This window comes from Phalaenopsis equestris, unplaced genomic scaffold (genome assembly GCF_001263595.1).
Source record: "Phalaenopsis equestris unplaced genomic scaffold, ASM126359v1 Scaffold000135, whole genome shotgun sequence".
NCBI classification, from domain to species: domain Eukaryota; kingdom Viridiplantae; phylum Streptophyta; class Magnoliopsida; order Asparagales; family Orchidaceae; genus Phalaenopsis; species Phalaenopsis equestris.
The window spans coordinates 537,403-593,647 of NW_018164577.1; the positions used below are offsets into that span (position 1 = coordinate 537,403).

The 56,245-nt window shown below is 34.1% G+C and overlaps 5 protein-coding genes across 14 annotated transcripts in view; 2 read left to right on the forward strand and 3 right to left on the reverse strand.

The window, feature by feature from the left end:
• The window catches only part of LOC110021586 (non-lysosomal glucosylceramidase-like), a 33,575-nt gene extending 29,824 nt beyond the window's left edge, over positions 1-3,751 (forward strand). For all 5 annotated transcript variants that reach the window (XM_020720142.1, XM_020720141.1, XM_020720140.1 and 2 more), the window contains 5 exons: positions 431-503; positions 577-638; positions 718-1,639; positions 2,642-2,932; positions 3,460-3,751. In XM_020720142.1, the coding sequence (XP_020575801.1) occupies positions 431-503; positions 577-638; positions 718-1,639; positions 2,642-2,932; positions 3,460-3,739 (1,628 nt within the window). In that variant the 3' untranslated portion in view covers positions 3,740-3,751. The remainder of the gene's footprint in view (positions 1-430; positions 504-576; positions 639-717; positions 1,640-2,641; positions 2,933-3,459) is intronic.
• A 1,508-nt stretch (positions 3,752-5,259) lies between these two features.
• On the reverse strand, positions 5,260-14,544 carry LOC110021588. Its single transcript, XM_020720147.1, has 4 exons — positions 14,184-14,544; positions 7,008-7,060; positions 6,431-6,607; positions 5,260-5,525 (listed from the first exon to the last, which is right to left on the reverse strand). Exons 1-4 carry the CDS (start codon positions 14,484-14,486, stop codon positions 5,312-5,314), a joined length of 747 nt encoding a protein of 248 aa, XP_020575806.1. The 5' UTR covers positions 14,487-14,544; the 3' UTR covers positions 5,260-5,311.
• Positions 14,545-16,560: 2,016 nt separating this feature from the next.
• Positions 16,561-28,626, reverse strand: LOC110021559 (MICOS complex subunit Mic10-like). The gene is made up of 3 exons (XM_020720096.1): positions 28,368-28,626; positions 26,987-27,135; positions 16,561-16,792 (listed from the first exon to the last, which is right to left on the reverse strand). The coding sequence occupies exons 1-3, from the start codon at positions 28,495-28,497 to the stop codon at positions 16,778-16,780; spliced, it is 294 nt and encodes a 97-aa protein (XP_020575755.1). The 5' UTR covers positions 28,498-28,626; the 3' UTR covers positions 16,561-16,777.
• Positions 28,627-32,669: 4,043 nt separating this feature from the next.
• Positions 32,670-51,582, forward strand: LOC110021556 (ribosomal lysine N-methyltransferase 3). Of its 6 annotated transcripts, none has more exons than XR_002293664.1 (8): positions 32,670-32,743; positions 32,812-33,184; positions 37,315-37,511; positions 40,972-41,114; positions 41,208-41,269; positions 41,764-42,461; positions 44,207-44,654; positions 51,567-51,582. XR_002293664.1 is itself a non-coding variant. In XM_020720094.1 (8 exons), the coding sequence occupies exons 1-7, from the start codon at positions 32,736-32,738 to the stop codon at positions 42,427-42,429; spliced, it is 1,365 nt and encodes a 454-aa protein (XP_020575753.1). In that variant the 5' UTR covers positions 32,670-32,735; the 3' UTR covers positions 42,430-42,461; positions 44,207-44,711. The 6 variants fall into 6 exon arrangements, 4 of the variants coding, with proteins under 4 accessions (XP_020575753.1, XP_020575750.1, XP_020575749.1 ...); XR_002293665.1 differs by lacking the exon at positions 51,567-51,582 and adding an exon at positions 50,712-51,361; XM_020720094.1 differs by lacking the exon at positions 51,567-51,582 and having other exon boundaries at positions 41,764-42,171; positions 42,256-42,461; positions 44,207-44,711.
• On the reverse strand, positions 46,536-54,563 carry LOC110021558 (the record flags this gene model as incomplete). The annotated part of the gene is given in 7 exon segments (XM_020720095.1): positions 46,536-46,949; positions 47,038-47,103; positions 47,177-47,259; positions 47,993-48,055; positions 48,939-49,007; positions 54,351-54,404; positions 54,483-54,563. Coding segments are annotated over 7 exon segments (459 nt in total), but the record flags the coding sequence as incomplete, so codon positions are not given.
• Between the last annotated feature and the right edge of the window lie 1,682 nt (positions 54,564-56,245).

Sequence of the window (56,245 nt, forward strand, 5' to 3'; positions counted from 1 at the left end):
CGTTCGCGAGTAATCGAGTCACAAAGGGTTCACCTAAGGCTGTTGATCCTATAGGAACTCAATTTCGGGCCCTCTACATGTTGGTCCTTAGCCCTTACAACTAGAAGTTGAGTGCTCGGAACCACTCATGCGAGTTCTTCACAAAAATGAGTCAAGAAGTGGCTTGAAGTTCTACGGGAGGTGGGCTCCATTGCTAGTCCGCTAGGATTGTCAATAAGAACTCCTAAAGCTAGATCCTAGGTTCTAAGAGTAGAAGACTAAGACCTCACTAAAATGAGGTCAACAGCATCCAGTAGCAAAGTGCATTTTAAGAGAATTCTTGGCTATTATACACTTTTAACTTCTGAACTTCTAGTTTTGCATCTTTATTTTAACAAACAATACTTAAAAAGACTTTAAGAAATATTTTTCTTTCTATACTGTTACAAAGAACATGGAATTTGGGAGGCACAGATTGAAGATTGGCAAACCCCCATATTGCAGGACAAGAATCTTCCTTCCTGGTAGCTTCCAAAACTCGTATAAACTAATAAACTTTTTAAAGGAAGTATTTTTATGTTAAAATATTCTTTCCAGGTACCCTCCTACTCTTTTCAATCAACTCTACTATCTAAATGCTGGTGGCGCAATTTGGACTGGTAATTTCGCACATTAATCTAAGATCATCAAAGTATTGTTTTACTAATAAATGGAATCTTAATCTGCTTTCCTCAACAGATGGACTGCCTTCCATTCAAAACCTAGTCAGCATTGAAGAAAGAAAATTCTATCTTGACCCTTCAAGCTTAAATCAGAATGTCAAGACTAATCCTTTAGTAAGCAACACCGCCGCTGGTATTCTCACCAAAATGACTTCATTGATGGAGGTTCCACACTCTCATATTGCACCAAAACCTGCCTTGGGAACATCACTGCTTCTCGAGGGAGAAGAAAATGTTGGCCAATTCTTGTATCTTGAAGGAAGCGAATATCATATGTTCAACACTTACGACGTTCATTTTTACTCGTCTTTTGCTCTCCTCATGCTATTCCCAAAACTCGAGTTAAGCATCCAAAGAGACTTCGCTATGGCAGTGCTGATACACGACCCCGAGAACATTAAACCCATTTTCGGTCACGAAAAGGCTCCGCGAAAGGTTTTTGGAGCGGTTCCTCATGATCTCGGACAAAACGATCCATGGTTTGAGATAAATTCTTATAACCTCCATGACTCGAATAGATGGAAAGATCTTAATCCTAAATTCGTTCTTCAAGTTTATAGAGATGCGGTGGCTACGGGCGATGTATCTTTTGCACATGCTGTGTGGCCTTCTGTTTATGTTGCTATGGCTTATATGGATCAATTTGACAAAGATGGAGATGGAATGATTGAGAATGATGGAAGTCCTGATCAAACATATGATATGTGGCCGGCTTTGGGTGTGAGTGCATATACTGGAGGGCTTTGGGTGGCGGCTTTACAGGCCGCTTCAGGCTTGGCTCGTTTAGTTGGTGATGAGGCTTCTGAAGAGTTCTTCTGGAATAGATATTTGAAGGCAAAAGCAGTCTATGGAAAATTGTGGAATGGTTCTTATTTCAATTATGACGACAGCGTAAGTGGAGACTCAGCTATTCATGCTGACCAATTGGCAGGACAATGGTATGGTACTTGACTCAGTAAAATATGCGGACTTCTTATGTCTTAAAAACTAGGTGTAATAGAGAAGATGGTTTAAATTGTCTCCAAGATTATTTGCATGAGGTTATTTTAGTGATATCTTATCTACTGTGTTAAATATAGTGTCTCGACTGCTTAAATATCGTACAAAGTAATTCCAATTCTTCTATTAGAATTTGACAAATATTAATCTTCCAAATATGCACTACTTTCATAACTCAACTTTTCATGCACTTTGAATCAAATTACACTGTTTTTGGCAGAGGACTTGTTTTGCATGATACTTAAGCAGACATGGGACTATATTAAAGATGTTGAATAGTATGGGACTCAAATAACCCCATTCTAGTATTTTAGAGATCATTTTGATCTTTTCTCAGGTGTTATAGCGACCTTGAAAACTATTTACAATAGATATTAAATGAGTGTTCAATATAAATGATCAAAATTGTGAGTGCACAACCAATCCAATTGATAAAGATCTTCAAAATTATTGCCAAAATTTTGGATTCAAGCCTCATTTATAACAAGAAATCTCATCTTATGAAACTTGACTGAGGAGCAACATAAACAATCAGAATTGCCAAGGGACAATCACCACCCTTAACCTCTACCCACATCCCCCCATTGTACCATCAAGTTTTTTTGTATTTTTAGTTTTAGTTCCCAGAAACGACAACAATTTCTTTGACAATTACTAGCCTCCCTCAAATGTGGCATTTTCTGTGTGCCTATATCATAAGTATGGTAGAGGGTCATTATTAAAACTAAATTCATTCTAAACTCTTCTTTTGGTTGAATAACCATCAATGTTAGGGAATGAAAAACAAATATGTACTAAATGGCTATTGCAAGTTGAACTAATATATTGCTAAAACTCTGAAAGTTTAAATATTTTTTTTAAATAAACTGATTTGAATTTACTGGAAGACTTTCCACTTTCTGCACATTACACTGTTTCAAAATTCATAACCACCCTTGCAGGTTTGCCAGAGCATCTGGTCTTCAGCCTATAGTTGATGGAGAGAAAGCCAGAAGTGCACTTGAAATGATTTATGAATTCAATGTTCTAAAAGTGAAGAATGGTAAGATGGGAGTTATGAATGGAGTAAGAACAGATGGTGAAATTGGATCATTAGGATTGCAGGCAAAAGAAATATGGGCTGGAGTTACTTTTGCTGTTGCTGCTGCTATGATCCAAGAAGGCATGCCAGAGAAGGCATTCAAAAGTGCACAAGGGATATATGAATCTTCTTGGTCTTCTGAAGGATTTGGGTGAGATTATATCATTTCGTGATTTCTTTTTTTTTTTATTATACATTTTGCAAAACAGCACACACTAATCAACGTATGTATGCTTAGGGTTGCGGCGAACACAAATAATTCACTTGTTCATAACTAGATAACTGACAAAACTTGGACAAAATTTTAGAAATTTGCCATAAAATTTTGAACATTGACACAGTTGTGTTTGTGTGCCAAGGAATATGATAATTTGTTGTTTGACCGAAAACTATATAAGAACTTGATAAATATTTATTTTAGAGAAAAGCATCAAAATAGTCCTCTGACTTTATGTGTAGCGGTCATCATGGTCCCAAACTCTTTTAGTGTGGGATAAAATTGTCCTTTCTGAATATTATTTCAGCCCATATTAAAAATATCCAGGAATCTGATTTAAACCCGATGTAAATTGTCCGTGGACTATTTCAACACTTTAGTAAAGTGCAAATAAAAATAATAATTTATGTTCTTCTGCGAAAACACGAAAATGTAAATTAAAACTTTGGTATGCATGACAGATATGCTTTCCGAATACCTGAAGCATTGAATGTTCAAGGGGAGTACAGGTCACTAAGCTACATGCGTCCATTAGCCATATGGGCCATGCAATGGGCTTTGTCTCCGCCAAAGCTTCTTAAACTGAAGCCCAGGTCTGATGATAAGCAGTTTGATCCTTCTCTCAGCAGCAAAGAGTTCTCAAAAATTGCAAATCTTCTCAAGTTTCCAGTAGAGAAACCAACTCCCACTCTTTTTTCAGTCTTTCTCGACATTTTTCATCAGCTTATGAGAAAAAATTAGGTGAGGGGCTGTTTGGATCACTTTTGATTTTTATTTTTTACTTTATTTAAAATAAAATATATTTTATATATTATAATATTTTAATTATTTTTAAAAATACTCAAAATAAATTTATTTTTGTCAAGTGTTTTTAAAAATAATTAATTTGTTTTTTTAATAAAAAATAAAAACATGTAAAAATGAATTTAAAATAAAGGAAAAAAATAAAATTACAAAAATGATCCCAAATAAACCCCATTAAATGAAGAATTTTTGTTTTGGAGATAATTGTATTATTTGAGATTTTATATGCTGTTCGTCAGTTATTGGAAAATGTATTTTAAGATGGATAAAATATTTCGTGGGCAAAAAGTGCAGTCAATGGTTGTTGGACATAAAAAAATTTCAGATTGGACTCCTGTCTTTTGTGAATAGATGTTTATGTGTTATATATTATAAAAAAAAATTCATATGGGACTATATTGTCATTTGTGCAAAGATATTTGTGTTACCTTTTTTTTTTAATATAAAAAAAAATATTCATATTAATGTCTTAATTCACATCATTTTTAAACAAAAATCCAATTATAGTTGTATATATATAATATGATATTGATAATGTTCTTTTAATAACATCAAATATTTTATTGATTTATTAAAATATTGATTGATATGTATATTGTTTCATTTTCTCTTATATTATTGTGATTTATAAGTGCGAGTATTCACTGGCTCGTTCAGCTTACAGTTATGTTAAACTATAATGTAAAATAGTACTTTAGTTTAAATAATTTAGCCCTCTTTCATTTGATTAATAATCAGTTAGAGAAAATAATATGGAAAAATTCAATTCCCATTGTCTCATCAATTTTTCCAATCTTAGTTAATTTCAAACCATGGCTCGGGTCATGACATTATCTAAGAAGTTTGTGCTAGACTTTTTCATTACGATTCCCAGATTAAGCATATGCAAACACTAGATCTAAGCTAACCATGCTTTTGTCTAATTGGAACTTAAGAATAGATGGTATTCTCTGGGAAGTTCTCCAACGTTTGTACATTATAACAATAGGAACATACAGTATATTGTTTAGTTAACATAAAAAAGGGGGGCCCAATTCTTATATTTGCATATATAACACTTGAATTTTTATCACTCAAACCTTGTCTGTTAAATCAAAATATCACTATTTTAATTCTTAACATGTGCGTAGGAGGCACATTTAAAAATTGAAATATAGATGTCAGGCATGTAAATACATAAGAATTAAGTGGCACACATGTAAATCTTCCATTTAAGGAGCATTTACATGCATACCACTCAACTCCCATGAATTTACATATCTAACACCTAAATTTTGTTTTGTTATGTTTTTACCACCCAAATATTTCATAGCACAGCACAAATACCATCATTTTAACGTTTAAAAATTAAAATACGCCTTTTCATGCATAGATAAAGTGATGTATGTAAAAATTGAAGCTTAAATTTTAAATATGTAAATACATAGGAATTTAGTGTAAGGTTTGTAAATCTTCCTAATATATAACATAAGCTGCAAGACATGATTTTTCTAAATAAAAATTGTATGATCAAGCAGAGTATTTGATCATTAGAACTCGTTTTTTTCTTCCAATCCAAGTAATCCAATGTGGATCTTTAGAAACAGTCTTAAAACCAACCTTAGAATACAATTTCTGGGCTACCAAATCATCTTCATAGACTCTCAGAGCAATATAGTCATGACCCCATAGCTGTGACAAAGCATCACAGGCTTTGAGCAGCACAGTTCCTACCTTCTGCCTCCTGTGATTTTAGAAGCAGTTTCAGACTTTTAATATTTTGGACCAAGTTGATCCAAATTAGGTTTTAATGCTAATCCAGACCTATTTTTTGTGCCAACGATCCGATTGAGATGAAAGTTAAATTTGGTGAAGATTGAATATCGAACATATCTTGTTAGTCTTATACATATTGAGGAATTTTGGATAAATTTTGGGTGGTCTACATTTATTTTATAATTATTAGATTTACTTTGCCATAAGTGCAATATAAATTTTAAGGGGCATTTACATGCATACCACTCAATTCCTATGTATTTACATATCTAATACTGAAACTTGGTACAGTTATACCACCCAAATCCTTCATATCAAATAAAAAATACTACCATTTTCACTATTAAAAAGTGAAAGATATATTTTCATGCATAGATAAGATGGCTTATCTGTCAAAATTGAAGTTTAGGTGTTAGATTTATAAATACATGTGACTTAATTGGTATGTCTGTAAATCCTACAAATTTTAACTGATTAGTCATATACTGAACTCGTTGAACAGCAAACTTGATAACTAGAAATTCTATTCAGGCTAAATTTGAATCATGGTACGCTTACAACTTTTTTTTTTTCAGATAATTTAGGCGGGTTAGCATCACATATGATAACCTGATGTCATTTTAACAAATGCTATAAGCAACTCAGGCATCAAAAGCATAAAAGAATTCTACATTAATTTTTAAACTTATTAACTTCTACTATAAACCTTCCAAAATATCCTAAATATATTATCATCCATTTGAGATCTGCTGCTACTATATATATATATATATATATATATCAAACACAAAATTAAAATTTTAGCACAATATGATTTATTTTGATAGAATCTACGTAGACTAAGTTCAATAAATTGATGAATTAAGTAGTTACCGAAACTTTGAGCGCACTGCGATGCCAGACACATAGAGGTACTCTTCTGCACCTTGGAGATGCTTAAGAACATCTTCATCCCTCTGAACAGTGCAATCTACGGCTCCAGCAAGCCTCTCCACAACTTGAGGTAGTGAATCAGGTACACAGATGTACTCTGCAACTAAGCATGCATACCTGTTAAGGAAACAGTATATTTGGGTAAACAGTATACCTGTTAAAAAAAAATTTATTAGCAAACCACTAGTGTGCCTCCAACAACCATCTAATAAATCTTAATATTAGTGTCATCTAGTCCTAGAGATGTAACATTTATATATATTTCTTCATGGATAACTCCAATTCATTTTTTAAATCAATCTAAACATACTGCAATATTGTTATTATGCTCTTCCACCACAATTTTAGCCCCAAAAAAAATTCTATTGAATAATTAGGATGAACAATATTCTTCAATCAACTAGTTAGCACACCATTGGTTAATAGTTAAAATTACAAGTAAATTTTTTTTAGAAGAACACAGTAATAATTAATTGGACAAAATGTAGAGCATGTAAAAAGGATATGAGTGCCAAACCTGTCTGATGGTGAATTTCTGATTTTGTAGATAAGGGCAGAAAGCACTTCAGCCTATATTTTTGTGTACAGATAATGAGAGAGAGAGAAGTTGAAAAGAAAATTCACAAAGAATAAATACATTTAAAAGAGCTGGAAAAATAAAATACTAATACATAAATTTCATTCCTTGTTGAACATAGACAGCAGAGCAATGTTAATGTAAAAATCTGCAGTAGTTCTAAACTCGGATGCATACATGGTTGAATCGCTATAAAAAAAATCTAACAAAAAAGGATGATTTACATAACTACCAATCAATTCCTATCTATTTTCATAGCTAACTCCTAACTTTAATTTTTACATAGAAGCATTTCACTTTTTAGAAGTTAAAATGGTGGTATTTTTAAAGTGATATGAAAGATTTGGGAGGCATTCATGTAAAAAATAAAGTTTAAGGGGTTAGACATGTAAATACATAGGAATTGGGTGGTATGTACGTAAATGCCTCAACAAAGAAATGTTACTAGATAACATAATGGAATATATGGTTAGCAACTTCTAAATTATATATTAGATTATTAAAGACAGTTGTGTTCTTGAAGTTCTCACAATGATTTAAAGGATTTATGTCATAACTTTTTGACAAAAATTTTACGCTAGCTGTCGACTACCTGATGCAACTTAATATTTTTCGCATCCTGAGCTCAAGACCTGGCAATGGCAATGTCTTGGTCATTCACATTAAACGCAGACCATCTGGTGATCCTGTTAGGAGAGTGGATGTTTTAGATTCGACTTATATTAAGAAAAGCATAGGTAGACCTAAAACGATTTGGGCATATTGTATAAAAAATGATCTTAATCCTTTAGAATTAAATGAAAATATGACACTCAATAGGAAACAATGAAGAAAAAAGAATAGGAAACAATGAAGAAATGAAGAAAAAAGATTCATGTAGCCAACCCAACTTAGTGGGATAAAGGCTTCTTGTTGTTGTTGTTGTGTTCTTGAAGTTGTTGGATAGAAAGTATGCACAATGCGAACTTGCAAAAAAAAAAAAGGCTAACGTTATATTGAGCCACCTATTGGTGAGAACATGCCCACAATCTTTAGGTGGCAAGACATTACTTGTAAGTATTTATCTTAAAGCAAGAGAGAAAATTATGTTTTATGAGATAAAACCTATATTCTACAAAATAAAAGGGAAGGCTTCCAATCCAATGAATTATGTGCATATCCTCACCTAAAATTGGCACAAAATATCATCAGTTAATTTATTTCTGAACATTTTACATAGCACACCCAATAATTTTATTACATCTTTGCAATTTACCTTGTTTTTTTTGGGGAAATTTGCATACATACCACACAATTCTTATTTAGTTATACATCTAACACCTAAAGTTTGATATTTACACTTATATAACTTTGGTGTCATAAATCTATGCATTTAAAGTACTTCACTTTTAAAAAATTAATAATTGTGATATTTTTTTATGTGATGTATAAGGTTTGAGTGTTTTAAAAAGTAAATATGAAAGTATATTTGGTAGATGTGTAAATACATAAGAACTGTGTGATATGTATGTAAATGCACCTTTTATTTTTGAAGTAAACTAAGTAGCTTGTTGTTGATTGAGGACATACGTTGAATCATTATCCAGGCCAAATTAATGGAGCTGAGCTCACAAACAGATGGACATGGCAGTCATTTCAATTCATGCAGTTATGAGAATATATTTAAATAAGAATCCATTCATAGAATATGGACACAAAAAATAATCCTCTAAAAACAAGCTTCACAAATGTCTTCAAGTTTATTCAACTTTATACCATTGGGCAAGTGGTATTGCCAAGGCATTATGCATATTTTATTAAAAAAATTTATCCTATCATCAAGCATTTGGATATAATGCAAGTGGAAAATTTTCACTCAGGATATTCTTGGCCATAAGATAATAAATATAAGGCATTTCTATTAATTTTACAAAACAACAGCAATCCATTCAAATATCTCAAATATCCTAATTCAAATTGCCCTGAGAAATCATTTTATAGCTTGAATAATTAAAATATATTTCAGAAGATGATAATTCATTCCACAAATTTTGTATTTCGAAATGAAATCATTACGTTCTAGAGATTTTGAGGGTATTTGTATGGATCTAAGAATCAATATTGATTACTAATTACAATGTAGAATCAAGTAAATTCAGCCTTCTTACAAACAAAATTTCTGACTTCAAGCAACTAAATGAGCCCTAAGCAAATTTGCTTTCCGTGCAAATTCATTCCTATTATATAAGCATATTCTTAAGCTCATGTGAAATAATATGCACATCCTTATGCGTCTCAATCAAGCTCAAAAGATTCTCGAAGTCTTAATTGGATTAAGATCTGGCAGTAACGCTGACATTAACGCTTAGTTGTTGTACTCAACTAATAGGTCTAAAATGTTTTCGTACTCTTGTTAAGAGCAGGGGTGTAAACGAGCAGAACAAGTGAGCCCAGGCTCAGCTCATGTTCGGTTTGTTTATATTTCGAGCTCAAAAAGTGTGTTGGTGTTCAACTCGTTTGCTTAGCGAGCCGAACACGAGCTGTTCACAAACAAAGAGTCATTTTGCAACCATAATCCCGTAGCCATGAGATGTTAAAGGTTGGGGAAAAACTTAAAAATTATTGTTCATATTAAAACATTATCTAAATCTAATTTAATGATTGTTTAATTGATTATAAATCTTTGTACCCTTGTAGTCAATTAAATTTAAAAAAAAAATTACACATCAAATATATATATATAATTGATGAGTAGTATTTTGAGCCGAACACGAAAGCTCGTTAACCTAGCGAAATAGCCGAACACGAGTTGTTCACAAACAACGAGTCGTTTTGACAGCCCAACTTGCTTTGTCCGGACTACTCGTTGATCAACAAGTTCTCGTCTAAAGAACTCGCACAAAAGTACTCGTCTGTTGTATGAAACTCACGTAGTTGCTCTCCAACTCACCAAGCAAACTTGCCCATCAAACAACCAACTATAGCAGGATCACCTACTTTATTTTACATAGTTGTATCAAGTCACCAAATCTATGGCATCAACCATAGTCTTTGATTAACTCAGTTCAAACTGCCACATCAAATTTGATCCATTGATTTCCTTAAAATTGAATTGAGATATATTTTTTTCTTTGAATTATGTTTCTTTAACTCGTTTCAACTCATCCTTCTTAACTTAAAAGATATTCGGACAGGTTCTCTTCGCACTAATTCTTCAATTCCTAAAGAGATAACTTCTTTATCCTTCTTGTATCTTAGCATGATTGATTCTTAAATAAAATCTAGGTTATTTTCCACACAAAAATTTTAAATCCAACACCTAATTGAGTATGTAAATATTGAAGAATATTTTTCTGGCAACTTTATTTCACAAAAAAAATCACCCATGTGCTTCATCTTTATCCATAAATTCAATCATTATTCCACCATAGCAAAATCTGTTGGACAATCCAGCACAATAATTGCCATCTTTGAACAAAATTAAGAAAGAAAATCGATGAATACAAAGAGGCAAAGGAAGAAAGGGAAGTTGAAAGACATAAATAGCCAAATAGCCATAAATATGCCCAATTGGCAAGCAAAAGAGCATCTCAAGACCTTATTGCTAGGGCAGTCAAAAAAGCTCATTGTTCACGAACAGCTCTGTTTGCCTCGTTGTTTAAGAAAACGAGCCGAACACGAAGAGCTCTTTGTTCGCTCGTGTTCGGCTCGTTTTAGCTCGAAATTAAAAAAAATATAATAATATATTACATATATAACTTATATAATAATATATTATATATATTTATATCTAAGTTTAAATTATAACATCTTGTGTGGTAATGTGGTTAATACCTTCTTTTGTATATATTTGGTTATGAGTCAATTTCGAGCCGAACATCGAGCCGAACACGAACATCGAACATAAATATTTAAATCGAGTCAAACACGAACACACTGTTCACGAGTCAATTTCGAATACGAGTTGATTTCGAACACGAGCTATTTCGAAAGAGCTAAACACGAGCCAAGTCTGAGCTTGCTCACGCTCGACTCGTTTACAGCCCTACTTATTGTCATATCCTAAGCTCGCTCAAGCTCGGCTCTTTTACAGCCCTACTTACTGCCATATCAAATCAAATAGCTACTTCTCAAAATCTTCATCAAGGCCACTAATTGGACAAACAAATCTTTACAAAAAGTTGATCATCATAGTGAATGAACTCTGAAAGCTCAAGCAAAAGGCGTGAACAACCATCTATTGCTTGGTCAGACGTATAGACTTCAATGCAATCTCTCGTAGTAAGTGCAACACCCGGTTTTAGTTACCCGAGAGAAGAAATGGAGGGAAAAAGACGAGTCGGTAACCGAAAAAGATGCGAGGAGATGGAAAACTGAATAGAAGGGAGAGTTAATGAGAAGTCGGGATACGAAATGATTTTTTGTGCAATAAATTGAAGAGTGGAGAGACCCTGAGAGTCGAGCGGCGTGCAAACGAGTGGAGGATGACACAGGAGTTAGGGCAGTGGCGGCGTCGAGGGTGTGCGATGATGTCCAGTTGAGAGAAATCAAATAGCAAATTAATCTTCAATAAAAGTAGACACTCGTACTTTTAATTTATAATAATAATTTATTTCTCCTCAACTATTTTACAGTTAATAACATGTGCACATATTTTATTTCTTTCATTATCGATCATATTTTTATGAATATTTGTAGTCATTTAATCTCATGCATTTTGTGTATGATATGTTAAATTGAATGTGATAAACACATGACTGATATATTTATGTTGACTGTTTATATGTGCATGACTGATTATAATTGAGTCATCATTTGACGGTGCTAGTGAGAAAATACTAAAATAATCGTGCACGTATATGAAAAATGATATTAATATTGATAAGTCAAAATTAACACAATTTTTTTGACGATGCTCCTGTGATGATTATACAAATATATAATGATATTTATATGTTATTGATATAGTAAGATTTTTTGAATAACATCAAATATTTTTATTGGTTTATTAAAAGCTTGTCCTACATGTATATTGCTTCTTTTTTTCTTGTATTACTATAGTTTATGAGTACAAGCATTCAATGATATTGTTTAGTTTACTGTTATTTTAGATTAATATTTCAGGTTTAATTAAGTGATTTAAAAGATGAGTGATATGAGAACGAGTATAGAAGACGTGGACAACTAGTAATGAGGTAAAGTTAAATATATTGTTTTAGTTTATCGACTAGTGACTCTTCCATCTTTTAAAAAGTAACTGAATAAAGTAAATTTAATTCATACCGTCCGACCATATGTTCCTGCCTTGATAAGTTCCAAGACCCGGGTCGGATTGTGACAGTAAATGACAGATTTCATCAAAGAGGATGAAGATAATAACACAATCTAACTTTTTGTCGGTCATGTCAAATCAATCTAATTACTATAAATGAAAGTAAGATCTACACATTTCTCAATTTTTCATAAAGATAGATATAATCAGAAGAAAAGCAAACATCCATTAAAATTCATTTGCTTTGCATGATGTAAGTATGAAATCATGAAATAAAGGAAAGAATGACATCTTCAAGGGTTAGGTCCTTGCTCCATGGGATGCGTTTTGCCAAAATACAAAACCCTTGAACTCATAAAACAGAGATCAGGTAGATTCTCCTAGGAAGCATTGGAATCTAATGTCAAGAGCAACTTTTCAAGGGAAAAAGCCTGCTAAAATCAACTAACAAAGTGTGAAATCAACCCCAGTTGTGAATTGATTTATCCTTTCAAGTTAAAGAATACTTCTTCCAAAGCTACTTGATCTCTCCGAGGAGGATTACAATGTTGCTTCCTTGCATAAGATCAACAAGGCAACTTGCAATAGGTGAGTTTGACCCTTGCCACCACCTAATTGAGGCAACTTCAACGTTTAAGCTGGGGGATTCTCTACTTTACAATTAACAGTGTTTACATGCTCGTCCAATTTAGTGCTTTAAATGTCCACACACACTTCGATACTCATTTTTGTATTTTTCAAGAAGTTGATCTTGGCAGGTAGCTCTTAATACTGGCTACTAAAATGTCTACCCTAAGAACTTTCTTAAGAGACTTCTCTGTTGGAATGGTTTCTTCAAATTCTACTTTCTACTCCGCAACAGGAACTACAGAATCTTCTAATTACATAACTAACACCTAAATTTTTTTTACATATATGAAGGGGCATTTACATACATATCATCCAAACCTATCTATTTACATAACTAACAACTATTTTTTTTTTTGCATTTATACCAGCCAAATAATTTCTATCACATCAGAAATACCACGATTGTAAGTTAAAAGAATTGAAATACACCTTTTCATGCAGAGGTAAGGTGGCATGTATGTAAAAATTGAACATTTGGTGTTAGATATACATTGGAATTGAGTTGTATGTATGAAAATCTTCTAAACTAAAATCCGTTTGAACCACTTCAAAATAAAACTAACTTCCTCAAAGTGATCTAAAGTGCAGGTAATCAAGTAGTCGCTCCAAGCCACATTGCTAAGAAGTCACCTAAGACCTAGCCTTACTTGGCTCTTAATGGCTTAGCTTCTGAACTCAACCAAGTGATCCAAAAAGTTTCCACTCGTTGAGAGTCTTTACATGAACTCATTATCTTGTTGAGCATATTTGTTCAGAACATTCCCTTAAGGTTAAGAACTTCTCAACTTGAGCATTTGCCCATATTATTCGTTGAGGGTACTCACCTCCCTTAGAAAACTCCCCTAGCCTACAATTTTGGAGTGACCTCATTAAGTGAATTAGCTTGGTAAACAACCAGGTAAACAGGGATGGTTCTATTCTATCTTATGTTGTCAATCTTGCAGCATCAGCTTTAATCCCCGCCAATTAACGAGAGAGAGAGAGAGAGAGGTTAAATGTGAGACGCAAGCATTCGGTTCATTAGAACAGGTTCTCTTTAAACCAATTTCGTAAGAGGTCTTATAAGAGCTTCAATCTCCTGCTACAACCTTAGCATGATTCACTTTGAAGTAATTGCTTATCTTCCACCGATACGATCCAGCAAAATAAATTCCATCAAAAAATAGCAAACCACAAACAAATAAGAATCGGATGAACTCAAACAAACAGAAGAAAAAAAATAAAGCATCGATTACCCTGAAGAACTCGAAGAAGAAATCATTAAAGAACAAAACAGGCACATGGAATGCCTCAGCTTGCACATCGGCCACCTTCCTCATTTCATCCACCGACTCACTCATCCTCCTCACTCCCCACCCAAACTCCTCGACCAAATACTCACCGCCGGCAATGGAAAGCTGCACCGCCTTCCTCCTCTTCGTCCTCCATTTAAGATTTCTTCTCTGTTGAGAAGATTCATCGCAGATTGGACAGAGCAAATTGCTTGCCAGATGGAAGTAGATACGGGGAGTTGCATACAGGCCGGAGGCGGCGGCCATGCAGAAATTTGGCGCGAGAGGGATAGGGATTTGTATGAAGGAAATAGCGGGGATTTGAATGCTTTACCTTATCTGAAGAGATTTATAGGCGGATGGCGTCGCTTTATATATATATATTATGGCTAAAAATAAAAATTAAAAACATAGATTGTTTATGCAAATTATTTTTATTGATTAAATTTACTTTAAAAATATATTTCATAAGAAATATTTTATTTTTTAACTTTTTACCAAAGGAAAGAATTTATTGCAACTCATTTTGTTATTTTTAGACCAAAGCAAAGAATATATATATACCATAAAGAGTTTAAATTAAACGACTAATTTCATATATGTCTTCCAAATCCTTATTATTTAAAAAATTAACATTCATATATTCATCAAACACTCATATAACTATATAAATTTCATAAATTCCCTTGCTTACCAAACAATGTTGTTAGAGATGAGTGGCAAACGAAAGCCTGCCTATCATAGGCTAGTGGTAGATCTGGTCTTTTGCCCCTCATGAATTATCATTTTATCTTTCATTGTCCTAGCCTTCCCCTCAAGGTTTGTGAGGTTATTATTTTGTTGACTAATAAATATATAAGAAAGTTAAATATAATTCTTTTATAAAAAAATAATCTGAAAAAAAAAACAAAGCAAATTAAAATAATAATTAATAATAATAACAACAAGTGACCCAATTATAAGCTTGGTATTATATTTACATAGAGCTTGAGAAAATTAATCAACTTCAATGACATAAAATGTCTTGCATTAAACCTAGGTCGTGTTTGGCGGCAAGCAGGATTTAACATTGATAAGCTTTAGTAAACCCGTAAATCATAAATATATTAAATTATTCTCTTCGATTTAACGTGAATTGAAGCCAGATTTTGGGCCTTAAATCCCATATTTCATAAAGCCACTGCGTATTTTTTATATTCGCTGGGATTTCATAAATTCAAGTATAAATCTTATTAATATTTCATCGCGTTATTTGATTTTGGACTGTGTTATTCCAATAACATAGTGAAAGTTACACGGGGAGTATACCGAATAACACAACATCAAATCAAGTAACGCGGGAAAATATTCTAATAACACCGTAAAATAATCGAATAACACCATATAATACTCAATACTCGAATAATTTCATTTTTTATAAATAACGCAGATGAAATATTTCTATAACACAACGGAATATTCTTAACTAGAGCGAATTCACTCATTATTTTCAGCACTGAGGCCCACTGGTGTCCCTCTAGAGTATGGTTAGTTGATCTGATGGTGTGGATGCATCTTGAAGTGTTAACATTTCATACAAATTCTGTAACACAGCACATAATCACTGGCTCTATCAACACAAGATCGGCAAGCTTTGCAGACGGAATGGCTTTCTTTGCTCCTGTTGTAGTGGAGAAAGGGAGGCGTGATAATATATATATATATATATGCAGATGCCTTGATTTACTTGTCATCTATTGATGTACCAAAATATGGATATTCTCTTTAGGTAGATCAGACGTTCCAAGCACGCTCACACGATCAGTTTTATGATCGGAGGTTGTGAACAACTTTCGGCGATTAACGAGATGAATTGGGTCCAAAGTTACATGTTGCTCGTTGATTTCACCATACATTGCCATTTCAATCAAATAACACCTCTCTTCGGGGAGTTTTGACATTTAAGATGCGCTATTGTGGTTCGTTTTATCATCGGAAATCATTTTGGAGATCTCATTGACGATCGTGATAATTTGAGTTTGAATTAAGCGCGTTGCGTTGTCGCCTTCATTTTCACCGTGCTCTTTCCTTTTAAACATGAAAGTCCCCTCTTTGGGTAACTCTAATGTTCTGAATGTGACGGTGGAGTTCGTTCTACTAAAAGAGCATTGTTCAAGGTGAATTTTAGCATGTTCAAGACATTCCAATTTTGATCGTGTTGTGTCACAATGTTCATTTGTTGCTCTCGCCATGACCGATCGACTCATTTTGTGGAGTATATGCATGCGTGTACATATAGTCACAGAGCAAGCTACCAAAAATCATCTCCAAAATAAATATTTTGCTGAAGGAATGCAAAAACAATAGAAAACATTCATTTCATGAACTTTTAAAAGAGACCCGTATTATTCACTTAATGCAATTTGAAGATAGAAATACATAATATTCACTGTTCTCCAGTAATTTGATAGCAATAGAAAGCTGGTTCAGATACAAGAGAAAATGAAGCAGCAGCTGACTGATCAAGCAGAAAATATAGATGAAAAGAAGATACTGATGACATCAGTCTTTGGCAAGCTTCATTTCTGCTGTTCCTGTATGCCAAAAAAGAGAGAGAGAGAGAGAAAGGGAGAGAGCGACTTAAGTAAAGTTTCCAAGGCATCAGGACAAGTTATATAAGAAAAGAAGGGCATTTAAATACATAAGATACCACCCAATTCTTATTTATTTACAAAGATAATACCTAAACTTGCACTTTTCACATTTTTGGCAACCAAATCTTTCATATCACAACAAAAATATTAGTCCTTAAACATTTAAAAAGTGAACAGACACCTTTTTATGCATATGTGAGATACCATAAATGTAAAAATTGATGTTTAGGTGTTAGATATGTAAATACATAGGAATTGAATGGTATGTATGTAAATCTTCCATGAAAAAAATAATGTGAACTGAGGCATACAGAATTTCTGTACTACAATACTTGGTTCATTTTATATATAACTTCCAAACAGGTTGTATGTTTGTCAACAGTGTTCAGCTTGACAACCAGACGAGTCAAATTCACAAAAAAATGGGCATTTATATACATAGCACACAATTCTTATTTATTTACATATCTCCCACCTAAACTTTCATATCTACACACATCACTCAAAACTTTAGCATCGTATCAAAAGATAATACTACTATCACTTTTTAAAAGTGAAACACACATTTTCATGAATAGGTTTAAAACACCATAATGCTATGCATATAATACAAAAGTTTAGGTATGAAATATGTAAATACATAAAAATTGTGTGCTGCATATGTAAATTTTGAAAATAAGTAAATAATTTAGCTTGCTTATTTAACAGACAAACCCGAAGAACGTTGAGCTAACCTTGTTGGCATTACATTGGCTCAAGGTTTGATGGTAATTAATATCATTCTTAAAATGTAACACCTGAGAGAGAGTATTTGGGGAGATCAAATCCATAGTGGAAAGACCAGTACTCTACCACTAGAAATAAGAAGGCAAACTTTCATAGATGGATCCTGGAAGGCATGAATAGAAACTTGCTTATGATGAAGCACATGAAGCCCTTCATCTTCCACTATTACTATTCAGCATCTAATTCCAACTGAATAAGTCATCAGAGAGAGATAAAGAGAGAGGGGTAGAGATAGACAGGGTGGGAGAAAAGAGAGAGAGGGAGGAAGAGCTAAACCATTCATCTGCCAATACGTATAGTAGCCCCTACCTTCAAAAGACCAGCCATCAGCCATAGACACCCACACAGAGATATATAACCCTACCTCTACCACCAACTCCTACAATAAGAGAAATATAGAACCCCCCTTCATGAAGAACCATTATTAATCATGATTGGATGTTCGAAAGTCTTTTCAAACAGGTCAAAATTTTATGAGTATTTATATTAAAGATTACTTTTAAGGCGTTGTTTGGTCGGATGAAAAAGTAATGCTGTGTAAAATGAATGTAATATACAAATAATATATTGTATTTGAAATTTTTTAAAGGTGTTTGGTACAATGTAAAATAAATATAGGACTTTGCATTTTCTTGTTGCATTTTCTTGTTTGGTTCAAAGAAAATTGAATTTGATGTAAAATATGAGCAGTAGAGTCGGGCTGCAAGCTGCAGCGGTAGTCTACAGGCAGTGGGCATCGGTAGGCGGCGTCCGTGGGCTGGCGAGCTAAGAGGCAGGCAGCGGCAGTGGCAGGAGGTGGGCGGCGAGCTGGTGGGCTGGTGAGCGAGAGGCGGGCAGCAGATGGCGCATCTATGGGCGGCAGGACTGGCAATGACACTTTACATGGAGCTGTGCAATTGGAATTCGCCTAAATCCATTGATTCTCAAATACAAAGAAAATGAAATGAGTAAATTCAAAAAGCATTGTTATTTTACACTTTACTTGAAATTCTTTAAGCCAAACGTCCCAAATCTCAAAACACCTACACCCTTTCACAGCAAAAGGGATGTAATAAACCCCTTTTGCAGCCAACCAAACAGCCCCCAAGGAACTAAGTTCTCCCCTAAGGTTATTCCTTCAGTTACAGCAAGTTTTCTATCCCTCTGCCAGAATTGCTAGAAACAGCAAGGTATTTCTATGGCTGATCAGGGCTGACAACAATAGGAGACAAGATATTGTGAGAGAGATCAGAAAGAATTGAGAAATTTAATTCATGTTCTTATTTCAAAAATCATACTTAATTATAACCAAAATAAAACAAAAAATTATCATAACAAACTCCTATTTTAAATTTTAAATTTAAATTACAAAAATATTCAGATAAAATTCAAAATTTGTTTTAATAATGTTAATCTCTAAGGGTATGTTTGGCGCAGCTGTTGATTATTTATAATCTGCTGATATTCTGAGAATCTGATAATCTGTAGATTATCAGAATAATCTGGTCTGCTGGTTGGGGCAGTTTATTCATATTAGTTTATTGGTGGTTAAATGACATTCCTGCCTCTGTCTGCTAAAACTGTTTGGGACAGCTTATTCAGAATAGTTTATTGGTAGTGCAGAAGCATATAGTGCAGAAGCATACAATCATCACAGATCAGTTCTAAAAGATAACATACAGTTCTCACATTCTCGTAAGTATCAGAAGAAATAAAAAAAGTACAAAAACAAGTACAACTACAATGAGAAATTTTAAAATATTTAATTTGAAACTTTGGCTACGTCTCTCCTCATTTGCACTATCAAACTCGGAAAACATTGCATTCCCATGACTGTTGGAAGTGTAATATGTGGGACTGTCAGCCCACCGGAAGAAACTGCAACGAGCTGAAACACCCTTGACACAATCGTAAAACTGCCTCCCAAAGCTATAAGACTGACGTGATGTGAGCAACGGAGCAACGGAGACGATAGTCCACAATAACACAAAATACTTCTATCCGTAACTGATATCCTAGAAGTCATGTGTGTATAAAAAAACCAAATATAAAAAAACCAAATTTCAGATCAAGATATTTTAACAAAAACCAAAATTACAAGTATATGAATATAAACCTATAATCTCAACAGTCACAGATAGCATATGTGAGAGACTCCCTTAAAGCAATCATATCAGTCAAACCTTCACCATCATGATCTCCAAATGCATTAGAATATACATTATCCTCAGGTAATGAATTCTCACCCACAATTCTAGGAGTTTGCTCGAAGACATGGATTAATAGCATTTTCACTGATGAAAACCACTGTACAACCAAATCAAGACTCCCTTATGTCAAATTACTCCATAACAGAAAGTCAGTGTATAATTTGCCACCACACAAGCAACAGCTAAAACAAATCCAGGATCGCCAAAACCACAAAACAGATGCCCAAAATCAAATTCAGGATCGCAGCTAGCAACCCAAATCCAACAACCAGTTAAAATGCCAAAATATTGGGGCATAGAAAATGAAACATATCTCAACAGGCGTAAAAACGAAAACCAGAGAATATGCTAGAAGCCACAGGATCTCCAAAACAACTCTCAAGAGGCGTAAAACCAAAAAATCAGAGAAAATTGCAGAAGCCACGGGATCCCCAAAACAACTCTCAACATGCGTAAAACCGAAAAACCAGAGAAAATGCCAGAAGCCACAGGATCCCCAAAACAACTAATGTCATAGATCTAAACTGGGCAACACCTAAAAACCCTTAATCTCATCATATTTCCCCTGAAAAAGATAAAAATTTTCATTTCATACATCAACACTGCTCAGAGAGAATATCAGAGAAGAAAGCATCTCACGGCTCACAGCTAGGGTAATCAATGGGATACCTGATGATCAGGAACGAAAATTTCGAAAGGAAGAAGGTTCGATCTCCTCTAGGACGACAAACCATAAAGAAAACCAGCGAGGGAAGAGGCAAGGGAGATCGAGGGCACCTCCGGAATTCCTAGGGCAACGCGGATGGCTAACGCGGGACGCGGAGCTCGGACAACGTCGAAGGAGTAAAGGAATTTAACCAACGAGACGCCGTGCGGGAGAGGAACGCCAGTGCGAACGTGTTAAACAAACAGGGAGGCGGCGGAGACGGCGTTTTCAAAACGCCGTTGCTCCCAATAAGCTGCCCCAAACGGGGCCTAAATCACAATCCAACGGTCCAAGTTCCTTTGCTCCTCAAACGACAATCCTTCAACACCTATTAACCCCTAATGACTTCAATCTTTACTTTCAACGGAATGATTTGATAATATCCATCAATCATTTCTACTACTTCAACTACTTCTGTAATAATGAGTTTTTTTTTTTTTTCCTTTAAATCTTACCAATTGGGCTTCTTCTACTTCTAGCAATCCTTAAACTTGAACCATAGCCTTTTACGATAGCGACACCGTGGATTAATGCCATGCTCCTCTATAGCTAAGCTCTTGATATTCTAATTAACAGTCAAAAGTTGGGATTTCTTATCAACAAAAAGGATTTTCTTTCCTTAAGTGCTATAACTTTTGTCTAGATTTAAAGAAGCTGGCAAGTCAAAAAAGCTTCAATTCTATTCGAAGGCCTTCATAAAATTCTACTACATATTTCATGGATAAAAATTCATTCCATAAAAATTCCAAACTAGTGCTCAAACTTCAAAATTTCATAAAGTATTTGTCATCCTACTTCAAATTTTATCTAGATCCACTTCTCTTCTTCATATTCGATATGACACATTTGAGCTTTTAAATATCTTTTGAGCTTTGATCATTCCAAACTAGACTGATCATATCTCTTAGATTATGAATAGCACTATATATATATTACTCGACATAATAAATGAGGAATGATTCATACCGCATATCACAAATAATTGTTATGAGGCTAATGATGATGAAGATGGCGAACATACAACAAGAAATATCTCAGCACCTCAATTTTCATAGAACATTAGACATAAACATTAATTGCAAAATATGGAGGGAAATTAGGTTCAGGGCATCAAAAAATCTTTCATAATCCTTAGGCTAAATAAGAAATCATAACTAGTAAATTGTAAGACCTTCATTGTTGGGAAAAAAAAAAACATAGCCCAACCAAATAACACTAAACAAGAAAAAGAGAAGAATGAAAATTTAGAGCTCACAATTCACAATAAGCAAGAAACGAAACAAAGAATGGAGATGAGAGAGTTCAATCTCACTGAGGCTAAGTAAGAAACAACTAGTTGGATGTTCTAAAGCTCCTAGCAGGAGTTGAGACTAAAAGAAGCTAATGTTCTGCCTAAGAACAATCAACCAGTACAAGCTCACAACTTTGCTACTCCACAATGACGAACTAATCAAAGCAAACAAGTTCAACGGACAATAGAAGAGAGCAATGGAGAACTGAGAACTCTAAAGATAATAGACTAATGATTCAAGAACACTTCGAGTTGTTAGCTTCCTAAAGAGATGGGATCAGCAACAAGAGTACCGTACAGATTCATACAATGAAGACTTTAAAGGATGATGCTTCTATATGATAAATGTTTTCCAAAATATCAACAAACGCCCAATGAAATAAAATAAGGATTCCTAAAACCAACCCTAAATTTTTAGGTTAATTCTATAGATGAAAATAAAATAAGGATTCCACTTTCATTTATAACTCAAGAAATCATACAGAACCATGTGTGTCATAGTCATGCAAAGCAAATCATGTTGCTTCTAATGTCTATGTTTTAAAGTAAGAAAATAGCAAGGAGGAAAAGGTAAAACGGCATGGGAAGAGATGTAAGCTATAGATGAGGAAGAGGACCAAAAACGAAAAGAACATAGGAAGAAAGAGAGAGCCGATTACGATAGGACATAAGAAGACAAAGCTTCAAATTTCCAGCACACATTGACTCTAGCAGCATGAAAGCATTAGGGTGCTTAGAATAGGAGCCAAATTTTGATATTTGAAAAGAGATTGAAAAGTCCTAGTAAAAAACTACAGATGCCAATGATTATGAAAGATTGTAAAAATTTAAAATTTCCTGCATAAAAAGAAAAAAAATAAGAGCGATGCAGGGGTGTGTCGAAGTTTTCAGGGTGAATGACCCAATAAAATTAAATGAAAAGAATTTACAATTCCAAACCTGAAAATAGTATTTGTTTTTTGAACTAGGTTAAGAAATATTGTTTTCTAGGAGCAACTTAGACATTTCAAGTAGTGATGATGTAACTAGACCAAGCGATAAAGAATTCATTAGTATCCAAATTGAGAGAGTATTGAATGAGAATGTTGGATGTGTGCAATATTAAAAAGTATAGATTGCTAAAAAATTATATTGAAAGAGAGTATTGAATGAGAACGTTGGATGTGTGGCTATATTAGAAGGTAAGATTGTTAAATGATTATATTAAGGGGGTGATGAGAGTAGCATCTAATGTTATGGAAAATAGGGCCGAATGATTGGGCTGCGGACAACATGGGATGGTAGACACACCAATAATTGATTAGAAAAATTAATGTAAAATGATTATGAAGAAAAATGAAAAAAGAACATACAACATGGGGATAAGTTGATTGGAAATATTTGTCAAAAAATAGACTTAAAATCATAAACAATACTCAACAATGATGAATGGAGAAATTCGATTCAATAAATTTGTAATAATCTGAACCGAACCTCCATCAACTGAACCCTTGAACTATACTGGCCCATTGTTTTCAATGTTTTTTTTTCTTTCCTTTCGGCTCTTTAAATCCCAAATAGGAATTCTAGGGCAATAGAAAAGGGCGAGAGGGAGAGCAAGGCTGCGGAAGAGCAGGCGGCAGAGTTCGAGGGAGAGAATGAGTGGCTGTGAGAAATGGTCCATGGGCTAGGCAAGCGAGAGCGACTGAGAAGAGGAGAGTGGCAAGCACATGCAAGCTATCTTTTTGTGTACATTAGAGGTTGACTAAGGCTTCTGAGTGCGAGCGAGGGGAAGCATTGATCTTGCAATAGATGTCTTAGATGACTTTGACGGCACGACCAGTCTATTTAAGAAAACCTAGGGAAGAGGAGGAAGAAAGGTTTGTCATTTTCTACTTTTACTTTTTGTCCAACCCACATCATTATCATCACCACTTTTATGTTCTTATTATAATTTGGTTGGCAAATTTTAATCCTAATATTTATTTCACCTATGTATGTATACTTTTATATGATTACAGAGTAATTATATAAATGATCAAGTGAGTTCTGAGAGATATTTTAAGAGAGAAAGAAATAAATTGAATTTAAATTAATCTTTAACACGTATTAAATAGAAAATAATCATTGGAATACTTCTCTATGATTGAAAAGGAATGTGAATGTAACATTTGAACTTTCTTTTTTCAACTTTATAACAAGATAATACAATTCAAATTTTCTTAAATTAAATAATAAAAAAATACAATCATCATGATTTGTCATTTAATTCAAGGTATTTTCTTAAATGATTCAATTCATAATTAGATACAAGCACACTTGAAAATATGATAGTTTATACTTAGTATTGATTAAAGAGAACATTTTTAATAATAATAATAATAATAATAATAATAGAGAACTTCTAATTACCCCTATTGAATGCAAAGCCTTTCATTTTTATAAATTGATGTCATATATGCATAACAATGATTCATTGCTAATGATATTCCTGAATATGTTTGCCATGCAATGTATGAAATATACATAATTATTATAAGATATATATGTTGGTTTTAAACCCTTTTTGATATTGGCCGGCAGGACCGACGGGTCCACATAATGGAAAATCTACATAAACTTATTGGATTTCCTTAGGATTGATGCCTACATTTTCCTGTTTCAGGGTTTAGTACTACTTGAGTGGATATTTTGGCATGTGGATCTAACGATCATTTGTTTATATATATATATATATATATATATCTTTCTGTTATTATTTATTGAGCATCATTAGGTAAATCTCAATTAGAAAAATCTCATTTTACATATTGTTTGAAATTTTATGATATGACAAATAATTTATTATTTTACCCTTCTTTGCTCATATTGTGCCCTGCACCTTGTCGTTTATATTTTACTCAGTGGGATTCACCTGTTGAGTCATTTTTTGACAAAATGACACCATAAAATTTATGCATTTCAGGTGGCGAGCGATGCATCGGTTATAAGAGATTTGTGTACTCATGCTTCAGGTGTAGTGTTGGATTCAGCTAAGGTTAAACTATTTATTTAATTCAATATCGTAGTCATGGCTTATTTATTTTTTAATAGAAAGATTATTATGAAAATTTTGGATTTAGACACTCAGATGATTAATTTTTGTGTTCACATTAAAATAACATGTTTATTGACTGAAACTATTTCTTAATCCTCAACTCACACTCTCATGCTAGGTTTTGTGAAGCTCTTCCATGGCTTGGCTAGCTGGGTGTGACAAAATTAACACCAAATAATTGAAAGAATGGCAATAATGATGATCAAAATGCCACCGCAATATCAGGCATATGGAAAATGACAATTGAGTAACCACATGGAAGATGGTTACATCAAAATCAAACAATATTGCTTAATAGATTCATCTAGAACCCTCGTCCTTTGTGAATACTAAAAATTTTTTCGCAACATTAAAAATATTTTGCATGTCAATTTTTCAAAAGAAAACACTAATCTTGCCAAAAATCATATTTATAATTGTTACTTTAAGAAAAATCTTAGACAATGATAAATACTTTCATAATCTATCTAAAAGTTAGAATGTATCAACATACTATTGTTGGATAATATTTCAATATGTGTGTGTGTGTGTGTGTGTGTGACGGTCTTCATCTATCTAGCACAACTTACATGATATAACTTATCTTTAGCAAGGTTAATCTGATATGTTGAAGCATCATTGGCTTCTCCCTTCTATCATCTTTTAAACTCGAGCAAGACTAACTTTCATGTAATGCATATGGAGAAAAAATAAGCATAACTTGATCAAATTTGAAATATGGTAAGACTTTCATGCAACTAAAATTACTTACTACTACAAAACAAACCCAAAGTCTATAGAGATTGTGGTAAATTTAATTTACTCGCGCACTATTTTATATGGGATTTGAGTCTGAACTTTCTATCAAAAATAGTAGCCCTCACTAATTTTCTAGTGTGCTAACAAGGCGGATGGTTTTTAGATTTTAATCAAATCGAACAAGCATTGAGATTGCGTTGAATTGAATAACTGTTGGGACTATTTCATGAAAGTTACTTTCCCATCAGAACAAACATATCTCACCAACTATTGTTATGGTACCAACCATACGCCTTGCAAATGCTCCAATAAGTAAACACCTCCAACACTAGCATTATATTGTGCCAATTACTTTGCCTCAAAGCTTCATGTTGTTTGCACTTTAGGCTCCATCAGAATTATTGGGAAACCTTACCTATGCCTTCATTGTAGCCTTGCAAGGAAGTTAAACTCAGAAGAGATGATGCGTTCACACAGTGCAAATAGAGATCAATCCACCATGCCTACTTTTTTCATTTAATAAATTATCAAAATCCTAAATGATCCTAACTATGTTTATAATAATATTCTAGAAATGCCTCATTTTGAGAAGATAAAGATAAAGGTTACATTAGTGCAAAATCTTTCCGTCTTCTTGAATGCTGCGTGAAGAAGCAAACCAACTAATCCCCCTTAACGATCCATTATATTCATCCCCAAGTTCATATAAAACCATCAAACATAATGGCGCCCTTGGTTGTGAGAAAAGGACAAACCAAGAAGTTACCAAATGTCTTTGCATACCTCCAATGTGGGTAGTGTACTCAATTTATAACAAGTTATTGTTCATCTAAATCTCGGTTTTTTCCCATTTTCAGCAAGCTCATAACATGAATACTATTATCTAGCCGAAAGTATGACAAATTTTCTATACTTATCTATTTAAATGAATTGGCAAGTTGAATTATAATTTCATATGAGATTCAAAGTTTATCAATACTAGACAACTATAGATACAATTTGTTGAGTTTCTATACTAATAATTAGATTCCGCATAACTTTAGAACTAAGACATTGTGCTGTGCATTAAAAGTGATAAATCCATTGAAACAATAACAAAGACATTGTGGCCAGAAATGTAATGTAATATGTGTGCTGTAATAAAAACAATGACATGCATAAAAGAGAAGCAGGAATTTCTTATTATAAAAAGTTATGCATAAGGAAATAAGAACAAAAGAAATCACGATATTAACATGTTCGAATAAAGACCAATATAAAATCAATATTTGTTACAAACAAATAAAATGGATTAAAAATGAATGGAATTCAAATGGTGAAAAAAGTATTTAAACGTGAGGTTTCTTACTTGAGATGAACCATAAGCAACACTTGAAATCTTTGGAGAAGTCCACTTTGGAACAGAACCCTCAAATATGTAAGAGCATTCAGTATATGCAGTTCCAAGGCCTACTCCGGCACCAAAAGCTACAGATGCCCATCGAGTTATTGGACTCCCTGAGTAGATATAGAAAGTTAATAAATGAAAAACTCGAGGGTGATTGTTATGAAAATAATTATCCTCAATCTAGCAAACAACACATATCTACCTTAAGGGAAGAACATTTTGTTCGCTTATTTTAGTATTATCAATCATTTTAGAAAGAAATATCAAAATTCAATATGTAACACTAAAGAGGGCACCCTATGGCCTCAACATTTGCCACATGAACTAGCTTTTCAGGAATGCAGTAAAAACATTCAAAATTTTCAGATCCTTTTATAAAGCGATAGAAATTTTACCCCATTGTAATAAGGAAAAAAAAAGGGAGGGGGACGATGCTCTGTTGGACTATGGTAAGGAATTGAATAGAAGATATTAAAGCTTCTTATTCTTCTTACAAGATATAAAGAAACAAAGGAAAATGAGTCTTTAGACGTAATAGAATCTAAATTTCAATCAAAACTAGATAATTCAAATATTATAATTTTTTCTTTTGTTGGCATGCTATTAAACATTGAGCCACTAGTCTGGAATAATAGTTAATTAAAATGGGCAGTTACATACATGGCAACGTAAACTTGGCTAATTACAGAAATAAAACCCTCTTACATCTGTTTTCTTTTTAAGATAAACATTCTCACCCAAATATTTGAATTTCACAACAAAAAAACAGTATTTTTCACTTTGGTCAAATTCCTACAAGTTTGATCATGACACCGGCAAATGCAAGATTCAATAGTTCAGAAAAAATGGCATAAATGTTAGAGTTCGAAATAGGGAATTTTTCCGTGTTATGTATGTAAATTCTCATATAAAAAAAGGTGAAAATTTGTGTAATTCAATCATTAATCATACTAGTTTCGGTATAAGTTCGGACGCTTTAGACCTGTAGCATCTACAACCATGATCCAAATCATATCGTCCGCCTTACAGTTTTAAGATCATCGTATATCAACTGACAAGCATCCGGCTCATGGCAAGAAACATAATATGCATGAATGACTCAGTATTAACTCACCCAAATCATTACAACAAAAATACTAGAAAAAATAACAGTAAAAAATTGCAATTTAAACACCTCCTCTCGAGCTAATAATTAATTTTCCCTGCATATATAAAACCCCATAAAATCCAAATCAAAGGCCCGAACCAAACTAGGGCATAAAGACCATCAAAGAAAAAAAGCATTTCAGCTAACTGCTGATGTTAGGAAACTGAATAACATTAAGGAGGAGGAGGAGCTGACGAAAAAATAGGAGTCCAGTCATGGTTCCGGCGAGAGACGAGTAGGCGACGCGGCGGACGGTAAGGTCAAGGCAGGCGTCCCATTTAGCGTCCAGGGACGACCTCGATTTCTTCAACTCTTCTTCCGCCATGAATTCGACTTAATTCTCACCAGTCAGACGCACAATGTGCAGATTGAAGAGATCCCTTCTCTATTGCGGCCTTCGGGTTCAATTTGCTTAAAACAAGTTCTCACTCATCACAAATTGTTCTCAATTTTTCAACCGCATGCCCTAAATTTATTCCCAGCAAGTCTTAACATTTTTTAAAATACCTTAGTATATTATTAATTGAACTTTATTTGCCCATAATTTGTATAATGTCAGATATTTCTATAATTTATGGGGACGTCAACTCAACAATAATCTTGCAAAATAAAACAAATATCTTACGCCATACACCTCCTTCATGATATTATTTGAGATGACAATATCGGTAGAAAGTTTCAACTAAAGAAGCCTCCAATCCACTTAATGCTGGAGACTTTGGGTCTGTTTAGGGCAACTGTAGGTTAATAATAAATTGTTGCGGATAAGCTGATTGTCTATTTATTTTTTTATTGTTTGACAATAGTTATGCTACAACTGTTTCTGAATAAATAATTATTCTACCCTTGTATAGTAATATTGTTTGCAGCAGAACTATCATGTCAATATGTTTTATACTTTAGAAGCAAAAATCTAGTGCATAACATTACAAAATAAAAAAATATATACCTCGCTTAACAATGAATATCATTATTACTAAAATTAAGACAAAGATTATTAAAATATCATTTAATAATATGATAATATTATTTTTAAAATATTGATGATGTATGTCACGAGCTATACCGCCTCCAGGGATACTATTCATTCCATATCACTCTCGACCATGGAATTTGTCAGTCAGTCTGTCCAACTAAAGAAGTCACAGTTCTCCGTAATTTTCCCCTGTAGTTATTTGGATGATAGGAAGTTAGCACAAAATATTGAAATTCATAGTAGTAGTGCAATCATCTTTCCTAAATGTTTTAAAAGACATCCCATTTGACGTGACGCAAGTAAAAATTGTTCAAATAAGCAATTAATTATAGTTTTATATAGTTGTGTAGTCTTAGAGAACTTAGTATATCAATCAATGATTTTATCACTGCAATGAGACATCAAACCTTAGAAAAAAAGTTTTTTTTTGTTCTCTTTAACCCACCTAATACCAAGTTTGTGTGTTTCACGCACATGTTTATCACCAAAAAAGGCCGTATAACGAAAAAAATGTGAGAAATTTGGTTGTCTTTATTAGGATTTCACATGTGACACCAATTAATGATGAAAAACAGACCATCCAGAAAAACCTATAAGGTCTAATGTCTCGTCATAACCCTCCAAAATCCACTAAACAAAATATAAAAGAAATGAAAAAAGAAAAAAAAAACACTTGCAAACAACGTAGAAAAAACCCAAACAAATAATATCAAATACACAAGAAACAAAAATAAACATGAACTGTATAAAATATAAATACAATAAACAGTGAATCGCTTCAATGACCATTACAATTAATAATACGCTAAATCAATCCATTCAACATCCAACAATGACATTGGTAATTTGTTCTCTCAGTTTAATAATTGTCTCAACACTTTCGTCATCCTGGGTGCAACCCTCATGTAATTCTACTTCTATCTGTGGTATAGATTGTCCTATGTGATATTCAAATGCTTCATGCACGACATGTAAATAGTAATCATCGACCATGTTGAAGTCTATGTCATTGTGCGAATGATGTCGTTGAATATAGTTGTGGAGAGCTATTGCGACTACTACAATCTGTACTTGCTTTGGAAATAAATATGTTGGCAAATCACGCAGTATGACCATTTTTTCCTTCTGCACACTAAATGTTCTTTCAATTACATCGCGTAAGGACGAGTGTCGTTTGTTAAACATTTTTTTTCTGTCTCGGACAACATTGTTGGATCTTTCAAAGTTGAGAATGTGATATTTGATGTTCAGAAATAGCTCCAGATTCCTCCTCTGTAAGAGTATCCATTGTCGACCAATGATGTTTATGTTGCAAATACAATAATCAACATTGAAACTAAAAAATATATAATTATAATTAATAATTGAACAAACTTGAAGGTGGGTGGGAGAATTTGTGCTTTCGATTTCATGTGGCAAAAACAAATATACGACTCTCATGTGCATTATCTTCCCAACCAACCATAATAAAAGTAAAGTACATGTTATAATTACACACAACCATCACATTTAGTGTTGGTGATCCACACCGACCAATGAATGCGACCCTTTCATTATTGGAGACATGTGCACCCACGTGTGTTCCATCGATCGGTTAAATACAATTCTAACAAATTAAAGAAGGATGTGTGAACACTGCTCATTCCGCCTTCTGAATATAATGAGTAAAAAGATTTACCCTAAAAAGTTGCACATATCACGGATCATTTGCAATCTTTATTGGAGTCATCTCAAATGTTGGATCCCCTGCATTGATAATCTTGGATGACAAACTAACAAGAGCTTTCAAATCTACTGAAAAGTATCTGCTGATTGTCTTTGATAAATGTTGAAATCGCTTCATCGCTCCTTTCATTGATTCATTATGTGATAACATGTAAGGGATTTTTACCATAACTTCGCACACTGTCATTCTACATGTGCATGAAGTCCATGATTCCTATGTAGTTCATTTAAAAGATCTATAAATATGGGTTGTGTCATACAAAATATGTTGTTAAATTCTGTAGGATGTTCTTCAAGTAGCTCTTCAACCCATTTATCACCAATGTACAATCATGTCATGCAAGGAGACCGATCTATGTATGAGTTTTAGTACTCATACATTAAATATACTGCTGCCATAATTCTCTTTCTGTGTTTCTCTTTTTGTGAATCCATGTTAAAATGCTTTGTTAAGGTAAGACATGTGCATCAAACAACTTTAATAATCTTCGAGTAATGAATTACAAAGTGTACAATGAAAGTCAAACATCCAAAATAACATTAATATTGTTCCATGGAAGAAGAAAAAAAACATCTAAATCAGAATAAGATAAACCTACTGGAAAATAAATACAAATAGTGAAAAAATAACTGAATAAAATCAAGAATCCTTGTTGTCGTAAAAAAAGGTAAATAATTGACCCTATGGTCAGGGCCATTTTCATGAGAAACTCTATAGGTCGGGTCGTCCAACAACTTCATGAAGTTCAAATATAACAACATGTCCTCATAAATTTATGGAGTTGCCTCCATAACTCGGATAACTTCTTCAATGGAGGTCGCTTCGTGAAGTCCCAAGCTCACTGGTGCATGAAGCCACCAGTTTTGACACTTAGCTTCTAATGAAAGTAACCTTTTCATTTTTATTTTTCTCTACCATTGGATGCTTTGACTTACATGTAGAGTCCACTTCATTTTGGTTTCGGCTTGGGCCTTCACTGGAGTCAACTGCTCGGTCGACATCGTAGTTCTCAGTATGCCCGCAAACCCTTGTTCACTAGGGGTCCAAGCGTTAATCCCCATTACCATAACCCCACCAAACATACGATCTAACTTTTTTTCTAAATTAGGGTCAATACCACTAAATTTGAATTTCTTGGCATTATCTGCAATAAAAGGGGACGTGGAATGTTCATACAATTCAGGATTAGGGAGTCATGAAAAGAAAGTCAGAAATAAATATATTCTCATCTCCATTGTCTTAGCACACCATTCATCTAAAACATTAATAGTCTTTTTGATTGAATCACAACCCAAGTTTGTGAATTCTCATTTAAATTCCTTCCACATTTTTCAGTCTTTTTTTCAATTAATCTCACTTATTTTTCAGTTGCATCCTATCGTATTCATTTCCCGTCATTTCCTTGAACACCCTATTTCGAACGAACAATAACTACCCTCTGGAAACTCTAGCTCTGAAATCTAAGAGACGAAAAACGGGGCAACTTTGCTCTCGAAACGGTGTTTTTTGACTCTTCGTGCTCCTTTTTAATGCAAAGGTATTTTTGTAACGTTCCTTAGTTAGGGTCGGGCCGGGCAGCAAATGTTTTTTTTATTTTTTTAACAGGAATTTCATTAGACTCAGAATGGTTATCTACGTTAGGACGCCAGACTAAATACGCGCTTGAGAGAGAGAGAGAGAGTGTGATGTGGGGTGGGTGGTGAAATGAATAAGTTGAGGTGCTTTATTTGAAATATTTAAAATTTAAACGATTAATTTGTTATTTTGAAGTTTTAGGCGCTGTGCAAGTAAAAATACTACCCTATTTCAATCGTCCGTTTCCAACTTCCCGCCGCAATTGTTCCTCTCGGGGACGTCAGGCATGAGCAGGTATGCTCTTTCCACTTCGAATTCATTAAAATCGATCTTCTCATCCATGGTTTCTTAGGAACTCGCAGGAGATTGAGGGCTTTCAAGAGATGGATGAAATCTCATGGGATCGCATACAGCGATGCCCTAGAGTTCGTCGATTCCATGGACGACGGCATCTCCGTGCGAGCACTCTGCGATCTAAAGGAAGGAGACCTTGTCGCCAGCATCCCTAAGATTTCCTGCCTCACCATCCGGACCTCGGGGATCTCTTCACTTTTAGAGGAGTGTGGCCTTTGCGGTTTCCTTGGCCTCTCTATCGCGCTTATGTACGAGAAGAGCCTTGGTTCTGCCTCGCCATGGGAGGGATACCTCCAGCTCTTGCCCGAGAGAGAATGCATTCCGCTTGTCTGGAGTTTGGAGGAGGTGGACAAGCTTCTGGTTGGGACCGAGCTCCATAAGGTGACGCTTAAAAATAGAACGCCTCTTTTTTTCGATATACTCGTTGCATTTTAAACTGGAACCAAGGTTGAAAAAAGAGCATTTGATACTAATAGCTATAGATTTTATCGGATATTTGCCATTGATTTAAAGCTAAGTGAATGCTCCTTTGAGGATGTTTTGAATTTCACGAAACACGCCCCTTTGTTTTTAAAAATAGCAATCAAGTCAGTTCACACAAGTATATTTCTATCTGTTTTCTGTTAATTCTCTAACACAAGAAATCTAAGTCGTTCCAAATATAATATTGCCACTTATTGTTTTCATAAATACGAGTAAACACAAGGGCATACACATTTCAATTAAAGCGAAAAGCTTATTGCGAGTGTTATTTCAAAATAATATGGTTTTATCCATATTATTTTTCCGTGTAGAACTTCTAGCACACCTCTGAAATTATGCTTTAATCTCTATTTGTTTGATCTTTCTTGGATTATATCCGAGTTTCACATTTTATTGGCCACCGCTAGTAAAAAGGGGCTCTCTGGCTATAAGCAGAATTTAGATCAAGAGGGTTTAGTAAATCATCCAAATACATATACATAGTAAATTTATGAAGATTATGTCATAAAAACTATTTTGCATGAAAATTATTAAATTTTACTAAATATTGTTAAACTATTGACTATTTGTTTTATGATTTTTTAGGATAACCCTTCAAGTTCTTCTAATCCTATGGGCGGTGGGATTTATCAAATCTTGAATTTAACCAATAATGATGCTCATTTGAAGTTTATCACAATGTTAAGATTTAAATTTGCTCAAGTTTTGTTGATAGGATTTAAGCTAAATCTTACATAAATCTTGCCTAAAATGTGACACCAAACAACCAATTCGTTATATAAAGGCAAATGGTCTATGTAGTTTTGTTAAGGATGGAGCCCGATTCAGTCCGCCCGTTCTCGCGCACACGCGAAGACTCGTGCTCCTGCTTTGTCGCGCAAACTCCTGCTCCCATTCACGTCTGTTCGCGAACGGCTCCTCTGTCGCGATTAGTCACGACGTCTCCCTTCCTGTTCACGATAAAAAACATCGCACGGCTCCTTCAGTTTCTAAGTCACAATTTTTGTGTTCTTCTTTGGACTTTCTCAGGATAGAGGAATAGAAGTGCAAGAAGTAGTTCCTTGCGACAGAAGAAAGAAGAAAGAAGAATGAAGAATAAAATTATTCTCCTTTGGCTTCTTCTTGGTGGCTTGTGGCAGAAGAGAAATTGAGTTTATTTCACTTGTAAGTTTATCTTTTTCGGTGTAGAACTTCTTCGGTGTATCTCGGTGTAGAGAGAGAAGAAGAGAGAAGCTCGGTGTAGAGAGAGAAGAACATAGAGAGAAGAAGAGAGAGCAACAAAGTGAGAGATTCCTCTTGTAAGTCAAAACGTAAATTTCTCAAGTGGTTCTCAAGTGGTAAAATCCACTGCAACTCCGTGGACGTAGGCAATTTGCCGAACCACATAAATCTGTGTGTTCCGTTGTGTTACTGCTTTCTGGTGTGAATATTTTCGTTCTATTTTTCTCTTCGTCAAAGATCATTCTCTTATTTTATTTTTATATATATCACAACAACTGATATCAGAGATTTGTTCCGGATCTGAGGAAGAATGATGGTCGCAGATGAAGTGAAGATTTTAGGGATCCAGAAATTTGATGACACAGATTTTGGTTATTGGAGGATACAGATAGATGACTACCTCTATGGGAAAAAAACTTCATCTTCCGTTAATGGGAAAAAGACCTGAAATGATGGATGAGACAAAATGAAATATGTTGGATCAACAAGTTCTGGGGGTTATTCATTGATCCTATTGAGTCCGTTGCACACAATGTCGTCAAGGAAATGACGACTGCAGATCTCATGGCAGCTTTACCAGGTATACATGAAAAGCCATCGACGAATAACAATATGTACTTGATGAAGAAGTTATTCAACTTGAAGATGACGGAATGTGTTTTTGTTGCTCAATACCTGAATGATTTCAATACTATCATAAATTAATTATCGTCTATTGAAATTGATTTGATGCTGAAATACGTACGCTGATATTGTTGGCATCGTTGTCAAATAGTTGAGAAGCCATGTGAATGACAATTAGCAGTTCTGCAGATAAATCTAAACTGAAATGTAATAATATTCGTGATTTGATTTTAGCTGAGGAGGCGTGCAGGGAAGATTCTGGCGAGATCTCAGGTACGAGTTCGACACTGAATGTTGATTTCAGAGGGAGATTACATGACATAAACTCATATAGAGGGAGATCAAAATCAAAGTCTGGTCAGCAGACAACCTCTGGTCAGCAGACAACCTGCTGTTGCTGTAATTGTGGCAAGACTGACCACATAAAAAGGAACTGCAGGAATCCCAAGAAGATGGAGAATTATAGCGCAAATATGGTATTTGAAGAAGTACATGATGCACTATTGGTGACGGTTCATAGTTCTGTTGATGATAGAAGTGAAGAAGAGAGTGGGTCCGGGGCACCAATTCTTATTGTTCCATAGACAAGTGGTGGAGAACCATAAATATATGATTAAATCTTGCAAGATGCAAGTTCGAGCAAGTGGGAGTCCACCAGGGAAGAAGACATTACACAACAAGTGGGTGTACCGGGTCTGAGCTTGATGGCAGTAAGAAGTATAAGACTAGACTTGTTGAAAAAGGCTTTCAGCAGAGACAAGATATTACCCATGCAGTGAGAGTTGTAAGCAGAAACAAAAATAATCTAGGAAATAGCTTGAAGGTGCAAGGCTATGTGAACTTTGTTGATATGTTGACTAAGGGTGTTACTCTTGAGAAACTGAAGTTGTGCTCAGCTTCAGTTGGTCTTCTAGTGCGAAGATAAAAACTTTGAGTTGCAGATGTGGAGGATTTATGTTTGAAAAAAAATGACGACAATGCCAGTGGAGGATATCAGTATGAGGAAGGAGATGTTGTTACCCGTGTACCGGCCTCCAAGTGAGAGATTTGCTAAGGATGGAGTCCGGTTTAGTTCATCCGTACCTGCGCACACGCAAAGACTCCTGCTCTAGCTTTGTGACGCAAACTCTCACTCCCGTTCGTGCGCGCCCTTGTTGTTCGTGACCCGCTCCTCTATCGCGAATAGTAGCGACGTCTCCTTTCTATTCGCGATAAAAGACATCACACCGCTCCTTCAGTTTCTAAGTCACGATTTTTGTGTTCTTCTTCCGACTTCCTCGGGATAGAGGAAGAAAATTGCAAGCAGTAGTTCCTTGCGGCAGAAGGAAGAAGAAAGTAGAAGAAGAAACTTGTTCTCCCTTGACTTCTTCTTGGTGACTTGTGGCAGAAGAGAAGTTGAGTTTATTTCTATTGTAAGTTTATATTCTTCGGTATATCTCGGTGTAGTGCTTCTTCAGTGTATCTTGGTGTAGAGAGAGAAGAACAAAAAGAGAAGAAGAAAGAGCAACAAAGTGAGAGATTCCTCTTGTAAGTCGAGACGATCGACTGGTGTAAATTCCTCGAGTAGTAAAATTCCCTGCAATTCCGTGGACGTAGTCAATTTGCCAAACCACGTAAATTTGTGTGTTCCGTTACTGTTTTCTGGTGTGAATTTTTTTGTTCTATTTTTCTCTTCATCAAAGATCATTTTCCTATTTTATTTTTATATATACCACAACAAGTTTTACATGTTGAGTGGATCCTATTTTTAACTAGTGATGTAATGTCAATCTTGAAGTCTTGCTGTGATAAATTCAATATGAAAGGTTCCAAATGGTCCTCTTTCAATGAATTTTATTCCAGCGCATGCCAACTTATGCCCTGCGTAGAGTTCTTACATTTGGTAAAGCATGTCCTGCTTTGATCATCTGTAATATACTGCAAAAGTGGTTGGAAACTCCTAGAATTTTTTAATGATTTTTATTTGTTTTTTTCCAAAATTTTTTTAGTAATTTTCTCGGATTCTGTTGTTTGTCACAGCCTTTGCTTATAAACTTATATTCTCTTGTATCTATTTTTGCTTCAACATAAGCCACTTTTTGACTTCATAAATCATTCCATTATCATTCGTTGTCATTTAAAGTTTGTATAAGAGTCTCATCAAATCCTGACATTGTACCTTTGCTTGTATTTCTACTTGGTAGATTGTAAAAGACGATAAGAAATTTCTCTTTGAGGATTGGAAAGAATACATTGAACCTCTCATTCAATCAGGGCCTTCAGAGATAGATTCAGACAATTTTGGCATTGAGCAGTATTTTTCTGCCAAAAGTCTCATTGCTTCAAGATCCTTTGAGATTGATAAATATCATGGCTCTGGTATGGTGCCATTGGCTGATCTGTGAGTAACTTTCAATTTATGTTTCATTTCTTACTAAATTAGTAGACTCAATGTTGAAGACTGCATAAGATTTGCCAGATTATGTACGTGTTCATAAAATCCTAAACCGAATTTTCCACATTGAATTTTCTTGTATTATTTTTTTTTGAAATAGGCGATATGGTGGAAGACGGAACCAACTTTGCCAACTACTTTTAAAAGTGCACCAAGATGATGGTCGAGACCATAAAAACCTATCTCAGTACTTCTCCAACTAGTACTTGAAGACATAACAATTTTTAATAGGATGGCTAACTATCCACTAGTATGGGCAGCAGTTTTGGTTATCAGTTATTTCATCCTCCTCCCACCCTTTTTAGCGCAGTAGCTGAGGGCCTATCATCAATGCTTGATGGAAAAACTTTGCCGCATTGCCATTTAGACTGAATTTTCTTATTCATTATTTTTTAAGGGATTAAAGTTATACCCGCAACTACTTGTTGCTTGCTTGAGACATTTACTGACTCTACGATTGGGTCTAGGCTTGTTGTTTTCCACGAGCACCATCTTAGGCCGGGATTTAATTAGAGCCTTAACCGCTTGCTTCCCTTTGTCAATGTTATAAGTGGAAGCAGACTATTTTACTTTGTCAATATTATGAGACAAGACGATATGCACTTTACCTTTCTTGGCATCCCTGAGATATTATGATTGAATCCATGCATGCGTATGAGACTACATATCATCAATATTTCTTATAGATAGTTGGACTATATTCCGATTGTTGTTCATATTTCACACTCATATTAGGCCAATGGCTATATATTATCAAAGACTCCTAGTTTCTTTATTTTTCTAAATCAGGGTCGATGATTATTGTTTATTTAGTCGTGTTTGTGAATCACTTTATGAACATGCATTTGATCGAGGCAAATATCTTGATTGAGTCATTTTGAAGCTTAACATACCATTTGAAAGCAACCTTTGTGAGGCTATTAATGAATCGGCGAGAGAGCATATCATTCGTGTTTTTATGTTGTTACAGGTCTTCTTAAATTAATCCTAGCATTGTCTAAAATTATCATTCTTAGTGAACATTTTGAACTTCGGAATGGAATACCTTATGTGATACATGACCAAACCATTCTCATTTAGATATGGCAGTACCTTGCATACCAATTTTCTTTTTTGTTCCAAAGCCATGGGTATGTTGGCTTTAATCTTCTCGTTGATAAGAATTCCAAGTTGAGTTGTTGTTAGTGCTTTTGAATTGGCTTGCTTTGGTCGATTGATCGGATGGTTGTCTTTGCCTTTATTCCAAGGGAATTTTGAACTTTAGAAGTTTGGGGAATGGGGTTTTCTTGTGTAAGGCTGTCAAAAAAGCTCATCGTTCGCAAACAACCCGTGTTCAGCTCGTTAAATAGCTTGTGCTCTATTTGTTCGTTAACCATGCGAGCCAAACACAAACAATTATTTTGAGCTCGATTTATAAATGAGTTGAAAATAAACAAAAATTTACACACACACACACACACACACACACACACACACACACACACACACTCGTCCTTAGCTATTTGTTTTCTGCATGTTTTAAATTTGTTTTACATTTTATTGAGTCTATCTGTATCTTTTTGTTGGGATATTACTGTACTTGTATCATATGGGTAGGATGCCTCTTTTGGGCTATTCTCATATAACCTTTATGTATCCTTTCTATTTCAATAAAATCAGCTCTAGGTCTTTTAAAAAAAAAAATAAAATAATAATAATAATAAAATATATATATATATATTTATATATTTATATATATGAGATTTAGGTGGTATAAAGGTAAAAAAGAAAAATTTAGGTGTTAGATATGTAAATACATAGACATTGATTGACCGGTATGTATCTAAATGCAAAAAAAGGCGGGTGGAAAGCAGCCAACACTAGTCAACATTTATATTTTTCCAGGTGTTAAAAATGCAAATACATATGAATTGGATGGTATGCAAGTAAATGCCCAAAAAAAAGGGAAGAAAGAGAGTCACGTGGGACAGAGGAACAACTAAAAAACTACAGGAATATTTTCTTATTTCCCACATATGTTAGGAAATTTTTCTTACACCTTAGGAGCAGTTTAAAACTAGGAAAGCTCACATGGCTTGTGTGAAAATTTTTGCTTGAGAGCTGATCTGTATATAATTCGAGCTAAAATCGAGCTAATAAATGAACAAATTCAAGTTGCTCACGAACAAATCGAACAATATATATCTGAACATGAACAAACTCATTACGAGCCTAATTCGAGCGCTAACTGATTTCAAACATGTGTTTATCCAAACAAGCCGAACATGAACAAAACCTCAGCTCGCTCATGTTCGGCTTGTTTGCACTCTTAGTCTTGTGCACCACTGACCATCTGGCAAGGCTTATTGCGGGATGCAATATTTGCATGATTTGCAAACGTAATCTTATATAGTTGTATTATCATAGTCATCTAAATCATCATTTTATTCATCATGGAGCTAATTAGAGACACTTATTTATCTCTGAATATCATATATTGCTATATTTGGCAGGAGTGTGCCAAAGCAGTAGTGTTAAGGATTTCATCCTTTTTTTCAAATTGGCTTCATTTCAGAGAAGGATTATTCCCCTTGTATGCCTTGGTTTGGTACGTTCAACAATATAAATCACTTCGAACTGCCTAATTTCATCCTCCATTTCTTCATGTATCTTATGGGCTTTTAGTTCAAAATGATAAGTCCAACAAATATCTACCATCAACTAAGGTGGGATGATTTAATTGCTCTAATCTTCCTCTATGATGGCAATTGACTGTATGGATATCCTAGTATGGACCACTCTGCCCTTTGGGAATATCAGGACTCCAAGATACCAACTATCATGATGATAATTTTGAGGAACATTTTCTTAGGGGGCCTATTTTTTGTGAGTTTCCCTACTGTTCGGATTTTGGGGTAACACTTAAATTTTATGCCTTGAAGTTCATCAACAGCACGTTTATGATAGCTCATAATCTCTTCATCCTTTATTAGTGGACCTCTGGACATATAGATCCATGGGCTCGAGGAGTAAGTGTCACCCACTATGCTCACTTCAGGGAGCTTGCCTTAATTTTTTATTTTTGGCTACTGCAATAGATGATTGCTCTCCGTGCTCTTTATGAATTTCTACTATTACAAGTTTTTTGTAATTTTTTTCATCATCAGTTATTTCTCTTTTACTATTGCACTTTGACTCGGAAGCAATATATACCTGCCAACATAAGGTGTGATGAATGTATATAAACCTGTTTCGTACTTAGAAAAAAACTATATACATATAATAAGAATAATAAAATTAAGCAAGGAAATTTACAATATAATTCTGTCATTAATCACTTACTTAAAATGATTAATTAAATTAAGCATTTTTTGACAATTTCAAATGATTGAACCTAATCTAATTTCTTGGTTTGTGTGCGCTTTAGGTTCAATCACAAGACGGGGGCTGAGAATGTTCACTTTACATTAGCATCTTCTTCCTCTAGTTCTGATGATGATGTTGAAGGTGACATTTTTGATGCATCTGATGATGAGAGGTCATCTGTGAAAAACTCGACTAATTCATCAGGTTAAAAGACCTATCATTGTCATCCTTAGATAATATCTTAAAGGATATTTGTGAAATTTGCTATCAATTAGTGATGTTTCCTTTGAATTACAGGAAGTGAGCCTATTGAAACTTTGGAAATGATCGTGGTGAAGGAGGTTGAGACAGGTTTTGAGGTCAGTATTTAATTCTATGAGCAAATTTTTCTGAAAAATAATATTGGATGAAGATATTCTAATCAAAATTTGTTTACGATGGATTTGAAAACTTTGGATTTGCTTTGGAGCTAAGTGCAATGTACGGTTTGATGGATTATCATGTATTACACTCATCTCAAAGCAAATTCAAATATTTAAAATCAATTTCAATCAAATTTTGATAAAAATATTCTCACCTAATTTTTATCCATACTTTTGGTGCAATATTCCATTTTATCCTCACTTATTTTCTTTTCTACTTCCATCAATTTTCAAAAATAAAGTGCAAATAGGATTTTATTTTGTGGAAACTTGTTAAAATCCTTAGTAGTCCACTCTGATGGTGATCACTCATGCTATGGTCAATTCTTTTATTGATTAAAATGTCTCGGAAACCGATCACATATTTCATGCTTCACAAACATCAGATTTCAAACTTCTTAGTCACACCCTTTATATCTATATTTGTCCAGGTCTACAACACTTATGGGTCTATGGGAAATGCTGCATTGCTTCATAGATATGGATTTACCGAACTTGATAACCCTTATAATATTGTTAACATTGATCTACATCTGATACTCAAATGGCTTTCTTCTTTATTCTCCAACCGTTATGTTAGAACAAGACTAGGGTTGTGGAGGAAGTTGAATTACTCAGGCTGCACCAGCCAGAATTCTGAGTACTTTGAGATATCTTCTGATGGTGAGCCTCAAATGGAGCTGCTGATTCTTTTGTACATATTTTTATCAGAAAGCATATATCAGAAACTAGACTCTGTATTAGATTCATTCACTGAAGCTAATGAAGCTGATAAGCTAATCAAGCTGTTGGGGTTAACTAAAACAGACTGTGAACACAAATTAGAGGATTTAAAGGAGGTATTACTCAGAGATAATGTTTGCCAGGCTCTTATATCTTTAGCTGACATTCGAGAGAGTTTGTATGGTTTGAGTTCCTTGCAGGAGGACATTAGCAAGCTCCATGATTGTTGCAGATTGATGGAGAGCAAGTTGTATCACTCTTTAGTTCTGCGCGTGGGTGAGAGAAAAATACTTGGAAAGTTAAGGGCATATGCTTGCAAACACTTAAGGGCGATGAAAAGGCGGAGAGGCAGAAAATCATCACGAAGATGCTGAGTTATCTTCCAAATTCTGCTGTGGAATCTTAGGTACTGAAATTTTCTGTTTAATCTTATTTTAATTGAAAAAATATTCAAGTTTGTCATTCTCAAATTCTGTTTCAAGTTAATTATGAATGTTTGTAACCATATAAATCATACTAATTTGAATCAATTAGGCAAAACCTCCAACTTCTTTGAAAGAGTAATTCTTTTGTAATGTTTATTTGTTAGAACATTACTTTCTTGTGGGGAAAATGGCTGGTTGGTTTATTTATTTGTGTGCAAGCCTTTAGATGATTTTTCTAACCGGTTGAATTAGTTAGGTCTAATGATTATATCATTTTTGTAAATCACAAATATTGAATGCTTCACTTGCAGCTAAATTTTTTTAGCGGGAGGGAAATTGAAGATGTTGGGTAGTTTCTATAATTTAAAGTAGATATAAGATTGAACAAAGTAATCAGAAAAAGTTCTACTTTTTTCGTGTTTTTCCCTTTTTAAAAGAAATGCTTTGCTGTGGCAAAATTGAAATGTAATTTTGTACTTTTTTTATTCTATATCAGCAATGCTCTTAGAACTTGTCACGAAGAATTCAATAACACGATTTACATGGGAATTCAACTTAGCAATTCAATATAGTCAGGGAATTGCTAGCAAATTCAATCTCAAGTCAATACTTTTTTAATTTAAAGTTGGCCTACCTTTGAAGCAAGAGAAAGATATCAGTTCTTGAATTAAATCAAAACCAGTCAAATTATTTCTGAATGCTTGTTTAATTAGTTAAACAAATGGCTAACCAATCTTAATAGATGACTTATAGATTCACCATTAACAAGCAAATAAAAAAGTGTGAGACTAGTCGCTATAAGTGCTATAACCCATGGGAAGATGTCAAATCTACACCTATCAAAGTTGTTCTAAAAGTTTGCTCCAATTTTCACCCTTAGAATTGAGCTGTTGAGCTTGCTCAAATGACTGATGAAGTCTCCCATAGTTAAGCAATAGTTAACTAGAATATTCATCTGTTGATTTGAGATTTTTATCAGTAGAGCTCGTTTAGGGAACTCATCTGCAGTTCCCCTAACTAGAAGCCGACTTCTGTTCTAGCTTGCTAGCAACAAAGCTTTCTTTAATCAATTCAACTTACGCATTACTATGCGATTGTACAATGATGTTGATGTTGTAGCTTCCACCTTGTGTTTCACTTATGAATAAGATATCATTTGTCGGTCATGGGAACGATACATACTAGTATTCCTTATAAAATTTCTCCCTCAATTATTTTCATTAGTTCAACCCCGTTCGCCTTACTTTGTTCAAAGGCATTTAATCAGGTTTCTTCTAAACCAATTCTTCCAGAGTTTCATTTGAGAACTAACTTCTCTCTTCCTTTTGCTCCTTGGCTTGATTCATTTCTCTAATAAAGTTTTATCATCCTTCCAAATATAACATTGAATCCAACACTTCAACATTCCTTCTCTTTAAAACTTTCACCCTCAGACTTTTTTTATGGTCTGTTCTTTAGCTTGTGGAAGCTTGATCAAGAGTATGAAGTTGAAGGTGGGGATATCATTTTTTCAAAATTTGAGAACAACTTTAGCAATGCATGACAATCCTAACATTATCTTAATTCACTCATCACTTGGACCGGCAATCTCTGGCAAACTAATCAACCTAAAAGCTCTTTTCAATGTCTCAGCATGGCTTCTTATTAAGCTCTCCTTTCATTAATTGCTCTAATTGTCCATTTCCAAACCTACAAAACCAGAATTATCCATCTGCTTGATTTTCAGGTACAGGCTTTCTAGTTTTGCTGAGACAGCAACAAGTTTGCTTCAACGACAAAAGAATGAACTCAAACCCCTTGTTCAAGCCAAGAAATACCCACATCAGTATCCACACCTCGTTCTCTCATCACACTTTTTGTTGCTAAAGAAACTTTACTAGCATCCATGTACGTGTTATAAAGTAGCATATATGGTGCGGCTGCATAATGATTTTTCAGTAGCTTCTCTCTGTCATGCTCGCCTCTTTCAATATCACATTGCAACTGACAAATCTGCAACAAGGATCTTCATATTATTGGCTCTTTGTCAAATCTCCAGGAAGTTATGAAGTCCTTGGCATCATCCAACCTCCTCGCCAAAACAAAGGGTTTACAGTGTGAATGCTGTTATTAGCACTTGGAATCAAGTCAAGTTCTTTCTTCATCCTCTTGAAGTTCCTATTATTGTCGAATAGGTCAGTATAATATGGTCAAATATCATCTTTTATAGCCAAAATTTATTTATTCACATTATGAACGCTGTTTGACTACAAGTAAAATTTAATTCAAAGTAATTTGTAGGTTCTTTGAATTTGAAATCTTTCATTTTTTCAAAAAGCTTCAACTTAGTAGCCATTTAAAGCACACCCCAATAAGGTTGGAAACGAGCCGAGCTTGAGCAAGCTCAAGCTGGGCTCGTGTTCAACTCGTTCAAAATTGCCCGTGTTTGAAATTGGCTCGTGTTCGAAATCGGCTCGTGAATAGTGTGTTCATGTTCGACTTGATTTAAATATTCTTGTTCGTGTTTGGTTCAAAATTGACTTGATAAAATAAATTGAAAAAAAATAGATGTAGTGTTGGATTCAAATATTGACCAAATCTATGCAAAAGAAAAGACATAACAACTTTACCGCGCAAATTGTTATGATTCAAACTTAAATATAAATATATAATATATTGTTATATAAACAATTATATGATTTTTTTTTTATTTCGAGCTAAAATGAACCGAATACGAGCGAACAAAGCGCTGTTCTTGTTTTGTTCTTTTATAATTCGATCTTTAAAAAATTGTACTTGTTCGACTTATTTACTTAAACAACGAGCAGAATACGAGCTACTTAATGAGCCGAACACGAACTACAAGTTTTTTTGACAACCCTACACCCCAATATAGTAATTGATTGTGACAAAATGTTGACAGGTAGAATCTCCTCACATGTTTAATAAACAAAAAGATTCAATTGAATTGTACTTTATCGAGTCATCGTGTTTGGTCACAAAAATAGAGTTGTATGTCAAACCGGACACTGTTGGCCTGCCTGCCTTTAAAAAACCATAAAATTATGATTTGAGGATCAAGACGATGAAATCTGATTATTTCCAATCCAGAGCCGGGGCGAAGCATTGGTGATGCGTTATAGTTTACTATTTCTAGTTAAAAAAATGAAGTTGCACGTACAAAATTGGCATTATTGACCCATCCAACCTTTTTCTAGCCCTGTAGCCATGCAAAGAAAAATTAAAAAAATCATAAAAATCATGATTTAAGGGTTGAGCTGATGAAATCTCCCTAATTTTTAAGCGGGCGCTACGACATACTACCAATGGTAAGCTGTAGTTCACCATTTAGGGAATGTCGGGGCGAGCACGGACAATTAATTATAATTCATCATTCTAGTAAAAATTAAGTTTTCACGTAAAAAAGAGACAACATTGGCTTGTCTGACTTTTATTTTTGCCTTGTAGACACAAAATTTGAAAAATTATAAAAGTTAGATTTGAGAGTCAAGATGATGGAACGCGACTAATTTTCAAGCCGGTGTTAGGACAGGGCACCTGTAGTGAGCTATAATCAACCATTTCTACTAAAACAATGGGATTTCATATAAAAGGAGATCCTTGGCCCATCCGACCTTTACTTAGCCTTGTCTAAACAAAAATCAAAATTATAAAAATTATGACTTGAGAGTCATCTATCTGACTAAATTTCAAGTGGGTTTTGGGGTGGAGCACTAAGGATGAGTTATAGTCCACCATTTTCAACCAAGAAATATGATTGAACGTCAAAAAGAGACACTGTTGACTGGTCCAACCTTCATTGTAGCATTGAAACCACACCTAAAGAATTTGGAAAACATAACCACCATGATTTAATGATCAAGATGATGAAAGCCGACAGTTTTCAAGGCAAAGAGCTGGGGTGGAGCAGCGCGGTGTGCTATTAGCCCTCCGTTTATAGTCAAATGTCTGGCACCCGCTCAATATTTCTTTACTAACATGCGGCAAAATGAAGTTTAAAAGTTTCAACAGAAGGAAGCTAAACCATTAAGGCAGCTGATGTTGCATTCATTTTTTTTTTCTATTTAATATACAACAAACATACAAGTTACATATCCATAACTATTATTAGAAATAGCAAACTTCCTATTAATTAAAAAAAGGGCCAATATAACCCAACAAAACTCGTCTCATTAATTACAATAGCTTTCTTCACTGTTCCTTACTAGGCAGGTGCAACTTTTATTTATATTTGTACTCTTTATGAGCCTTCTACAATAAACTCCACAGTACAATAGCCATAAGAAAACTATCGTAGTACAACTTTTTCTAGAGAAAAAAAAAAACTATTAAAAACTTAGCCTTTTATATAACAATTCAACAATTATTATTAGAAGTCGCAGCATCTCGATGAATTTGAAATTTCCAATTAGAACACCTTACTAAATTACTGGCTGTTTTCAGGATGCCATTTTATACCACACCCAACACTGAAATGATAGCGGAAAACAGAACAAAGAGGCAAAGGTTAGTTGTGTCTAAGTTTTGTAAAGGAAAAATGATGTCAGAAATAATAACCTGGGTTTTTGAACTGATGCCAATTGTTGTGCACTTAGCGCACAGTCTATTGCAAGACTCAAGTCCCTAAATTGATTATAATCATCAATGAATGATACAATTATTAAATAAATTGTTAGGAAGGAACTTTAAAAGATACCTTCCTGTGACTGGTATGTTGCTGTTAGGGCGCGAGTCATCAAACTGTCCGTGGTAGAATAACTCGAAAGGCTTTTGCTCATCCTGTTGTAGTTTAGGAGGGTTAGGATTGACTTTGAATGAATCAGTAGTAAAAAATAAGGTTGCGTTTCATATAGTTTTTCACAATATTACAATGTTCAGCTCTGTTTGGCAACAATTGTTTTTTTTTTAAAAGCGTATTTAAATGCATACCACACAATTCTTATGTATTTATATCTTATACCCAAATCCTTGACATGACATAAAAAATACCACTGCCATATCTTTTTAAAAGTGAAACACATTTTTCATGCATAACTTTGTAATGCCAAGGTGTTATAAATGCAAATATCAAACATTAAGTGTGAGATATGTAAATACAATAAGAGAATTGTGTTGTTTGTATGTAAATTTCTCTTTTTTTATCTCAGCTGAAGGAAATATGCTAATAAATTAGTTGTCAGGAAATTGTTAAACTTCTTCTAAAAATAAGTCTATCATACTCGTACTAACCTTCAAAAACTCAACTTGTCTTATAACAGTTCTATAAATAATTAAAAAAAAAAAAAATACTTGCAACCATCACAAATGGTGAATGGGCCCTAAGTTATTAATTCAGCGGTTACAAAAACTGCTCTCACCAAGCCAGTCATACAAATTTGCCGCTCTTCAAACGAATATTGGTGAACTTATCAGCCACAGATACAGAGTGGATAGTGTAACGAGTGAGAGATAATTAAAAAAATATCAGGAAACAGCATACTGCCTTTGATACTCGATGTGAGAAATTATTCACCTTTCTGTAAAGGAAAAACTCTGGTGTGCAAACAGCTCCAAATGCTCGTGCAACATCTTGCGACTGCAAAGAAGAAAAAAATATCTTGATATAAGTTAAGAAAACCTTCAGTAGATAATAGTTATAAAAAAAAAAAGAAAAGAAAAGCTAAACAACATCAGAATAGAAATTAAAAAAAAAAAGTTTCAGAGCAGTATGGCATCTTAAATATTATAACTATTATGCCTGTAAATTATCCTTTGACTAGCCAGCAATAACTAGTTCTATATAAAGGTGAGGACGACCAACTTACCAATTAAGATGACTTTTATCCCATGCCTATAATTCAAAATAAGTAAACTCATCTACACTTCAACAAGCCTAAAAACATAAAACAGATGAATGGAGACAAGTCTAACAAATCACAGAAAAATTATCGAAGGAATGAATCTTCCCAAATAAATCAAGTGAAAGATGAAACAAGCAAGAAAGCATCATATTTCTAGAAGATTGCCATAGTTTTGACTCCCTTGAGGTGATAGTTTTATTTCATGATTCTCATTTGATTTAGGATTAGATTTATTTAACTGGCATAAATCAACATTTTTTTCTACGATCCTCTTACTTTGAATTTCAAGCTGTATGCTAATACCCATGTAACCTATGTTTTATAAACAGGTATGTGAAGGCATATAATTATTACCATGAACAGAAATTGGAAGATAATCCTCTAATTTTCCTCAAGTTTATCTCCTCCACCCTTTTCTCAAATTTCTCTCTCCTAACCAGAACTCCAACGCCAAAACCTTTCTCTTAATCATGAAAACCAAAGGGAAAATGAAACAGAAGAGCAAGAATTCAAAAGCCATTAAGATACATCAACAACAAGCCATCACTTCCAATAGCCTATGGCTTCATACTGTGATAGAAAAAATAGCATATTTTTACTCAAGAAAAAAATTCTAACCTCATCGAAAAGATAAGGAAAAGGGTAGTCCAACAATTTTGCTTCTTCTGCCATGAATTTAGGCCCATCCTGTTAAAATCAGATTGACTTGTGACTGTAAAGAATTAAAGAATTCTGATAGCATTTAAGAAATTTTTATTTGAGATGCAAGTAATCATACCTACTAAAGATAATGTAGGTGCAAATGTTTTTGTACATTCAATTCAGGATTAATTAGATATAAGACGCTAATAACATCTTCAAAAATGGTGCTATCTTCTTATCACATTATAAATAGTGATAATGGATCATAAGCTAATTCAGAAGGAAAAAAAGTTCATGAAATTTTATATAGTTTTGAAACTATTCAAACTATTATTGAATTTAGTTAATAATTCATTTATGCCTTTACTAAATATAAGATAATTTTATAATCAATTTAAAACTATAATGTTTGAAATTAGATCAAGCTTAGCTTTGTCCTTCTAAAATGAAAATCAGAAGAGCAAAGTTCTGTTCAACTTGATTCTATAATTAAGAATGGATTAATAAAAAGAGTGCATTGTTTATAGAATAGACTAGATAACAATGAAGTTCCTTCATAAAAAAAAAAAAAAAAAAAAAAATCTCATTTAAGAAAGGGGCATTAACATGCTTAACACACAAGATTCATATTTGCATGCATACCACTCACATCTTTAACACCACATAAAAAATACTGCCGTCAATATTTTTTCAAAAGTGAAATATACCTTTTCATTGTACAAGTTTATGACATCAAGTTGTTATAAGTATAAATATCAAACTTTGGGAGTTGGTTATGTAATAGAATTGTGTGGCATGCATGTAAATTTCTATTTAAAAAGTCCCCAAAATAACTTACAAAAATACTTTTTTTGTTTTTCACAAAAATTTCAGAACTAATAAACAACTTATGTTTCATTAGATTAAATTTAAATTTATTTCGGAATTATATTAATTTTCGTAAACTAAATAATCAAACAAGTGACGAGACTGCTTCTGAATATATGATGATCAAAAGTCAACACACAACCATTATCATCACACTTGGATTGCCAAAACAATTTACTTTGAAGCCACCTTAAATTAGAAGTGTCAACATATTTGTATGCATTTATTTGCACAAATTTGAATCCATACAATTTTTAGCCAGAATTTGATGCTCATGGCAATGAAAAAGGTATCCGTGTTATTTTTAATCACATAAAATTGAGATATTTTGATGAGCGATTTTCCAAATATAATGGGTAAGAGAGACCACAAATCATGTAAATCTCTTTATTTCATTTCATAAAAATCTACTTTTCATTTCATATATTTATTCACTATTACCTTGTTTTCATCAATTATTTCTCATGTTTTTTAGTAGAAATTTTAATTGGGGCATGTGCATACATACCAAACAAATTTCATGTATTAACATATCAAAGACGTAAGCTTTCATATTTACACGGCATAACACTCAAATCTTTAGCATCAAATAAAAAATGTTACTGTTAGTAACTTTTTAAAAGTGATATGCACCTTTCCATGCATAGTTTATGACATCTAAGTGTTATAAATATAAATATCAAAATTCAAGTTTTTGATATGCACATGGATTGTATGTATGTAAATTTTCCATTTTAATTTTCTACTTTTTATGCATTTAGAACAATGTATTCATGTATGTTTTTCTTGAAAAGTTACAATGTATTTATGTTATATTGATTATTAGGCTTGAAAAAAATATGAATCAATTAAATAAATAACCTTCATATTTTTGTTATTCAGTTCACCAATAGCATGGTAAGTAAGGGCCCGTTTGGGGGAAATGAGCGGCGTCCCCCCGTGTATCTCCCCTGTTTGGGGCGGAGGTTTGATCGCGGAGGCCCCGACGCGTAGCGGAAAGCGGGCCGCCGGATCCCTCCCGTGGTCCGCTTTTCCCACGAGCTTTCTCATTTTTAATACCTTACCTGCCCTGCCCCACCATAATGCCCCTCTCTCCCGAGCTCATGATTGCAATTCCTCTTCTCATCTTCTGCCCTGGATAGCGTCCGACCAAACAAGCTTCTCTATCGACTCTTCTGCCCTAGCGCTTGGAGAAATATCAGATCTGCGAGAGGCATCCGACTAGAGAAGGCCTCTGGAGCTTGTATTCTCAGATCAGTCTTTGATCTCAGTCATGATCTCACAGTTCTTTGTCCTCTCTCAAAGAGGCCACAACATCGCAAGGATAGTGTTTGAAGTTTGGTTTTATAATTTCTCTGACATTTCAATGTATTGCTGAGATTGGTTCTGGATTTGGCTAGATATTGACTGGAGTTGATGTTACTCTCTAGTTAATGTTACAATTTTAGGGAACTTTCAGGGATGAATTTCTGCTGATTTGAGGATGCGGTGATTCTTTCACCTGATCAATTTTTATTTTGGCATGAAGTTAGTTGCTGTAATGCTCAATCATCTATCAAAAATGTGAAATCAATTTTTAACTATTCCTGTTCTTTTTCCTAATTCTTTTCACCAGATCAATTTTTAACTATTCCATTTTCATTTTTTCTTCTGGAAACTACATAAAACCAAGAAATTTTGTAAACAAAATGTGTGAATCTGTTTGAAAATTTATTTTGGCGTTTGATCCTCTTCCAGGAATGCAGAGCGCGACAGTAACAATTGCTGCCATTTATTCCTGAATGCTATAAGCTTTTGCAGTTGGTGATTTGAATGTTTGACATAGGTATGAAATATATGGTAACTGCTACGAGCAATGTACATGTCAAGCAATGCTTTAATTCATTAGAATCACTGCTTTCCTTCTTTAATTCAATCCAAGCTTAGCACACTTTCTGTCCATATTAACTCAAAAGATTTGGTTGGCTATATAAAGATTTGGGTGGTATAAAGGTATGAAGTGAAGTTTAGGTGTTATATATGTCAAAACATAGGAATTGGATGGTTTTGATGCAAATGTTCCAATTTATTTGGAAGCCTACGGAACATTGTCAATTCTGACTTAGATGTGATTGTGCTTGAAAATCTTAAACCATACAAAAATCTAAAGAGTTCGTCCATATTTTCATACAAGGGTGCAAGCTCTGCAAAATGGATGCACAATGCAGATTTGATCTCCAATCTGAAGTACATCAATCTGAACGGGTGTTTGATTGTAAATTCCATTGGAATGAAAATATGTTTATGTGTTTCCATCGTTGGAGGTGCTTAATAGTAAGAGATTAAAAGTATTGGAGGATTGGTTTGATGGAGCAGGTGCAACAACATATGACTGTTTCTTTCCTTGCTTAACTGAACTCTTCCCCACCTCAAGTCGTTGTACCTTTTTAACATGCCAAAAGTAAAGCGGCTTGATTGTAAATTCCATGGGAATGATAAGGTTTATGTGTTTCAATAGTTGGAGGTGCTTATTATTGCTTCAGACTCTTCATTGCTTGTTTTTTTGGTGAAGCATGAACTACTTGTATGTAATTCTGGATTGTTTTATTTGAACTTTTTCCTTAAGAGTATCAAGTTTATGATTTCTGGGATTGACTAAAAATTGTAAAAGTCTATTTTTTACATTTTTAGCTTGTAAAGTGAATTTCTGCTTCAGTTGTATCATATATAAAATTGTCATTGTTCTATTCCAAATAGTTTAACTAAACATGGGCAAATTGTCATTTTTCCAGAAACAGCTGCTCTACAGCTGTTTTCACACAGCTGTAACAAACAACCAGTCAGCTTCTCCGCATCAGCTTCCTCACAACAGCTTCTTGGAGCAGCGCAGCTGTAGCTGAAAAGCTGGAAAGCTGCAGCTACGCCAAACAGAGTCTAAATCTAGCAAAAAACAAAGGGAGTTATACCCCAACCCCCATCCTCCCTTGAGAGAGCTATTGCTCGCTATATGTATTATGTGCATGTGACATTCTTGTATTCGCATTCGCATGAAGTGTGATCCGCCTTTTTGGCAATCATTGTGATCGTTCGTACCTTGATCGAACAATCACAATTTGTCGGGTTTCTTGCATGTTGTATGTGCATCACTCAACTGCTTTGATGACAAATCCTACTCAATAGATGAGTGAGACCCTTTGTTGGGTGTAATACCCAAACGAGCATTACGCACGAGCATATCTCAACGAGCAATGCAAGTTTTTGTATTATGATCAACATACGTATAATTGTGCTAAGGTTTCAAGGGCTCTAAAGTACATCACCTGCATGTTACGAACCCGCATTTAATGGTCTAATATTTTAAAACATAAAAAATGTATATTTTTCTTATTTATATTATCCACCCTACTTTAAAATTTACATAGGTTAGACCATATGTGAGGCCTCTTATTTAAAATGCCATCCCCTATTGACATTTTAGATCACTTGGATCTTTAGGATGGGACCAACTTTGACGGCCTCGTCAAAGTCATATGATAGCTCTTACCCACACTATGCCAACACACTTAGATAATGTGATCAGGCCACCTCGTGCTTAGATGGTTTGCTAGTTATTCTTCGATTTGTGCTCTAACCAAACATTTTGTCTGCTTTATGTGTTTATTGGGTGTGAGATATGCAAACTAGTAGATTAGGGGTGGCTTTCTTGCAAAGAGCCATGTCCAATAGGGAAGAGCTGTGATGATTTACGTTAACGCCTTTTCTGCATGTGCTATTAAACTCTCCTCCCACTGGGCATCGTTCATCACATTGCATGTAGGTAGCTTTTATGCTAACTTGATTTTCGTGCAAGTGAAGTCTTTTTTTAAATTTTATCATGTACCTTTCAAAGTTCTTAGGGGAGACTATACTAGAAATACAGTATAGACATAGGTTCTGAGGCGTTTGATATGTGAGACACGTGGCAAGGACTAGGAGCAGTAAGCTCGTGTCCCCAACTTTAATTCTAGATTTTTACTTTGATGTATTAGTATTAGGACCAGACATATATATGTGGAGCATGACCCCCTTTTTTATCCTGCGATTTAAATCATTTCTCAATTTTTAAAATACAATCTCTTGACACCGAACAAATTTTCATAGTCTTCACTCAATTTGCGCGTCGCCAATTGCGCCAATTGATATACAAAAATACAAAAATATGGGTGTCCTTTTTAGGCAAATTCGACGTTCCAGACACACTCGAGCAGTCCGTTTTGCGATTCAAGGTTGAATAAATTTGTTGACGATCGAGTCAATTAGAGCCCGATCACATGCGAAGTAGTTTCTATCGACGTTTTGAGTCACAAAAACATGTATATTAGAAAATATAATCTCTTGACACCAAAAACAAATTACGGGCAATAAATATATCAAAAAATGATGCCAACATTCGCCTTGTACTCATAGGTTCTATCTTTGCATGCATCATTTAGATTTATTCTAAAGCATTTAAATAGAGAACTTAGATGAGAAAAAAAGGAGCAGAAAGAAAGTCACAATAACCTGAGGATGCGTCCGTATAGAATTTGAAGATATTGCAACAGCAGCAAGCCCTTTCTGCAGAGGAATAAACAAAAATCTATACATAATCATTTATTTCCTAATAAATGTGAATATTATAGATTTTTCCCTCACCTTCATATATAAATTTGTAAGCTTTACTATATCCTTTTTCAAGTGTTTCACAAATGGGCAATGATTGCATATAAACATAACCTGCAAGTTTTAAAAACAAACAAATCAATAAGCAAGTTAGATGTTCCTCAATAATAACCAATATGTTTCATTCAATACTTAAATGACAGTATAAAAAGCCAGTCTTGCAACAGTTTGTATTCCATCCCTCTTGCAATAAATATAAAAATAAAATAAAATTGCGTACTCCTTACTTTTAGGCCACCTTTGTTAGATATAAACTCATATTGAACTTCTTGATTTGTATAATAATTTAGATGGTTTATAAATATTATTGCATTATTATCACATATTATTACATCTATCATTATCATAAGATTCTCATAGTCTTCACTCATATTTGAGACAACCATTTAACATAAATGATAAACATAGATTTTTAATTTTCAAAACAATTTATCCGGTGAGTATATAATGATAATATTTATGTTTTACATCATATTCATTACCCCTTAGTTTCAATCAATAAGTGCTACACATCACATAGAAAGCTTAGATTAACAAATTTCCTTTTGTTCTAATTGCAATTAATATTTTACCAATTAAGGGATTCATAAAGCATAGGATTTAATAACATAGCCCACATGCAGAGGGACAAAGCTAAACTTTTCTAGCTTGTGTTTCATACTTGGATTTCTCAGATGTTAGCTTTACTTCAAACAATTAACCCATTTGAATTTTAGTTAGAAGTTATTTGTAGTTACAGATGAGTTGAATTAATCAAGTCATTTTTAAGTTGGTGTGTGGTTAAACAATTAACTAAATAATTTAGTAAGATTTGCCTACTAATTTTTCTTATTTTAAAAACCCAAGATTTATCATCTCCATCGCGAGCTTGCAGGATTTTGCAGATTTGATAAATTCTATTTAACGTAAATCTGCATCGTAGCCAAACTCCGCCTAAGAGTGTTTGTTAGCACCCAGGATTTTCGTTTAGATTTAATGTAAATCCAGCCAAACCCGAAAAACAGAGAAGCTAAATCTGGTGCTCCGCTAAATCCAATTTTATCTCCATTCCGTCTCCTTTTCAACATGAATCAGGATTTACTACATCCAACTATTAAGTGGGCTTAATGAATTTATCTTGTATGACAAAAATTCAAGTATGTAGGTGACCTCATATTAGAGATATATGATTTACAAGTATAGGATGGGGGTTGAGGTTCCATCCACTAAATATTGTAAATTCAAGCTAAACCTGATGGACCTATAAATATGAGGTCTGAATTTACTTGTCAAGTATAGTGGATTTACAACGTAAATATTTAGTGGATGGACCTATAAATATTTAGACCTCATATTAGAGTACCCTTGGATGTAAATTCAAGTAAGTAAGTAATGAATTTACAATATTTAGGTGACATCCGCCTAAATATTCGAGTACCCTTTCCTTAAGGCAATAGTCATTAGGGGCAAAAATTGAACCTCATATTAGAGAGAACTTACACCGTCGAAGCGGACGCTGTACCACCTGACCTGGGAACGCGGCACACACACACAAACAAATATATATAAGATTGATCGATGGCTGGAGATCGCCGATCAACCCCAACAGGATAGACTGAGCGAGAGGTAGACCTCTCTTCCAGTTTGTGTGCTATTCGAATCCTCCCAAAAGGGTTGGGATTCAAACCCTCGACTCGAGGGTCTTATGCCAAGGCCGCTATCAATGAGCCAGGGCTAACGCATATATATATATATAT

What these genes read in the sequence shown, in the direction of transcription:
- LOC110021556 (XM_020720091.1), top strand. An exon ending in TTGGGACCGAGCTCCATAAG is followed by an intron (nt 33,185 to 37,314) that starts GTGACGCTTAAA and finishes TCTACTTGGTAG; the next exon opens with ATTGTAAAAGACGATAAGAA. An exon ending in AAACTCGACTAATTCATCAG is followed by an intron (nt 41,115 to 41,207) that starts GTTAAAAGACCT and finishes TTTGAATTACAG; the next exon opens with GAAGTGAGCCTATTGAAACT.
- LOC110021559 (XM_020720096.1), bottom strand. Translation starts at nt 28,497, where the DNA reads ATGGCGGAAGAAGAGTTGAAGAAATCGAGGTCGTCCCTGGACGCTAAA. An exon ending in GACTGGACTCCTATTTTTTC is followed by an intron (nt 27,136 to 28,367) that starts GTCAGCTCCTCC and finishes ATATCTACTCAG; the next exon opens with GGAGTCCAATAACTCGATGG.
- LOC110021588 (XM_020720147.1), bottom strand. Translation starts at nt 14,486, where the DNA reads ATGGCCGCCGCCTCCGGCCTGTATGCAACTCCCCGTATCTACTTCCAT. An exon ending in AGAAATTCACCATCAGACAG is followed by an intron (nt 6,608 to 7,007) that starts GTTTGGCACTCA and finishes TTTCCTTAACAG; the next exon opens with GTATGCATGCTTAGTTGCAG. An exon ending in GCAGTGCGCTCAAAGTTTCG is followed by an intron (nt 5,526 to 6,430) that starts GTAACTACTTAA and finishes CTAAAATCACAG; the next exon opens with GAGGCAGAAGGTAGGAACTG.